The following is a 70,472-nucleotide window of genomic DNA, read 5'->3' on the forward strand; positions in this document are numbered from 1 at the left end:
ACGTGGTTTGTAGCATCATTTTAAACTCCTCTCCCAAATTTTTATAATTAGATACACTTGGCCCCTTTTAGGGGCTGCTAGTATTAAAAACAGAAAAACCTTTAAATAAGTTTTTATTAACCATTAGATGGATCTCCATCAGACTTGGTAAATGTAAGTAGCATCATTGTAAAGTCCACACTGAAATTTATTCAGTTGAGGCCCAAAATCCCCCTTTTAGATGCTGCTAGAGATAAAAGAGAACCATTATATAGAGACCTTCCAAAACACCCTAAGGCTGCTCCAATTGTCTTAGTGTGTGACCCAGTCTTAAACATCTAAGAAGTATAATAGTGTCTGAACTGTTTGTCATCTGTCAGACCATTTGATGTCATCAAGTTCTGCTGCATCTTGAACTTTTGACACCTGGGGCATATTATGGTCCTCTTTCAAAGTTGCACACTCTGACCTGCTTAAGCTCTAAAACTCAGAAGAGGGATCTAGGTCTCTTATGGCCCTCTTGCTTATACTGTTTCCTAGTATCACATCATCATTCCACCTCTCCCATCCCCATCCAATTTTTTTTTGCTATTTCTTCTCATAGTATGCATTGTCATCATTCCCAGCACACTCACCTACCCCAAGCCCACACATTACCTGCTTGTATTTACTTAGTGGAAACGTTAAAAATCATCTTGTTAAAACACTGGCCCTATTTTCAAAATAATTTCACATTTATTTTCTTTGCATGACCCTCTACCATATTAGTCAAGCAAGCTATGGAACTCACCAGAGAGAGATCTAGGGCCATCACGACCCTTTTCATATGAGATCAGAAAAATAACAATTTAAAACGTGCACTAATAGGAAGATCACAAACACAAAAATGGATATAAAAATACAGAACACACTATGTGCACTGAACCAGTAAGTACAACCCAGAAAAACATGTCCATTGCATTCTATCCAGATAGAAAAACGCTGATATTTCATTACCTCTCATGAACAGACTCATTCAAACTGGGTCTGATATTATGTTGCTTGGTTGTGTTCTGTGCTTCCAAAAGATCCTTTCACAGAATTTATTCACCAATTTTTGTCTGTAGCATCCTTTTATGGATTTCTCTCATTTCTTTTAGATAACCACTTGGCCTAAATTGAGAGGCCACCAGTGCAAAAAAATAGTAAAACTTGTAACCTTTCGCCTCCTGGCAGCAAATGATTCTGCCTTTGCGACCCGAGTGCAGACCAAGATCAGCCTGCACAACCATGATCATGGTCTGCACTGTTCACTATTCAGTCAGTAAATTTGCAGTGAACACCTCTTTGAGTAATAAATGGTACTGCCCTAATTGCATGATGGACTAGACCATTGATTTTAGAAATTCAGCAAGGTAAAGGTTAAACAACCAGCTGACTCGCATGAACTAGTCCAATATGTGCCTTAAGTTTCCTTCCTGACATCAGACTGAAATGAAATCTGAGTCGTAACTACATAAAGTACTGGACTACTGTGAACTACTTGATCTTCATAACACTTAGTCTGTAGCATCTCTCAAGTGGTTTAAGTGGTAGTGCATTTTGGGGTTGCCACAGCAAAAATTAGGAAAAAAGCCTTTCAGATCGCTGAAAGAATTTAATATAACATCAGACTATTACTGCTGAAAAAAATATGGCAGTTTGAAATTTCAGAAAATATGACCTATTATGGAAGCAGTTATTCTGGTGTTTGTGCCATAATTTATCGGTACTCATTGTTGATAGAGTTATTTATTTAGCTAATAGCATATAGAATAGATTAAGTTCCTAATGTTTCTGCAGTTTGATTGGTAAAATATGGTAATTTCTTCCATTAAATTTGGAAAAAAAATAGATTAATTTTACAGAAATTAGGAAGTACGCCTGTACGGGTCAAATAAATATCTAGAAATTCAATAAATGAGCCACTTTGTAAATTTAAACGTTAACGTGGAAACAAAATGGCTGTTATTTTGATCAAATATAAATACAAATTCTGTTTAAAGTTGATTTATATGCATGCATTCAACATTTACCATGTGCAGGTAGTGACTGATATAAATAGCTATTGACTGACATGAATATTGACCATCTAGCTTATCATATCCAGTCCAGTCCAGTCCAGTCCAGTCCAATCCAATCCAATCCAATCCAAACCAATCCAGTCCAGTCCAGTCCAGTCCAGTCCAGTCCAGTCCAATCCAATCCCAATCCCAATCCCAATCCCAATCCCAATCCCAATCCAATCCGACTTATCTGTCTTTTAAGGTCTGCAACCTAAGTTCGTTTCTCAGACAGGTAACACTGTCCTGATATGAGTATTTATTTTTTACCCAACAGACGGCTCTACGTTGGACTTTTTCAATTTTATCAATATCATACTTGTTTATTTTAAAAATTCTTTGATTTCAGAAAACCTAGGATAAATTTCCTGTTAAATAACGTTTAATGAACACCCTAATGTAAGTGCACCAAATACCTTATCAGGTCAATGGGCCTCCTGTTCGAATTAGTGGTCTCTAACCTTCAAGATTACTGTAGAATACTCTTCAGATTTGGAGTAGATTCTAGAACATTTTCCAGACAGTATTTAGTTATACTTTCGTTTTTGATCAAGTTACATTAATTTAGACACTTATACAGTTAAGATGTTCAGACGTATCTGTTGTAGTGGTTTGGAATTATTTATTTGCATAAAATGACATGAAGAAGTGGCAGAGTTCCAATTTTATTCCAACTTGCGTGCATTCGGATAGGCTCATACTGTCCAAAAAGTCTCCTAATAATTCCTTTCTCGCGCACAGGTTTGAGTGTCGAACCTGAGATAAGAAAGTATGACCAAGCACGTAAAAATGCATATTTACATCATAAATTGAGCCAAGTCATACATTACTAGTAGTGCACTGATTTTTTTCACAGCATATTTGATAAATATTGTCTGGAATAAATAGCCTCACAGGCTATTCCTACGGCTCTCCCGTAAGAATAGTGAAATAGCCCGCAGGTGGCTATTCCTACGGCTCTAAAGACATTTTGTATGTCCATCTTGTATGGCATTGCACTGAATTAATTCAACTAGTATATTTTCGAACAAATTGTTTACTTTTGTCAATCTTCATTTCTTTTCTTTATTTTTTATATGTCTTATCACCGAGACATGAAGGGAACATACAACCTGTATCATGATATTCAAAACATGATGTAAACTTAGAATAATGACATATTTATTACTCACAATATTACAGAGCTCCAGATAAGATTTTAGGTTAAAGGGTATTTTACCCCCTAGTTTTTCTTTCAAAGGGTATTTTACTCCTGGATATTTGTTCAAAAGGGTATTTTAGATTTTCTAAATGGTGTTTCCGTATTGGAAATCATTTAAAGGGTAATAATAATAACTGTTTGTATAATTTTCTGAGATTCATGTGCTCCGTTGACGTGCCGTTGTCGACCAATGCTGCTTTCCTGAATATTTTTGAGCCTTCATTCAAATAGTTTTAACATTTTGTTTACTGCATACATCACATCTTACACTACATCTTAATTTCACTGCGATCTATCAACTGCCAGTGATAATTTGACTGCAAGTGATACCTTGAATGTCAATGTGTTTTTTGTTTTGTTTTTGTTTTTGTTTTTTTTTTCCAAAAATACCCACATGTATGGTGCTTCGGCTATTTCATCAGTTACCCATAATATATCATAGATCACGGACAAAGTGATCCAACAGACATTGTCTGAGTCATCTCTTGTCATACACTTTCACACTACTTGAATAAGAAAATGACATTTCTTTACGATGTCGTCAGCGTTTGCTTTATGAGACGCCATTTTTGTTTGTTGTACTCGATTACAAAAAAAGATGTGCTTGATTTACGGTAAAATTGGATTACGCACTTAAATCGAGTAAAATACGTATCCCGTTTTTTCAATGCGTACCAGTACGCGTAGGTTTGATTTTAAATGCGTTTTTCGTAAATTTCAAAACGTATTTACGCAAATACGCATCTTATCTGGAGCTCTGATATTATCATTACATTCATTGAATTGATTGATTTGTTGCATATATCTATACATATATATCATTCGATGACAACAATATTACACATAGACATAAATAAGCCTTTTCCATTATTCGAAATCACTTCCTGTTCTCTCGGTGTGATACTGAAAAGCAAACAATTTGTTCGAAAATATGCCATTTGAATTAATTCAGTACAATGCAATTCAAGATGGACATACAAAACTGTCTTTAGAGCCGTAGGAATAGCCACCTGCGGGCTATTTCACTATTCTTACGGGAGAGCCGTAGGAATAGCCTGTGAGGCTATTCTTACGGGACCGTAGGAATAGCCACTTCCATATTGTCTTGTGTTGCCATTAGCTAGATGCCCATTTTTTCATTCAGATTTATTATTAATACTTATTACTATTTATTCATTAATTATATTTTAAGTTTTCAAACTTATTTATGTATATATGGTGTTTTACATGTTTTATGACGTTTATATTTGAAGGTACAGATCGACTGTATAAATCTGCAGCGCCCTTTTTGAAATTCCATGACGTCAAAATTAAAAATATGTTTGTTTGCTGTCTCCCTACCTACCCACTTAAAATGCCGGCCCCAAAAGTTTTTATTGGACAATGCTGGTCAAATGTTTTTTTAGCTCACCTATCACATAGTGACAAGGTGAGCTTTTGTGATCACGCAGCGTCCGTCGTCCGTTCGTGCGTTAGTCCATTCGTAAACATTTGCTTGTGACCACTCTAGAGGTCATATTTTTCATGGGATCTTTATGAAAATTGGTCAGAATGTTCATCTTGATGATATCTAGGTCAAGTTGGAAACTGGGTCACGTGCCGTCAAAAACTAGGTCAGTAGGTCTAAAAATAGAAAAACCTTGTGACCTCTCTAAAGGCCATATATTTCACAAGATCTTCATGAAAATTGGTCAGAACGTTCACCTTGATGATATCTAGGTCAAGTTCGAAAGTGGGTCACGTGCCCTCAAAAACTAGGTCAGTAGGTCAAATAATAGAAAAACCTTTTGACCTCTCTAAAGGCCATATTTTTCATGGGATCTGTATGAAAGTTGGTCTGAATGTTCATCTTGATGATATCTAGGTCAAGTTCGAAACTGGGTCACGTGCGGTCAAAAACTAGGTCAGTAGGTCTAAAAATAGAAAAATCTTGTGACCTCTCTAGAGGCCATATATTTCATGAGATCTTCATGAAAATTGGTCAGAATGTTCACCTTGATGATATCTAGATCAAGTACGAAAGTTGGTCACGTGCCATCAAAAACTAGGTCAGTAGGTGAAATAATAGAAAAACCTTGTGACCTCTCTAGAGGCCATATTTTTCATGGGATCTATATGAAAGTTGGTCTGAATGTTCATCTTGATGATAGCTAGGTCAAGTTCGAAAGTGGGTCACGTGCCATCAAAAACTAGGTCAGTAGGTCTTGAAATAGAAAAACCTTGTGACCTCTCTAAAGGCCATATTTTTCATGGGATCTGTATGAAAGTTGGTCTGAATGTTCATCTTGATGATATCTAGGTCAAGTTCGAAACAGGGTCATGTGCGGTCAAAAACTAGGTCAGTAGGTCTAAAAATAGAAAAACCTTGTGGCCTCTCTAGAGGCCATACTTGTGAATGGGTCTCCATAAAAATTGGTCAGAATGTTCATCTTGATGATATCTAGGTCAAGTTCGAATGTGGGTCACGTGCCCTCAAAAACTAGGTCAAATAATGAAAAAACGTTGTGACCTCTCTAGAGGCCATATTTTTCATTGGATCTGTATGAAAATTGGTCTGAATGTTTATCTTGATGATATCTAGGTCAGGTTTGAAACTGGGTCATTTGCGATCAAAAACTAGGTCAGTAGGTCTTGAAATAGAAAAACCTTGTGACCTCTCTAGAGGCCATACCCTTGAATGGATCTTCATGAAAATTGGTCAGAATGTTCACCTTGATGATATCTAGGTCAAGTTTGAAACTGGGTCACGTGCCTTAAAAACTAGGTCAGTAGGTCAAATAATAAAAAAATCTTGTGACCTCTCAAGAGGCCATACTTTTCATGGGATCTGTATGAAAGTTGGTCTGAATATTCATCTTGATGGTATCTAGGTCAAGTTTGAAACTGGGTCAACTGCGATCAAAATCTAGGTCAGTAGGTCTAAAATTAGAAAAATCTTCTGACCTCTCTAGAGGCCATATTTTTCAATGGATCTTCATGAAAATTGATCTGAATGTTTACCTTGATGACATCTAGGTCAGTTTCGAAACTGGGTCATGTACGGTCAAAAACTAGGCCAGTAGGTATAAAAATAGAAAAAACCTTGTGACCTCTCTAGAGGCCATATTTTTCATGAGATCTTCATGAAAATTAGTGAGAATGTTCACCTTGATAATATCTAGGTAAAATTCAAAACAGGGTCATGTACCTTCGAAAACTAGGTCAATAGGTCAAATAATAGAAAAACCTTGTGACCTCTCTAGAGAACATATTTTTCAATGGATCTTCATGAAAATTGGTCAGAATTTTTATCTTGATAATATCTAGGTCAAGTTCAAAACTGGGTCACATGAGCTCAAAAACTAGGTCACTATGTCAAATAATAGAAAAAACGACGTCATACTCAAAACTGGGTCATATGGGAAGAGGTGAGTGATTCAGGACCATCATGGTCCTCTTGTTTTAAGTTGCGCGTATGTGATATGACAAGTGCCACATATATTTTAAGTAAGTAAAATGATAAGTATAAGAATGTTTAAATTGTATCATTTAATTTCATTATTTTATACAACATAATTATGTAGATTTGTCAGTCTTATTTGTACAGAAGGAATATTCTGTAAGAAACGATCATATATCTACTGGTAAAAGTATAATCCTCCAGTAGAAGAAAAAAAAGAATTGCCTACCTACCTACCCAACTTTAATAAGTAGGGTCGGGAGACAGCAGACAATGACTTTTTTAAATGTGGCCTGAGGCAGACATTCGGACCCTTTCCCAACTCCAAATATGGTTATTTTTTCACAAATTTCAAATAAATAAATTCCCAACTCGGTGCTATTGTCCTTGTCATGAAAGAGAACATAGTAATTGTCTTGCCGACTCAAAATAAATCTTATCTTACAAATTTATCTTAATATACATGTAGTACAGGTGCTGTACTTTAGCGTGGTAATTAAGTATTAAACTAACCAGAACATTTATCTACTAACCGTTAAGTCTCTTGAATAGGTAATTAAGTATTTGAATCGATAACATTCCTGTGTAATCATGAAAGACAAAACGATAGTCATTAAGTGCGTATTGTCTGATTTCTTTGTATATTTCTGTATCTCCTGTCTTAATAAATAATTTATGTGCCGAAATATGTAAGTCTGGATAATGTATTTTAGAATAATAATCCATAAACACAGAAGAAAACTAACTTTTTATTGTATATTTAAAACATTAAAACATGTACAGTCAGTGAAGGAAGTGGCTGCAACAGGGTCCTTATAATGTAGACACACATGTAGTTACTTTCTAGAGGCTACATTTTATACCTCATCTTCTTGAAATTTTGTAAAAATGTTTGTCATTATGAAATCCAGGAGAATTTCAAAACTCAGTCAACTTGGTTAAAAAACTAGCTCACAGAGCTAAACCATTGAAAAGTTTGGTTAGTGTTCACTTCGATTAATGAAAATCTAGGTAAAATCGATACTATCTTACCATGGCCAAACCTCTTTTTTAGCTCACCTGTCACATAGTGACAAGGTGAGCTTTTGTGATCACCCTTCATCCGCCGCCGTCCGTCCGTCCGTCAACAACTTCTTGTCTGCACGATAGTGGTTTCATTTATGATTTTATTTTAATCAAACTTGCACACAACTTGTATCATCGTAAGATCACGGTTCCTTTCTTGAACTGGCCAGATCCCTTAATGGGTTCCAGTGTTATGGCCCCTGAAAGGGCCAAAATGAGCTATTTTGACCTTGTCTGCACAATAGCAGCTTTATTTATGATTTGAATTTTACCAAACTGGCACACAACTTAGATCACCATAAGATCTTGGTTCCTTTCTTGAACTGGCCAGATTCCATTATGGGTTCCAGAGTTATGGCCCCTGAAAAGGCCAGAATTAGCTATTTTGACCTTGTCTGCACAATAGCAGCTTCATTTATGATTTGATTTTAACCAAACTTGCACACAACTTGTATCACCACAAGATCTTGCTTTCTTTCTTAAACTGACCAGATTCCCTCTTGGGTTCCAGAGTTATGGCCCCTTAAAGGTCCAAAATTGGCTATTTTGGCTTTTGCAGCCATATAGAGACTTCATTTATGGTTTTATTTGATACAAACTTCCAAAATATCTTCAACAACAATAAATCTTGGATTCCATGACAAATCAGATCCAATCTTATGTCCCAGAGTTATTTTGTATCTGATTACCTCCCCTGATTCTAATCAAAATGGATTTATATCAGTAAGTATTTACAGGACTTATTTGAAATTTCATTATTGTCATTAGTTGGACTGAGACAATCAGGGTAGATAACTATGGACTGATTTTATTTCAAATTACCTCCCTTTATTTCAAATTAAAATTCTTATATCTCCATAACTAATGAAGATACTGATCTGAAATTTCATTTACGTCAACAGATTTATTTGGCAGATCCTTCTTTTGTCTACTTACAATATTTATTTTTTTTTAATTACTTCCCTTTTACGTTACTATAAATAGCTTATTTTAGCAACTTTTTTATTATTGGCCATAGGGAAAACACGAGACCAGTTTTCTGTGGTACAACATGGATGGTACCTCCAGTTTTTAGGACTGTGTATTTTAACATATCTATACCTTGTAAGATTTTTTTTTCTTTTTGGTTAAATTCCTTCCCTTTGTTGTTCCTGTCCTTTGGACTTAGATATTTTTTCTGAGGACCTTCTTGTCCTCAAGTGCAATGATAACAGGTGAGCGATATAGGGCCATCATGGCCCTCTTGTTTCATTCTTCTGAGGATTTATGAGAAAGGCAAAGATAGTAGGAAAAGCAAGGTTGTAAAAAGAAGTGATAGTAGGAAAGCCAAAGATAGTAGAAGAAACAAAGACAGCAGGAGAAACAAAGATAGTAGAAAAAATAAAGAAAGGAGAAAAAAATCAAAGATAGTAAAAAATGAGTAAAAACAAGATAGTAGAAGAACAAAGATAGTTGTAGCAAAAACAGATCTATAGTAGAAAAAACAAAGATTGTAGGTAAATAATTTAAACCCAAGCCCTCCAGATCAGAGGTCCAAGTTCAACACTCAGCTCTTGCACCACCCTGCCTCTGGAGAGTCATGCGTCATAAGCCTCTGAAGAAGTTTGAGAATACAATAACATTTGTCAGATTTTTTTTTTTGTATTTTCAGATAACCTGCCATGTATGAGGTACATGTGTTAAAAGAAGGTTACAATATCAAGCAAGGTCCAGGTATTTGTTGCTTTATATTTGAAATGAATTGATCAGAAAAAAACTAAAGGAACATTGATTGTTGTTTTACTACGTGAACAGTGAAACACAGATGATTAACATGAATTGAATAGTTGACAGTGCAAAATTATCAGATATAATTATGATACTGGGTAGACTATTACTTGTTTATCTTGGAGCATATTAATCATTTAACAGTGTCAATCTGATGCTGAAGATGTTCAGTATGAGAGCTGCAGCTTGACATTACCTGTAGTGAAAACCACAGTTATACATCAGAAGTCATTTAGTTCCACCTCATTGTCATGTAACACAGTGAGATACTTGGTAATTACTTGCATAGATCAAGATAGATCCAGCATGACTAATCTAGACAATGTTTGGTCACTGCATGAACAATTGAAATGTATAGCTAATATTTCAGAGGTATCTAATATTTCAAGTCACTTTTAGAGAGAAGATTGCTACGTTTCTATGGTTTTAGAATAATTTGTTCATGTTAACAGTTAAAGACGCTCGCTGCAGTTTCTTGTATAAGAGATGGGGCAAAAATTTCCCAATAATAGAATTTGTTCAAACTTTGTATATAAACATAGTTTCATGTTAGAAACAGAAAAATGCAAAAACAATCGTATGTCACCATGCTTGTTTAGGAGTTATCTGCCCTTAAAATTGGATTTTTCTTCAAATTTGCATATTCAAGGGCAGATAACTCTTGAACAAGCATGGTGACCTTAGTTTTTTTCATAATTCTGTTTCTAACATGACACTGTGTTCATATACAAAGTTTGAACAAATTCTATTATTGGGAATTTTATTACCCAAAACTGCAGCAACCGTTCTTAAGTCAGATATATATCATGATTTTGCTTCAGGCAAGCAGAAATCATGTGGATCCATTACCTTGTTGAAGGGACCGAGGAATATCATTGTAGACACTGGTAATCCCTGGGATAAAGAACTCATACTTGAAGGTTTGTCTCATTCTCTGAATTCTTGATTATTGTTTTCACTGCCTGTTTTCATAATTGATAATAAACCCTGAAAAGAATCAAAAGGTAGAACGATTTACATTGTTATACATTTACTCACAGATAATTATGGAATCTGTTGGACATTCTCACATATGTGAAGAATCTAGTTTCATCAAATATGGGATGTTGTAGACTGACTATCAACAGTTGGAAAAAAATAGATATTTTGCATAATGTTTCATTATAAAGTGCCTACTTCAGTAGTTGTCAAAGTAATTATTGCAATTTTAAACTTAGACAAACATGATCAGTATTTATGAAATGAGCCGCGCCATGGGAAAACCAACATAGTGGCTTTGCGACCAGCATGGATCCAGACCAGCCTGCGCATCCCCGCAGTCTGGTCAGGATCCATGCTGTTCGCTAACGGTTTCTCTAATTGTAGTAGGCTTTAAAAGCGAACAGCATGGATCCTGACCAGACTGCGCGGATGCGCAGGCTGGTCTGGATCCATGCTGGTCGCAAAGCCACTATGTTGGTTTTCTCATGGCGCGGCTCAAATCATGCTTTGTACACTTAATGCATTTGGCCTTTGTATGTCTAGTTAGTAACTCCATTATACATTGTATAATTAGACAATATTTAGGAGACTGACTATGATATATAGGGCTTTACTAACTAATACCTAAGTTTTATTGAAATCTCAAGCTCTCTGAGGCCAGCAGAATTGTTTGTTTTTGGTAACCTGACCCTCATATATAACTTTAGCCGTAAGCCCAATTTGCTAATGTCAGAACAGATTGTTTTACAAGGGAATAAACTACAATGAATACTTATGTAACAGTATGTAACATTGTGGGGTTTCATTAATTTTTGAAGTAGAAGGTAGAAGCTGCAAAGTAGAGAGGGTTATGGGGTCCTCCCATATAGAACTTTATTTGCTACAGGAAACGTATCTGGGGCTTCAGGCAGCCGTAGTAGAGGGAGACCCTTCCACCAGGCGCTTAATGAAACCCTGCATTGACATTTCTGATGTGCTATTTAACAAAAAACAACACCTCCCTATTCTACCCAATAATTTTGTTTTCTTAAAGACCAAATTTAATTTGACTTTGTTGGTACAACAGCACTGAGAGGGTTTAGCCTAGAGCCCAATGATGTTCACTATGTAGTGTGTACTACCGCACACAGTGATAAAGTGGGCAACCTGAATCTGTTTGGTAGAGCCGTAGGAATTATGGCGGGTGAAGTGAGCCAGCATCAACATTACTTCCGACATGGCTTTACTGAGGTAGAAAACTGTGGAAATGAATGTGTTAGAAGTTGTTTTTGGAATGAGTACATTGTTATAGATTTATGTCTTGTTGAAAACGCATGAGCATGAAACGTTTGTGTATACTATTTCAGACTGACCAGATGTGACGAAATTTCCAACCTGAAAATAGTTTATTCAACAATCATCAGTTTATTTGTCAGATTTTTGTCTGCTTCTTATTTTATGTTGTGTCATATTTTTATGATGTCATATTTTTATGTAACGCTAATACCAATCACAACAGGAGGGTAAAATGGCAAACATTTTGGCCTTTTGGCCATAATGAAGGATGTATTTTTGCTCAGGTTTAAGCTGCAGTATGAAACAAAAAGGCATTCTGTATAATTTCCTGCATTTACTAACAGGTTTGAAGCGGCATGGTCTCTCGTCAGATAGAATTCAGTTTGCAGTATGTACACACGGTCATTCCGATCACGTCGGCAACCTGAACTTGTTTTCTAAAGCTATACACATAGTCTCACATGACGTTTGTGAAGGAGACTTATATTCACTACATGATTTTGCAAAGGTACTTTTCTCTTACATTCATGGTTATAGATAGAGGAAAAGTGCAAAGATAGGGAACATGATGGCTCACTGCGGAAGTTGTGGTCCCTGCTAAGTGATTGTCTGTCAGTCTCTGTCTATTTTTTGTCCAGTCTTAATCATCTGTAATAACCCCATGAAACTTGGGTGTAACATCTCATCAAAAAGCTGTGTCCCAATTGCGCCAGCCAAAATTTATGTCAAGGTTGAAAGTAGAAGGTTTCGATTTCATTCTAAAGTCCATGCAAAAGAAAATTGATGAAACTTTGTTGAATGTCCCACTTACCAAGACGACATGCAGAATCCACGTTCCAAATGCTTCAGCCAAAGGTCAAAGTCACCACTAAAGGTCATTGTCTGAGCATGCTTTCTTTATTATTTTACTCTTAATTTTGCTACTTTATTCTAGAAACATTTTATTTCCTACTAATTCTGGTTTATGAAACAACAGATTGGAATAAACACATACAAGGCAACTAATATCCCCTACATTTACTATACCTCAGTTATTAAAAATCCTTTGTGGAATGTTCAATTTAAATGGAATATTTGTGTTAAAGAGAAATACACATGTAAATCCAAAATAGTAGATAGAAAATTTAAAATCCAAAAACCCTTGGAAATTGTCAAGAAATACCATATTCATCTTCCCTTTTTATGCTCCCAGGTATATAGCAATCAACCTCAAAACAGATTGCCTACAGCTTACAGTAAAGACCCAGTTTAGTTCATACTCACTTAACAATCCTTGTGGCAAGACCTACAAATTGACCTATACATAGATGACCTTGACCCTCATGACCTACTTAAAACCTTAATAAACAACATTTTTGGTTGTACAGCCCACATAAATGACTCAATTTAATTTAGTTCATACTCACACCCGATTTGATAAAGACTTTTTGTCTGAAATCATTCATCCTCCACTTCTGATTAATTCATGTGGGGAAGTTGGCAGTTACTTACGGAGAACAGGTTAGTACTGGTATAGAATCCGGGAACACTTGTTAGGTTAACTGCGCGCCATTACACGACTGAAATACTGTTGAAAAACGGCATTAAACACAAAACAAACAAAACAAGACCTACAGACAAAAGTCAAATTTATATCTGAATATCAGTATCCCTTTGATGAAAGAAAACAGAGAAATGTGGATTTCAACTAAAAAGGACATTTTTAAGGTGAAATATATCTTTAGGTATCTGGATACAGAAAGATAAGATAAAATGTATGTGGTATGTGAAAATACTTTAGAGTTTCGCAGGTCTCCAGTATATTTCAGTTTTTTTGTGGCTTGATGTTACAAAGTGTTTGGAAGTTTGTTAAGTCAGTTATAAGTTTGCTTCTTGGTGATGTACAGCATGATCATGACCCCTACCTTAAACCCTTTCTGGGTTTGAAGTTGTCAGTTGTCTTTCACTAACACTAATTATACTGTACTTGTAAAATGATAATACATGTACTATTTTTGGAAATATTTTCATCTAAAATTGCAAGCAAAAGGACAGGTAATTTTATTATTGTCTTTTTGTATTATAACTAGTTACAATTGCAACATGTGACAGTACATCATTATATGATTACCATATACAACAAAATCTCTATTGGATGCTTCAGATTTTGGTACAAATTCCGATGTTAACTTAATGATAAAAGTTGTTTATTGTTAACAGTTTCTGCATGAAATTGACAATATTGGTAAATACTTCATGTACTATTTTCTTTTTACATTTACATTACCATTTATAACCTGGATCTATAGGTTGCATCTGTCTACATTTTTAACCCAGAAAAATAAGCCGAGTGTAAGAAGGCTGCCTAAATAAGGCTTTATGACAAAATATATATCTAGGATAATAATTTAACTTGTATCAAACAGAAAAATGACATGAGGCTTGCCTATCAGATCATCCAGTATAGTTGTATAGCTTGGTACTGGTCCAAAATTTATATATATGTGTATATATATTGCATAGAACAGTTTTAAATAACCTAAGTGATAACATACAATTGTGTTTGGTAATATTTAGTCAATGTAATTGTAGAAACAACTTGCATTATATTGAGATAATCCTTGCATAGTAGATATACGAGACATTATAACATATGACTGTATACCTGTAACAGCAGTTACACTTGGGTAATATAATACTGTTGTTGTATAATTATTTTTAGGGCGTACTGTATAATATAATTGTGATATAATAATTTCAGGGGATACCATATGAAATAGATGATGATATAGAGGTTGTAGCCACACCCGGTCATACTGGATCAGATGTGAGCGTAATAGTGAAAAACACAAAACAGGGAACTGTGGCTGTCACTGGTAGGTCTTTAAACATTGAATTAAAAATGTGCTGCACAAATAAGGTATGCAGAGGCTTTGGTCAATGGTTTTATAATCTATATTTCTTCTCATTGATAATTTGGGGCTCAGTATTAAGCAATGTGTTTGACTATTTCACAAGCAAATTTATTAAAGACAAATTTACATGTTATAAATTCTCTTTTGGCTAACAAAATTTCATGCAGATAACCTGCAAATTAGTTTTAGCAGTGTGATTTAAATTGTCGCAACTGGAATAGAAATTGTTGAAGTGAATCTTTTGAGTATACTTTTGGGGTAAGTTGTGGTTGTTTAAACTTGTGTAAAAAAAACCCCAGAGAAGTAATAAATTAAAATGCAGTTTAAAAACTGACTGTATATTGTGACATAATGAAAATGCTTGTGGGCTTTTTTGGTAAATATTTGATCTTCTAGCATATTTATTTTCAGGTGATTTATTTGAGCGTTCAGAAGACCTTGAGGATTTTACATTGTGGCAGGAAAACAGTGAGTACCCTGAAATACAGCAACAAAATCGTTTGGAAGTTTTGCGATTTGCTGACTGGATTGTGCCCGGGCACGGTCCCATGTTTCAAGTCCCTCAAGAATATAAATCACAGCTTAGAATGGTGATGTTTAATGAATTTAAATCTACCACAACAGACAGTGCAGATGGCCATGTTGAGTCCTTCTCTGAGTCAACTTACACTGTAATAGAGCAGGACTGAGATAGTTGTATTTTGAAATGAACTATACGGTTAATGCAGCGGAATACAGAAAGACTTTGAGTTGGACATTGGTTATAGCTGAAAAAACATCTAACTGTGGGCATGCTGATATTACACATTTTCTCACATAATACTATACGCTGCTCTATCAGATTTAACTTTTACTTGCTAGCTGCTTGAAAAGAAAATACTTACAAGCATTTTGTGTATTATAGTTATAGACTGTTTGCTTGAACATTCAATTTTTAGTTCAGCTAGCACAAAGCACATCAATCAAAGTAAAGAGCAAAAGTTTAACATTATTAGAAAGCAGTTTGCCTTATGATATTTCTACTACATTGTATTTTTATTATCAAATCCAATTAAGAGTTTTTTTTTCTTTTCTACATGAACACCAATTATTCTATAGGAAAAGTTTCAAACAATAGTGTCATTATAAGATATATACACATTAGTATTCCTTAAGACAGCATTTGAAATTGTAAAGAAACCGTGATGTATTATGTTAATAATTCACGTACAGGTTTTGTGTATTTATATTCCTTGTAGTGCTAAATTCATGCACTTCCGAGCTCTAAATGTTAGAATTCTACAAATTTAAGTACTTATATGGTAGAACTTGTATTTCTTGTCTCCAATTAACTATCAGAATTTGGTATAAGTGGTGGCTAGAGGACATGCTTACTGTTTTAATTTGTAGAACGGTGGTAGTCCAAATTTGTTGAAGTTCTCTCTAGAGAAATGGTTCTGCTTCTGTAGATCAGCTGTCTCTAGAACTGGTATAGTTTCTTCAGAGTGATTTCAGAGAACTTTAACAGCAACTACCTGAAGTATCATAACACTCAATTTTGATAAAATATCTTTTTAGCTGTCATTGATTGTTTTGTGATATGTCTACCGGTGTCGTACCATGTTATATTTCAAGGACCACAATGGAAATGAAGATTTTTTCCCCCTATTTTGTGCCATCCTTGTGAATGACATGGTTGTATCATTATGTTCTTGCTTTTTTTATTGTTTGTATTTTAATATGTTGCTATGAAGTTGTACTTTTTATGTAGAAAAGCAATCTATCAATCAGGTAATCTCTCAAGCAGTCACTCAGTCATTCAATCAATCAACTGATTCAACGGTTTTAAAAATTTCAGTAATATCATTATTCAGCAGTAAAGCTGGATTTATGGGCAATAGGTTAATGTGTATTGGGGCTCAGACATAAGTGAAGAATTTTCGGCTGCTGAAATATTATGGAATATTTTGTTTGGGCATCTCTGGCAATTTGTTATTTAATCATCTTATAAGCCTTTGTGTAAACTTTGGCAGAACGGTTTCTGAATTCTACTGCAAATATATAAATTTCAGTTGCTACAGTATGTATTATTGTACTCGTGTATTTGATAAGCCTTTTATGTACTTATTTTCCATCATCTTGTCGACTCATTTACTTGTCTGTCTGATAGTTAGGATTATTTACAAGACTACATATAAAGATATATTGTATATTATATCCCTAGACGAGGCAGTGTTCTCTGACAATTTGATATGTGACAATGCATATTGAAGCATTTGTCCTCCGACCAAGATTTGAATTCAGTATATGTCATACTTTTGATCTGAACAATGTGTCTGATATGGTCATTATTATTATAGTTGGTTATTATATACATAATCACACTAATGAGTACTGGATTACTTTAATCAAATAATTCTATGAAATATTGACATCAGCAAACATTTTAACAAGATGAAACGGTAAATACATCTGTGACAGTTGAATACCAGTTACTGTGCCTACTTCTAGTTATATGGCCTGGATTATGGGATTCTGTCCTGAGCAAATGTATTACATTTTGTAATAAGTTACCCAATAATATATAAGCCGTGCCATGAGAAAATCAACATAGTGGGTTTGCGACCAGCATGGATTCAGACCAGCCTGCGCATCCGCGCAGTCTGGTCAGGCTCCATGCTGTTCGCTTTTAAAGCCTATTGGAATTGAAGAAACTGTTAGCGAACAGCATGGATCCTGACCAGACTGCGCGGATGTGCAGGCTGGTCTGGATCCATGCCGGTCGCACACCCACTATGTTGGTTTTCTCATGGCACGGCTCATTATGGTATTTGGTAAAGCCCCAGTTTATATGTTTGGAGATTTAACCAGATGTGTTTAAAAGGCAGAAAGTGGTGCAAAAGTTTTATATTTATTAGAGGGGCTTAGAATTTTTAACAAGTACGTTCTTGTATGCATACATGAATGTAATGTATATTGCTATAAAATTTATAATATGTTAGTGTACTTACTGGTTGTTAGAATGTACATGTACATGGTTATGACATGCACATAACACATTTATATAGAAGTTGGCTTAAATTTGGTTTAATTTTCACTGTTTTTGAATTTTGAAAACTCTGAATGTTTAAATAACAAATAAAAATGTTGAGGATTGATTGCATAACTATTGTGTATAAATAAGTTGAGAAATAATATATTTGTTACAGTGATTCTGCTGTTGAATAAAACCATTGTTTGGTGTTTAGATGCTAAGGAATTATTTCACAAGGGTACAGCCAGAGTGATATAATAATATGCATCTGAAGGACAATGATTTTATTCAAGAGAAAATCTCTGTTTGTGATATATTATTTTTATTCTAAATATTTGCCTGTATTTTGTCATACTCAATTTGTTAGATGCTATGACTTTTGATGCTATGATGTAATAATTGTGACTTTCAGAGATTTTGTTGCATAATAAGGTCAGTTTCAGTCTTCCTTAACCCTTACCCTGCTACATTTCTATCGTCGCCCTCCAAAACCAATAAATGGATTTTGATGAAACTTGGGCCTAGATGTTCCTTGGGTGGTCCTCTATCAATTTTTTTCAAACGGTTCCACTTGGTTGCACACAGGGGCAGCCAGAGCTAAAAATAGAAAAACCTTACAATGACATGTCTTCCTAAACTAATTTCACAGAAATGGGCTAAGATTGTGCAAGTTATTCTGATTCATCAAAAAACATGACTGCCAGGGGCATGGTCACTTTTCTCTATATGTATATAGTGGAAACTTGAAAAATCTTCTTGTGTGAAACTGCTGATTCATCAAAAAACATTGCCACCTGAGGGTGTGGTATGTATGTAGTAGGAGCTTAAATACCTTGTATGAAACTGCTTGCCTTATTTTAAAATAATTTCAGACAAACTGTCCTTGTGTGACCTGTTCAGATTATTTTGATTTGTCATAAAACTTGGCCGCCAGTGGGAGTGGTCACTTTTTCCATATAATTATTATGTATTGGAAACTTTAAAAATGTTCTTGTCAGAAACAGCATGTTTCTTGAATATTAGGCATGTCAGGGTTGCCTGCTACCATAATTGTTCAAATTATTGCCCTTGGTTAAAAAGATGGCCATGCCCATGTGTGTGACATATATATGATATAGGCAAAATTAATATAAAAGAAACTTTGAATATCTTCGCCTCTGAATCCATAATTACTAAGCTAGAGCCTTGATAGTAATATAAACCTAACTCTGTACTTGGCCCTCTTGTTATTGTTTGTTATATCCCCAAATGGAGGAATACAGTAATGGCACTGTATGTTAGTTTGGTAGTCCGTCAAAAATACATTGTCTGGTCTATAACTAATTTTTGGAGCAAGGTTTTAATTATACTGGAGACCCAGTTGCCAAACATAAACTAGTTTGCAAAAAACTTGTCATTGAGTATTTAGCTTACCATTTGTCAAGTTGCTTTTCCAGGATACAAGTTATTTTTCAGGATAAACTATATGGAACAAAATTTATCAAGTTGTCATGTAAGTGAAATAAATTTCATTTGGCAGTACTTGTTTGCAGTGTATAAAGTTAATTGTTTTTTCATTTTTTTCTGTATATGTAAGCACCGGTATGTGTAAGTATAGTTGACACCCCTCAGATTTGTGTTCACAGAAGATATGATTGCTCATTTCCTAAACACTTTAAAACCCAATTTACCCAAACGGCTGTATAATTGATGTTGTAAGAGTATATATATTATGTTGTTTTATTTATGTTTATTCATTGATTTTGATCTCTTTCCATCCAGGTTCTGAGGTCGCAAAATGGATGATTCTTAGCAGTTTCTTGAAATTTAACAGTGGCATGAGACCATTGTCATAAAATTGAGTTCGTAGACCAGTCTCAAAACTCTGGCTTCTGATTGGTTGAATCCAATCTCAGGTTTGAAACTGACCAATGACAATATACCATTCTGTGAATGATACCCAAACCTGGTCTTTTAACCTTGAATCCTAGAAACAAAAGATTGCAAGAATTCTTTGACTACAATTTTTCTCTGACTAATTTATAAAAGATTGTAACTCCAAGCTGTGTTGTTCTCTACCTCTGTTCATGTGGGGAAGTTGTTAGTTACTGAATTCGGAGAACCTAGTGGTGTTTTAATCCAGGGTTGCCGGTAGTTGAACTGACATTGGTGGGTAACTAAAACATGCATTTAAACAAAGCTGATTTTACAGCTATTTTCTCTCTACAAATTTTTTTACAGCTAAGTATAAGTTTTGACAATCATGTGAATATAAAGTGGCATAAAATTTGAATTTTTCTATGTATAAATTATGTTGAATAGTTTTGTTTTATTTACAGAGTTGTGTGCTAAATGTAATGATCTAATAACAGTAGTGCTTTTTCTTCTTGACTGGTATCTGCCATGATTGTTTTTGAAATAACCCGACAGTTTAGTTCTTACAAATGAAGTGCTCTAATATTAGTTTGCAATAAGTTAAAAATGAAAGTTAAGTGATGTTTTCTAATACTTTGTCATTGCTGAATTCCATGTTCACTACAAAGTATAGATTTTCAGTTTTTTTTCTTTGTTTTGAAAACTGTATCTTTATTGTTTCTGTAATCTTAGTGAGATTATACTTACTACTTTAATTTGCAGCAACGGTAATTTTGTTATGCACAGCAAATTCATAAATACTAAAGAAATTAAACTTATGTTGATTATAAAATCTTGCTGTTGTTTTTTTCCATGTGGCCCGTAACATTTTTAGCTTGACTATCTGAAGAATACTGAGAGCTGTTGTACTCACCTAGGCCTTCTAGCAGCCTTTGTTGTTGTCAGGCCTTGGTTTAAATTTTGCATGCAAGGTCATATTTTTAAGCTTGTTTATAGTTGTCATCGGTAACCCATATGGGCAACACTACCAGAAAACTGTTAGTAAGTTTTTTTAGTTGGGAGGGTATAGCAACATACAAAAGACACCAGTTTCTGAAGCTTCCCTGGTTCTGCAGCATGCCAGATGTAAGGCACCAATACAAGGGCATTAATTTCAACGTAATCAGATTTAGTTAGAGGATAAGGTGCTCAGAGTAATGACCTCAAGTTTTATAATCAAGCAAATTAAATGTAGATAATGACTCATTTTTAAGCTTATCTGAATCAAAGTTCAGGGTGAACTATTAGTATAGGTGAATGTTTCGTCAACTGTCATTCACAAATTTACATTAACATCATCTCCTCTGAACCTACTGGTCAAGAGTTACACACAACCTGGTCTGAAGCATCTTGGCAAGGTCCTCTCTTGGATTTATTCAAGTGGTTTTGCTTGGCCCTTTTTTAAAGGCCACTAGAGCTAAAAATAGAAAAAAAGCTTCAAAACAACTTCTCATAAACTGACTGATGGATTTTTATCAAACTTGGTCTGTAGTATCGATAAAAGGTCTTCTCTTAGTTTCGTTCAAATGTGGGCACTCGGCCCCTTTTTAGGGACCACTAGAGCTAAAACTATAAACACCTTGAAATGACTTCTTTTCAACTTGTGGAAGGATCTTTATTAAACTTAGTCTGTAGGTTCATTGTCAGGTCCTCTCTAAATTTTGTTCAAACGGGATCGCTTTGCACCTTTTAAAGGCTGCTAGAGCTAAAAATAATGGATGCCTTCTTATGACTTGCTTAATGGATCTTCATCAAACTTGGTCTGTAGCATTATCATAAGGTCCTCTCCAAATTTTGTTCCAATTGGGGCACTTGGCCCCATTTACTTGGCTGCTTGAGTTAAAAATAGAAATACATTTAAACAACTTTTCATTAACTGCCTGATGGATCTTCATCAAACTTGGTCAGTAGCATCATTATAAGATTCTCTCAAAAAATTGTTCAAAAGGGGCACTCTACTTCTTTTAAAGGCTGCAAGAGCTACGAGTAGAAATTCCTTCAAATGACCTCATGAACCACTTGATAGATCTTCATGAAACTTGGTCTGAAGCATCATTGTACGGTATGCTGACAAAATTTTGTTTAAATGGGGGTTATTACTAGAATATCTGTTCATATATGTGACAATCTGTTGCAAGCAAAAATGTTTGTATCTTCACAATAATATACCGAATGAAACTTCATTTTATTGGTAAAAGTTTATCTTTTAAGTAACTAAGCTTATAAGAATCAGTGAAGCAAAGGTAAATCATACACTGATGAACATATCCTACGTGTCTCTGGTGAAAAAAATTATATACTGTGTCTATACCAGTTTTCATTTTCTATTCACAACAGTGTAAGGGAAGTAAGCTAATAAATATCTATGCTTGCAAATACCTGAAAATAGCCTAAGAGTTCTTCCTTGTGTACACAGATAAAAGAAAAATGTCAAAAAATCAGATAGTGATATAAACAAAACTTACTAATAATGCACATTTGTGACATGATTTCTGGTTTTACTGAAGGACTTAACAAGAGCTGCTTGTAAAAGACAAAATGTCTTCCCCCAGTAATGACCTATCCCATTTTCAGTTCTGAGAAAACTATGCATTTGAAATTTGTATACAAACACCAAAATTGATTTGGGTCATTTCTTGACCTGGCAATCACCGTTGGAAGTTTGAAGGCAGTAGCCCATAGGATTTCTAAGTTACTTGATGGAAACCATCTTCAGTCTCAAGATCACTGTGACCTTGACCCTTTACCTACAGAAGCCCAAAACAATAGAGGTCATCTGCTGACCTAAGGTAATCATCCTTGTGACCTTTGACTTATGGAACCCTGAAACAATAGGGGTCACCTGCTGACCACAGATTATCATTCTTATGGCATTGACCTTTGTCCTATGGAACCCCCATAAAATAGGCATCATCTACTGACCACAGACACCCATCCTATGAAGTTTGATAAATGTAAGCAAAAGCATTCTTAAGTTACCGAATGGAAAACATTTTCGGTTTGTGGCCTTGACCTTTGAGCTACTGACCCCAAAACAAAAAGGGTCATCTACTAACCTATGAAATTAAACAACTGTGGGCCAAGGAGTTCTTTAGTTATTGGGTGGGAACTGTTTTCTTTCTCAAGGTCACAGTTACAATCTCAGACCAGGTACTGGTCCCCAAAACAATACTAGTCATCTACTAAACACAGGCTATCATCTTATGAAGACAGTAGCCCAAGGAATTCTTTAGTTACTGGGTGAAAACCCTATTTCAGACTCAATGTAAATCTGGCCATGACCTTGGACCTGACCCCAAAAACAACAGGGGTCATCTGTTAACACAGGCAATCATCCTATGAAGAATGATGACTGAAGGCCAAGGCTTTCTTCAGTTATCCAGGGGAAACCATTTTTGTCGAGCCCACCTGCAGAAGCGAAGAGAAAGTTGTCCAAATGGCTGTTCGATGTACATGTATGTGCGTGCGTCAGGATTGGTTTGTCCGGACCATAACTTTGACTAGCATGGAGCAATCTTGTTTATATTTGGCATGAATGTTAACCTCAGTGAGACGGAATGTCGTGCGCAAATCCCAGGTTCTTATCTCAAAGGTCAAGGTCACAGTTGGAGGTCAAAGGTCGTGTCAGATCTTGTCCGGCCCATAACTTTGACATGCATGGAGAAATCTTGTTTATATTTGGCATGAATTTTTAACTCAATGAGTGTCATGTGCAAACCCCAGATAAAGATTGAAGACAATAAGCCAAAGCCTTCTTCAGTAATCGAGTGGAAAGCTTCCTTTTACCTACTGATCCCTAAAACAGTGGGGGTCATCTACTGTCCACAGGCAATCATCATATAAATTTGAAGACTGTAGGCCAAGGTGTTTTTTAGTTGTTGAGCAGGAACTGTTTTCAGTATCAAGGTCACTTTGACATACTGATCTCTAAAGTAAAGCATGTAATCATCTTATAAAGTTGTACAACTGTAGACCAAGGCATTCTTTAATAATGAAACAGTTTTCAGTTTCAAGGTCACTGTGACCTTGATCTTTGACCCCAAAATATTAGGGTTCATCTAATTACTAGAGGCAATAATCCTTAGTTTGATGATTGTAGGCCAAAGTACTCTTAGTTATCGAAATAGATTTTCATCTTTGACACCCAAAATGATAGAGGCCATCTACTGACCATGGACAATCATCCTACAAAGTTTAATGACAGTATTCAAAAGCATTAATCAGTTAACCATTGGAAACTGATTTTCAACTCAAGATCACAGTGGTCTTCACTTACTTATCTGTATAACAGTAAGGGACATCTACTGCCACAGGCAATCACCCTATGAAGTTAAATGACTTTCGGCCAACATATTCTTCCGTTATTGATTGGAAACCTAACAAACAACCTCAAAGTCAGTAGGGGTCATCTGCCTGCCACAAACAACCTGCCTACCAAATCTGAGGTTCATGTGCCTAAGCTTTCTTCAGTTATCAACTGGAAACCAAGGGGACAGATGGACCATCCGACTACTATATCTGCCTTCAGATTGGGGGTGGGGGAGTACAATCATCCACATTGATGAATTAAAAGATGAAAGAATTAATGAAAGTTTTAAATGTCAGTTTTTATGAAATAAAGAGCAGAAACAAGAAACAGATTTTTTTTCATTTTATTCCCAATACATTATTACTGATATGTATATTTTTTCTTAAAAGGAAAACACAATTTCTTTTGCAATGTTAAAAGTACAGATGAATAATTCATAATTTTAAAACTAACTAAAGGTTAAAGTAAAACTGAGGTAAAACCAATACTATCAGAATCTCATATCATGTAGACAAGCCTAGAATCACTTCATCTTTCTGCCAAGGTCATGGACATTTCAACCTAAAAGGATGCTATAAGCTTCAGCCTGCTGGCGGCAAGTGGTTCTGCCTTTGCGACCAGAGCAGAGCAAGATAAGCCTGCACGTCCATGCAGGCAGATCATGGTCTGCACTGTTTGCTATTCAGTCAGTAAATTTTCAGTGAACTCCCCTTCGAATACTCAATGGTATTGCCCAAATTGAATGATGAACAGTTCATTTTAGAAATTTAGCAGAGTAAATGTTAAAAGTAGTGGACCAGGTCCCCAACCACAGGTCAGAAAATTAGACTCACTCTAAATGCTGTCGATTTTTTGAGAAATTTGATTATTAATAATATATCACAGTCTAAGAATCCAAGTCATGTTGAAAACCTGCATGAGAAAAGTAAATCAAACTGTCACAATTAAAAATGTAGCTGATAAAAGTATTTATCAAAAATATGAATTAACTTGAATAAACTTCAAACAAGTATGGCTTAATAACTTGACTCATACATACCCACTTTTTTTATCAGAAATATTCAATTAAGACTGCTTAAACCCATCAAAGACTGCATAAACTATGTAACTGAAATTTTTTCATTAAGTCTGATATATGCAGGAACCTTTTTTCTGAAAGAAGAAATTAAATAAATGTTTTTCTATTTGCATTATATACAGATGGCATATGGTTCAAATAAACTTTTAGCAAACATATCAACAATACAAAGAAACAGCAATAAACTCTACACATTGGCAACAAAAGACAAACACTAGTAATACTGTATGACCACAGAGGTTGTGAAGGAAGGTCTACATTTTGTATATTGTTGCTATATCACTTCCTATAAAACTGCACGTTTGAAATTGTATAAATTATGTATATAAAGAATACTGTTAATAACTGGCTGTAAATGTTTAACTTGTATATATATTACATTTGCATTGTCTGTAAATATTATATGCTCTTCTACATGGAGGAAATAAAGAATATCTATCTATCTATCTATCTAACACGCTTGTAAAACCAATATCTGACATTAAACCCTTATCTTGCTAGACAGGATTGATTCTGCCTTTGCAACCACTGAAGATCATGATCAGCCTGCACATCCATGCAGTATGATCAAGATCTGCACTGTTTGCTATTCAGTATCTTTTTGGTAAGCAACCCTTTTAACAGTTAATGGTACTGTCCAAACTGAAAGATGGACAAGTTCATTATAGAAATTTAGAAGGGTAAAGGTTGAACAAGTAGATTTTCTTGCATCAAGCAACTTAATTAAATCCATCGTGCAATTTTAGCAAATGCTTGTAATTATGTATAGGAATTTACTACATGTCTGCATGTACAAGAATAGAAACTGAACCCTCTCCAACAATCAAATGGCAAGAAATTGTCTTCATTTTACACTCTTCATAAAATACCTTTCAAGACTAAAATACTAACAAATTATGTAAAATAAATATGAATCATAATGTCAAAAAGTATTCATTTAAATAATATCTGTCCGTAAAAACACAATAAATATCCTGCTGTAAACTGGCACAATATCAAAAGCACATTAAATATATACATTATTGTTAAAGAAAACAAACATGAAATATATTATTGTTGATATACAAAATATGTTTAAATACACACACAATTTTACTTTATGATATGTCAGAAAAGGTTTCCTAGAGTAAGGCGACTAGGAAAATTTGTCTGTGAATTCTCTAAAAACTTTGAAACAAACATTTTATTCCATGTAAAAAGCATTCAACAGATAAAATCATGCTCTTCTCTCTAATACATCACACAAAAGAGAAGAAATAAGAATGTTTGTGATTTCAAACAAGCAATCTTAGTTAAGTTAGCTGAACTGCAATGAAGGCTTTAAGGTTATTGGAACCACCCTCAAGTCCACTTCCTGCAAAAGCCAGTTGTGTAAGAAGTGCCACAGTTAGTGTCTAAAGTGTCAAATTTTAGAACATTGCAGTTGCCACTCAATTATAGTAACACATAGTAAAACCTAAATCCTATGTACTAATAATGTGAAGATTTGCATGAGAAATTAGTTGAAAGTTTTTCAGCAGATACTTTTACTCCACTTTTCTAAAAATAGGTGTACACATACACATGTCTTCATACTTATTACAGTGAGTCTACTTGCAATGGTGTTCTAAAAATAAGTGTACATATACAGTGGAACCTCTCTAAACCACAACCCCTGAAAATCAAAAACTCTTCAATCCAAACAATTTTCATGGTCCCAATTTCATGTTTCTTTTTATATAAACACACCAGGAGTAGAGAGGTTCTGGTATGCAGCTTGTATTTCACAAGTAAATATGAACAGGCAAAAAAAACACCATATTGTACCTTTTGTATTGTATGTTGCCAGACTACTTTCTTTTAAATTAAATATGCATAACCTGACACAGTTCTATAAATAGTGCACATAAAATTTCACTCACTTCTATTTTAACATTGATAAGCATTGAACGTTTCGTTACAAATATTCGATAACAAAACAACAGAAAGGTGGAGATATATAATAAAAAGGGTAATTATAACAGTAGCTTAGATCATGGATTTTGTATTCGGCTCTCGCGGATTTTGCACGGTCGGAACACACTTGGCGCTTGCATGCCTCATGAGATTCCATCTGGCAAAATCCACTCAAGCCAAATACAGCGTTCCAGATCGAGCTACCATTATAATAACACGATTATATTACATTGATACATTCAAATCAACTGCAAGACTATTAAGTATGGAAGTCTTTATAGTTATAGTGTCTCCATAGAAATATTTTCATTACTCTGGTATCTGAACATTTCCCTTGGTAAAAGCATATTTGAGCCGTGCCATGAGAAAACCAACATAGTGGGTTTGCGACCAGCATGGATCCAAACCAGCTTGCGCATCCGCGCAGTCTGGTCAGGATCCATGCTGTTCGCTTTTAAAGCCTATTGGAATTGGAGAAACTGTTAGCGAACAGCATGAATCCTGACCAGACTGGGCGGACGCGCAGGCTGGTCTGGATCCATGCTGGTCACAAACCCACTATGTTGGTTTCTCATGGCACGGCTCATTTACTGAGTCTGTTCTATTCAAACAAAAGTATTATTAACATATCTATTTAACTAAGAAAGTCTTTAAATATTTTTGCAGCATCTTCCTCTCTATAGTTCTTTACTTGCACAGTAGATCCATTATCTGCTCCTAATATCATAGAAGATATACCTGCAAATGTAAAACAATCGTACTTTATTTTCTTGGGAAAAATCTGCAGCACTTATTTCCTGAGAAAAATGTTATCAGCATGATCATTTTGTTTGGTTTTAGGTCACACAAACATATTTTAGGTCATATATGACAACTAAAAAGCTTTCACAGGTGAAGGAAGACCTCACATGCCCTTTTGGGCATTATATTACGCAGTAAGTCGATGGTCGGAATCCAGGAAGAACCACTGACCTTCTGTACACAAGCTCCATCAACATTCCATTAGCTAGTTGAATGATTTCCCCACATATAAAAATTATATGTCTTAAGAGAGGTTTCAAACCCAGAGCATTATGTAAAGCTAAGGTTCAAATCCCAGTAGAACCACCGACCTTCCGTAAGCATGCTCTACCAACCCTCCTTAAGCAACGTCTGCTGACCTTCCATAAGCCAGATGGATGACTTCATCACACAAAAAGAATCTATGCCCCAAGCAAGGTTTCAAACCCAGAGCATTTAGAGGCAAATGATTCATAAATATATTGTCTATTACATTGTATATACTCCAATAAAATGTATAGGTCTGTGTGCTTATTTTGACATAATTTACCATAAATTCAAGAAAATTTTAAGTTCATCATTAATTTGAAATTTTTCCATGTGCTAACATCTTCATATTTTATCTTTGTAAAGAAAGTTGTCGCTTTAATAAATTTAAACTCATGATGCCACTGATTAGTTACCGGTACATGATTTTATTTATGTACGCCGAGTCCAGGCTTTATGCTTATTTTCTTGTCTAATAATGTTATGTCATGACTTCCAGTTTATCAAATGTGCACAACTACCTTAATCCTATAAAGTTATAAATTACAACCAAGCATTAAACCATATGGTAATATTATTACATACCTTTATCTGAGGATGGTCGGAACAAACATAGAATCTTCTTGTTCATGGCAACAGCTCTACCAATCTCATAACCAACACCATGCGACGGCTGAGTTACCTCGGCAACTACAACTGAAACAATGATTGTAGCATGAACAAGACAGTTTCTGACACAAAGGGTTAACATACTGCCACAAGAAGAAGTAAAATTGTACATCTTGTAGACATGAAATCTATAATGTAACTTGAATGCACATTATTCAGTTTTTTTCAAAACACTACTGCCTCATTTTAGAATTTGAAGTATTTAGTGTGGATACTTAAAGTGGTTGCTTTAGGTAGTTCAGCAAGTTATGTGGGATCAAACTTTTACAATGTAGAATTTAGCTGAACTTTCAAAAAAATATTTTTTTTAAAATTTAATGTGTTTACCAAGAAATAGGTCAAGAAAGTATATATTTAAAAGTTTGAAACATGTCTTATAAAAAATTGAGTTAAAGTGACTGTTGTTTCTTTTTGTTAGAAACGTGCTTTGATATCTACGTTATGTTTCACTTAAACGTCAAGTCTCACATTTCATAGACTGATGCAATTATGACATACAATCAATTTTTTACGTCTCTATCTGGCATGCATGTAAGGCCTTGCCAAAGTGATTTGTAGTTCTTCAAACTCAATCAAAACTTTTATTTTTGAAATAAAATATGAAATTCATTCACTCACATGTACAGAAAAAAAAAAAAAAAAAAAATGAAACCCTTTCATTTGTTGATATGGCCCTTTCTAAAGATGGAGCTATTTCTATTCTCTTTAAAGTTAACAATATCAGATTTTGAACCAGTTCACTTTGACTTGAAAAGTCAGAATACCCTATTTTATACTCTTTTCACATTCTTTCAGAACACACTGTCCAGTAAAACAAGTAGTTAGATGTTCTCATAGTTTTACAGAAATGATCATTTCCAATTTTTTTTTTACAAAAATAACATTGAAATTCACTCATAAAACCACTGATATTTTTTCTCATTATTTATTTGTTTATAATTTTTGGTGTAAAGTGAGATATGGAGAGATAGGCACAATGAATGGTGTGGTGAAACTGCATCATTAATTTTAGTTTAGTTTACACTTAATTTGACACCAATACCTTAAAACCAATGTTGACTTTGTCAGATGACCTGCTTTCTGGCTTTCTCACCAGAATATGCTCCTATGGATAGGATTTTTGAAACACTGCCTTTCATATTCACTAGGATTTTAACCTGCAACATCTAGGTAGAGAATCAGTTGCTTTACCCATGATCCTCCTAAATAAAAGTCAGAGTCAATCCTTCATGGCAGAGGCTCCTTCTATGTTTTTTTTTCTTACTTGACAAGATTTCATAATCTCTATCTCAGATTAAAGAAAAAAGATAAAAATTACCATCACAACTTGTTAGCCATTGCAGCGAATTGTCGTGGCATTCTTTTTCTGTCCACTTCTGCTGTTCTGAAATTTACATAAACATTATTAAAGCTCATTGACAAAGCTATGGACTTTAGTTTGAAGTAAATGTTGTCCAGAACACCTTCAGCTAGATAATACATTTTAGCAAAAGTGACTGCAGCAGCCCAAAATGAAATTCCAACCTTTGTCTCTTTATAAGCTATCTATAAACCATGAAAAATAGGATATTATATCAGAATACATAAAAATTGAAAAATGTGAGAATAAAATAAAGATTAAACTAGAGCTGTCACAGGAGTGACGAATTATACCCCCACAATACGGCCTTGTGACAGAAGTAAGCCAATGTCAAAGAAGAACCTCAAAATCAATAGGGGTCAACTGCTAGTCATGATCAACCTCCTTTTTAAGTTTCATGATTCTAGGCCAAAGCGTTCTCAAGTTCTCGTCCGGAAATGATTTAACTGTTCCGTGTCACTGTGACTTTGAACTTTGACCTACTGATCTCAAAATCAATAGGTGTCATCTGCTGGTCATGACCAACCTTCCAATCAACTTTCATGATCCTAGGCCCAAGTGTTCTCAAGTTATCATCCGGAACTGGTTTAACTGTTCCAGGTCATTGTGACCTTGACCTTTGACCTACTGACCTCAAAGTCAAACCTGACCTGTATTTTATGATGTTACTAAATGAGTGAAAATACCCAGACTGGGAGATGTGCCCAGTCTGATGAAGGCCAAAATAGAATAACTACTATTTGTATTACGGATAGTGAAAAGAGTTTCAACAATTTCAATCTTCATAATATCAGCAAAATATGTTACCATTATATAAAAACAGCTGTATGCAAAACATATTTGCTTCCATGATGGTCTGTTGGAAGGAAGTGGGTATGTATTTTTATAAGCTGTGACAATGACCTTTGATAAAATGAGCTCAAAAACAACAGGATCATCTACTGACTACAGGCACTTGACAGCCAAAGATTTCTCAAGTAACTGAACCAAAACTGTGACCTTGACTTCTGACCTATCAATCTGAGATCTAATGACCAGGCAGTCATCCTAAGCGATTGGACAATTTTATGCTAAATCACTCTTTTATGATTGTAGGCCAAATTAAGCAAAAACCATATTTAGTCTTGAAGTTAAAATAATAGGGTTTATAAACTGACCACAGGCAATAGACCTAAGAAGTTTAACAACTGCAGGCCAAAGCATTCTTCAGTTATTTAGCGGAAACTGTTTTCGGTCTCAAGGCCACTGTGACATTGACCTACCATTCCACAAAACAATAGGGGTCTAATGAATACAGACAATAATCTGGTGAAGTTTGACGAATGCAGGCCAAAGCACTCTTTAATTACAAACTAGAGCTATCACTAAAGGTGATGAATGTACCCCCCGCATGCACTGACACAGTACATTGCAATTTGACGCACACAAGATTGCATAATTACGTGGACTGTATGTATATAGACTGTATGTATACAGTAAAGTAACAAAAAACAAAGTCCCATAACTATGCAGAATATTTATCTAAAAGAATGTAACATGCACCATGCACAACTAGGGTTGGTACTGATCACTTGTGTGAAGTTTCATTAAATTGTGTGTAAGGGTTTGGTAGATCAGGCATGCACAAGATTGCATATGCAGACTGTATGTACATAGTATGTTAACAAGAAACAAAGTCCCATAACTCTGCAATTTTTGTCGCTGAAAGAACCTAACATGCCCCATGCACAACTACTGTTGATACTGATCACTTGTGTGAAGTTTCATTAAATTGTGTCAAGGGGATGAGGAGAGATGGTGCGCACAAGATTGTGTCTATGTATATAGTACAGTAACAAAAAAACAAAGTCCCATAACTCTGCAAATTTTTTTTCTGAAAGAACCTAAAATGCCCCATGCACAACTATTGTTGTTACTGATCACTTGTGTGAAGTTTCATTAAATTGTGTCAAGGGGATCAGGAGAGATGGTGCGCACAAGATTGTGTCTATGTATATAGTATAGTAACAAAAAAACAAAGTCCCATAACTCTGCAAATTTTTTTTCTAAAAGAACCTAACATGCCCCATGCACAACTACTGTTGGTACTGATCACTTGTGTGAAGTTTCATTAAATTGTGTCAAGGGGATGAGGAGAGATGGTGCGCACAAGATTGTGTCTATGTATATAGTATAGTAACAAAAAAAAACAAAGTCCCATAACTCTGCAAATTTTTTTCTAAAAGAACCTAACATGCCCCATGCACAACTACTGTTGGTACTGATCACTTGTGTGAAGTTTCATTAAATTCTGTCAAGGGGATAAGGAGAGATGGAGCGCACAAGATTGCGTCTACGGACAGACGGACAGACAGACAGACAGATGGACAGACAGACAGACAGACAGACAGACAACCTGAAACCAGTATACCCCCCTTACAACTTTGTTGTCGGGGGGTACAAAAAATGTAAACTGTTTTTAGGCTCAATGTCAGTGTTACCTTGACCTTTGACTTACTGACCCCAAAAACAATAGGGGACATCTACCGACTGCAGGCAATCATCCCATAAAGCTTGACTGATGTCAGATGAAGCAATCTGTAGTTATTGATCAGAAGCCAAATGGTGTACTTATTGACAGACAATGCGGAAAACAATCTTGAAGGAGGCTGTAATAAAATTTTCTCCTACCTTCAGTGAGTTCCTTAGTGCCAACATGTTCTGTAAGAACTGTTCCATAAGCCTTAAGCTGTTCTATCAATCGAGTGTACAACTCTGCATCTTGGCGACCCCCACGGATACTTCCACAGAAATAAATCTTCATGTCTCTTGTTAACTCTGAAATGCAGTGACATTGTTGCACATCTTCAACAATCAATCAATTAAATCAATAAATAATACAACAGTGACTGAGATCAAGAAAAGGTAGAAATCACATCAAGATAGCAAACTATAAAACCAACTGAATCAAAAAGACTGGTAAGAAAACAAGATAAATTCACAGATTTTATTAGGTCTTACAACAAATTCTTGTAACTTAGCCAATTATTTACCATTTTTTAAAATTTATTTTAAGCAACCTTTCTGCAGCTTTTTGATTATTGGGTTTCAGGTCACATTTACAAAATATAGGTTATATGGCAATTTTCCAGCTTTCAATGGCAGCGGAAAACACTGAGTGCCCCTCCAAGCATTATTTTAGACACATGCGTCAGGCACTTACGTAAAATAACCTTCCATAAGACAGCTTGATAGCTTGACAGCTTCCTCAAACAAAATAATTCTACATACCATGTGGGGTTTAGAACCCATAGAAATGAAGGAAAGTGAACTAATACCAGGGACCATAATCATTCAACCAGAGAGTGCTCTCTCAGATTTTGGTACAAAGAAATTTTGACTAATTGATATGGTACCTGCCCTACAACTGGGTGTTCAAATGTTCGAGCCCTGTCAGAGAGTCTTGCTACTGTCAAGGGAGAGGGATTTGTGATCAGCCAGTGAATAATGGTTACCAATGGTCTACCTGCCTGGTGTATAAAGTAGGAATCAGGAAGTAATGCTGTTCAATGCATGTTGGTGTCTCAAAACCAATGACTGCTGACTCAATTAGTAGGGGGTGACACGATAATAAACAAACTCTTCACTTACTGAATCCTTTTATTCTTCTTTTGTCTTTTTCTCTACAAGACCTTGAGTAATAATTACAAAGTGTAACTGAATAAATTTATGACATTTTATTGCCATTTCCTCAAGAAATTTGAAGCAATTTGTAATTTAAGACAAGGCATTCTGAAAGAGAGCTAAATCCCCCGCCACTGCTATGGATAGTGAAAGGGTAAACCTTTGATTTTAGCTGTGACCTTGACCTTGAACTGACATGGCTAACTCATGAATTCTGCACAAAGTCTTGATGAGGTGATCATTTGACCAAAGTTTCATGAAAATCCTTCAAGGGGTTTAGGAGATACAGAGCTGAAACCTTTGACCTTCAGTTGTGACCTTGACCTTGAGTTGACATCGCTGACTCATGAGTTCTTGATGAGGTGATCATTTGACCCAAGTTTGATAAAAATCCTTCAAGGGGTTAAGGAGATACAGAGTGGACACCAAATGGAAGGCTCAAACCTTCGACCCTTAGTTGTGACCTTGACCTTGAGCTGGCATGGTTGACTCATAATTTCTGCACATCGTTCTGATGAGGTTATCATTTGACCGAAGTTTTATAAAATTCCTTCATGGGGTTTAGCAGATATAGAGCGGACACGAAATGGAAGGCTCAAACCTTTGACCTTCAGTTGTGACCTTGACCCGACATGGCTGACTCATAAGTTCTGCACATCGCCTTGATGAGGTGATCGTTTGACCCAAGTTTGATGAAAATCCTTCAAGGGGTTTAGGAGATATAGAGCGGACACAAAATGGAAGGCTCAAACCTTTGACCTTAAGTTGTGACCTTGACCTTGAGCCGGCATGACTGACTCAAGGGTTCTGCATATCGTCTTGATGAGGTGATCATTTGACCCAAGTTTTATAAAATTCCTTCAAGGGGTTTAAGAGATATAGAGCAGACACAAAATGGAAGGCTCAAACCTTTGACCTTGAGTTGTGACCTTGACCTTGAGCTGGCATGGCTGACTCATGGGTTCTGCACATCGTCTTGATGAGGTGATCATTTGACCCAAGTTTCATGAAAATCCTTCAAGGGGTTTAGGAGATATGGACCGGACACGATTTTGTTATGGACGGAAGGACGGACGCAGACCATTCCTATAATCCCTCAGCCACGGCGGGGGATTAATAAGTCAATTAATTACATGTAATTAACATTTATTTTCAATTCCTAGTGTTCTTGATAAACAATTTTATAACTTCCCTGTATTTGTTAAGAAACAATTGACACTCCATCCTTGAATGTGTACCTTTAACTTAACTAAATCAATACACATCAATGATTCATCAGTGAAGAAAAAGTGCAATTTTCTTGCAGCATTGCATGATAACCTGCATTTGCAACACAGCTGCATGCAAACATGACAGCCATGTACATTCTGAATCAATAGAGGTGTAAATTGCAATCAAATGAACAAATTCATCTTCCACTGGTCTGAAACATTGGTAGTTTAAGTTTTCATTTGGTACAGCATGACTGACAACAAGTGACTTTTTCCACAGTTTTACTGATATCAGACAGTATGAGACTTTACTACATTTAGTTTACAGGCTTGAACAGTGCATGTTTGTTGTACCAATAGGGTCAAAAGTAAACAGATACAACTGCATGCAGGTATAGAATTTATAATAAATTTAATTTTTGCTACAATTTTATACATGCAGGTATAATTTTATCACTAGTGCTTTTGACCCAAATGGTATGCCATGATGCATGGCTAAATAGTGTGAAAATTGCAATGATCTTAATTTTGCCAGCTCTTGGGCTTACTAAAATAATGAAATGAGCCGCACCATGAGAAAACCAACATAGTGCGTTTGCGACCACCATGAATCCAGACCAGCCTGCTCATCCACGCAGTCTGGTTAGGATCCATGCGTTCACTTTCAAAGCCTATTCAGGGTTCCTACAAAGCAGAGAAAATAAAATTCCCTGACTTTTCCCTGACCAAACTCCAATTTTCCCTGACCAAAACGTTCGCGTTCTGGGATACTTACTTAACGATTGACATAGATTCATTAAAAGCAGAAATGCCTGTTTATTTTCAAAAGTTGAAAATTCAATACAATAAATAGTATTCAGCTTAAATGCCTCAACATATCAGTATTAAATGACTTAACAAATCTTACTTCACACATTTTTATCATGCTGATTTACTTTTCCAGCTGCAGCAAACTTTACTTACACCCTTTATATGTACAATGGAATTAACGTTTTGATTTCATTTTTGTTTAACTTTCCATTTTTAATTGTTTTTCTATGATGCCAAATAAGTGCTAATATCCATCCTAAGTATGCAATTTGTTTGCATCTTTTCTACATCTCTAAATATTAATCTTTCAGTCTCTCTCAGTTAGCTGAATTCTAAAATATTACAGGGTAAAATTAAGATGCTGCAAAGAATTCTGTTAAAATAGTCTTTTCCTTTTAACAAAATCCGCCACTAATAACTATTCAAACTTATTAAACACTGAACTTCCACAAACACTTTAGCACTTGAAAACTAGTTTTGATCTTTACTACGAAGAGTTGACCAGAAGACTATAAGGTCTATTCAAATATAGAAATAAATCAAAATAGCAATGTTTTGCACATTACAATCTGTAAGCAGTAATCTGAGTAAAGAAAATGGTAAACATGTAAGAATGGTATGTATTAATAAGTTTTCTTAGGTAACTTTTCCATACAAACATAAATAACAGAAAAGCTTTATTATGGCTTATGGGTGGTTTTCAAAATAATGAAGCTTTTTCTTTTCTCTCACCTTACTTTAATTCAGTTTAGTTTTAGAATGCATTTTGGGGCAAATTATATCCAAATCAATGTAGTCAATAAATGTGTGCGATTTCAGCTTAATGAATCAAACAGTTTTAAAGTTATATTAAATTATATAGCTAATTTTGTCCCCTGTGCACCCAAAAAAGTGTGACATTTTACATGAAGTATAGTTTTGAACTGTGGCTTACTTTTTAAAACCATGCTTTATTGTTACAGCTTTGGCTTTTTTGTGTAACTTAAACTCTGCACATTTAAATACAATACTTCTTTTCATTACCTACATCTTATTGTTACCAATATTTCACATCTTGTGATGGAACCCCCTTCACAAAAATTAGTTAAAAAAATACTAAATTTAAATGTTGAACACTACAATTTCATAACCCTATTACTTTTCTAAAGTCTTAATGTTTTTCTAAGATCCTTATCCCTTCAGCTGTGAAGACACAGTATGATTTTTTTTCTTTAATAAATCAACTTTCTCAGAAACTTGATGGATGTCTATACACCTAAAAATGTCCCCTGTGCACCTTTTTAGTTGTTAAGTGTCAGATTTCTTATATTCTTTGAATAAAATGGGATTTTACTTTATTTTCCTTGAAAGGGAGTTACAACAGATACAAAAGCAGCATTCAACTTCACATATTACTGACTGTTAAACATTCACAGAGCCAAAAGTGATGTCCCCTGTGCACCCTTTTTTGACATATATCAATTTTCATAGCATTACTGTAATTTGTGGTGGCAGTTCTATATTCTTAGCAGTGTGAAAGCAAAATTTAGGCATTACTTGATAATTTAGCATTATATAAGAAACCCTGGACGATTTAAAATTCATTGTTTGCATTTATTTCTGAAGTTGCCAATTTTTAAGTTTAAAAGTGGAAACATCAATTTTATTGCTTCTTAAGCTCTTTAAGTTTACCTAAATATGTAATGTTCACTAGTAAATATTGTGTAGTTAAAAGAATTTTACTTACCATGAACATATTCTATGAATAAATATTTTGATACAATTTGTCCCCTGTGCACCCCTTTTAGTAACATTATAAAGTATGTATGAATTTTACTATTCCATTTTATCATGCATGGCATTTTGTCATTTTTCTACTATGAATAAGCATTGCATGTAAACTAAATGATTTCAGTGTATTAGTTATGTATAAAGTCACTTATTTTTTCATTAAAGCATTACATTCAGTTGAATTTGCATGTTTTTGTAGTGAAAATTTTCAATTTTGTAGTTATTTTGTGGAATAAATTAATATTTTAATGGTATTTGTCTAAAGTTGATTACCATTAGTCTTTTTATGAATAGAAAACTAATAATGGATGAATATTACACTGATCTTCAGTATGTGTCCCCTGTGCATCTGTACAATAACTCAATTTTGAGTTGACAATTCTAGAAATTAGAATTACTGGACATTCTTGAAATTTGGCATGTGGTTTATAAACATGCAAAGTGAGAGAAAAAAATAGGTTTTATAATTATATGTTAGTTATTTTGCATTTAGCAACAACTTTTCTAGGTAAAGTTTTATTTTCATTCAGATTTGTGCAGAAATTGTGATTTTAAAAACCAATGTCCACAAACATATGAGTAAATAAGTTTCAAACCATACACATACACCCATTACTTATCATTTATGTTTAAAAAATTACTGTTATACATATTTCCTTGTCATAAAACACTGCAATATTTATCACCCATCTTACGGGAAATTCACTGAACTTTCGAATTAAAGGCTGAAATATTTTCTTATTGGCATTTCTCAACACTTTCCGAGAGTTATTTCCTTCAAATTTGAAGTATTTGCTATCATAAAAAATAGGTGACCACCCTAAAAAATAAGTTTGAATTTTCAACCCCTATGTCACACTTTTGCTTCATTATTTTGAAAACCACCCTTATATGGTAAAATGATGAAATAGATGTGCAACTATGCAGGACTACACAGTTCATAGCATTCATACAGTCTTAATTCTGTTAAAAGTTAAAAATAATTTTGTTTAACAGACTGTATTTTTTAACAAGAGCACCGCCTTGCGGGTGCTGACGCTCATCTGATTTTTTTTGTATAATAGAAATATTGTCCTACCCATGATTTTCTAAGTCTAAAAAGGGCCATCATTCTTGCAAAAAGCAGGATAGAGTTATGTTTCTTGATGTACAGTGTCCACTTATGATTGTGAAAAACTGTTGCAAGTTTTAAAGCAATAGCTTTGATAGTTTATGAGAAAAGTATACTTAAACATAATACTCAACCAAGAAAATGATTTTCTAAGTCCAAAAGGGGCAATAATTCTTGCAAAAAGCAAGATGGAGTTATGTTTCTTGATGTACAGGGTCTGCTTATGATGGTTTAGGATAAAAGCTGACCTAAACATAAAACTTAACCAAGAAAACTGATTTTCTAAGTCCAAAAGGGGCAATAATTCTTGCAAAAAGCAAGATGGAGTTATGTTTCTTGATGTACAGGGTCTGCTTATGATGGTAAACAAGTATTCCAAGTTTCAAAGCAATAGCTTTGATAGTTTAGGAGAAAAGTTGACCTAAACATAAAACTTAACCAAGAAATCTGATATTTTCTAAGTACAAAAGGGGCCATAAATCTTGCAAAAAGCAAGATGGAGTTATGTTTCTTGCTATACAGGGTCAGCTTATGATGGTAAATAAGTATTCCAAGTTTCAAAGCAATAGCTTTGATAGTTTAGGAGAAAAGCTGACCTAAACATAAAACTTAACCAGGCAACGCCGACGCAGATGCCGACGCCGACGCCGACACCGACGCCGACGCCGACGCCGACAACCGCTCAAGTGATGACAAAAATGTTTGGTTTAGCCAAAAAAAAAAAAAATGAAACTGCCTTCGCCTTTTATTTTCATTCTTTTTACTTTTTCACTTTTTTCTCCTGCTTATGACTTCTGGTCTAAATTTCCCTGACTTTTGCTAAATTTCCAAATTTCCCTGACCAATTACAAAATTCCCTGACTTTTCCCTGACTTTGAAAAAAATACCTTTTTCCCTGACTTTTCCCTGACCATGGAAACCCTGCTATTGCAATTAGAGAAACTGTTAGTGAACAGCATGGATCCTGGCCAGACTGCGCGGATACACAGGCGGGTCTAGATCGATGCTGGTCACAAACGCACTATGCTGGTTTTCTCATGGTGCGGCTCAAATAATGAAATGTATAAATTACAGCCTATGAAACAATACATGTAATGTAATCTGTTTTGATAATATCTCTAATATATTAGGCAAATGATATTTTCCCACCATTATAACTTATGCTAGACTAACATATAGTCAAGTAAAATACAATGTACACACACATACACACACAGAGTAGATATCATCAAACATAATATTATATTCAATAAATATGGTGCTCTTCAGATGTACTATGTGCTAAAATGTTACAGGTTCTGATTAAACTCAAGTTCTTGACAGTGTTTAATGTTAAAGATGTTTTTATCGTTTGAAAAAGGAAACTCCTAGTAAAATTATACTGAAAGAACTCCATGCACCAGTGATGTGGACAGCCCTAACAGAAACTTTGTGCATCTTGGATAATGGCAGGCCTACTTGGGATTTCTCTTTGCAAGTGCCCTCTAAAGAGAAAGGTCATACTCACTGGAAAAGGGCAGTTCTATTGGTAGTTTTTGTTTGAAGGTGATTACTGACAGACACTTCATGCGCCTGGGATAAAAACAGCTTTTCTGAAGGTTTGTCTGAAAGCCATCACAGACAGAAACATGGTGCAACTGGGCTAATGGCAGTTCTATTGGCAATTTTGTCTGAAGGTGATCACTGACATCTTCAGTGACTTTAAAAAAAATTGTTAATGGGTCCGGTTCAAGAAAAATTGTGAAAATAAGCATCATTTTACTCAAAATTGTGATTATTTTCCCCTTAATTGTGATTTTTTAAATACTTTGTGAATCAAAATTATGTCTTGATCACTAATATTATCCAGTCCCTTGATTACGAAATATTTCGTCCTCAATTGTTTCAGTACACTTTCCAATCGCCCCCTGATATACTATTTTATTCAATCGTGTGTACAAAACCAACTATGGAAAGATTTAAATGATTTGTACCCTATTCGTACCTAAACGCACTATGAATTAACATTGAAGAGTCAATAATATAGGGTGACGATCAATCAGCCACTTTTCCTCACAAAAGTCGATAACAAACTTCTTTAAAGATTTTTAATGTCTTTTTTATGTTTTTCTACTATTTTTAGAGATTGCTGCACTAATTGTGAATGGGTATGCGGACCAAATTTGAAAATTTTGAAACACCGTTTGCAATTATTGTTAACGGGTCCGATATTCAGTACTACTTATATAAGGAAAAAAGTCACTAATCATGCACCTGGAATAAGAGCAGTTTTAACTGCAGTTTTTGTCTAACATGCTTGCTGACAGTAATTTATGCATCTGTGGTAAGGGCAGTTCCATATAAGGTTTTGCTTGAAAGTGACCACTGACAGATACTGCATGCACCTGGGATAAGGGCTGTTCTGTTTGATGATTCTCTCTGAAGCTGATCTCAAATAAAAAGGCTTTATAAATCAAGGAAGAAAAACAAGTTAAGCCCATTAAAAGCTTTACATGTATATCACATGAGATACTAGCCTATGAAGAAAGATAGAAGTTACGGATCCCCTTATCTGTCTGGTAGCCTTACTCATTTGCTTTTAAAAAGGATGACTAATTTTATGATCTGATATATTTTATAGTTGTCAAAAGTTATCACACTGTCCCGAAACGTCCTATTATTGGGTTATGCTTAAGAGTACTTAATACATATTATTTTTTTTTAAACTTAATTAGAAAACAGTTTTTTTTTATATTATGATTGAAAGAAAAGAGTAGAATGAATGAAATTTTATTCATTTGATTAAAATGTAGTATAATTATTGCTGACAATCATATAGTTTGTTTTATTATGATAAATAAAGTTGATTTTCAAACCACTAGCTTCTTTATTACTGGTAGCTGGTTATACATTGGATTGGTAGATATCAGAGCCAATACACTGAGACCTGGCATACATGTCAAGTTCTGTGGACAATTTTCCAGGATATTTCAGTTGAAAATCCAGGATATTTGATGACAATCCAGGAGATTTTTTCGACGAACGTTTTTTAGGAAGTTTTTGCTTGAATATAATACCGTGTAACAGATTAGATCGGATTTGGGCAATATTTTAAGGTGTTTAAGTTGCATTTTAAAACATTTTAACCTTTATCATGTTGAATACGATTGATTCTGCCTTTTTGACAAGTGTAAATTGTCCATGCAGTCTGATCATGATCTGCATTCTTTGCCATTTATCAGTCGGTATCTTTTTTTGTAAGCACCCCTTTTAACAGTTACTGGTACTGTCTAAAATGAAAATTTTAGAAATTATGCAATGTAAACAAACAGTTTTACAAAACAGATTTATAGTAACTTTATCTAATTATTACAGTATGGTTTGAGCAGATGAATTGGAATTTGGATGAAATTTTATACTGGCGAGTTTCTTTTATGTGAAATAATCTGCAGGTTTTTTTTACATTCTTAGATTTTTTGCAAATGAGCAGAAGCTAGCACAGATTGGAAATAAATCTACAGTAGTGAAGTACTTCACTGTTTTAAATCTACACTGAAAAACAAAATGAAATACAAAATCATAGCTGTCAAAAGAATGTTAAAACCTATCTCTAGTTGTTCTCACAATTATGCCATCAGTGGTAATGATTGCCACCACTCCAATAAAGGTCGGCTCTTTAATCTATTCAAATGTATCCCTTCACACTTAAATCTTATCATCATATTATGTCAGTATCACCACTCGCCAATTAACACAATCTAAAAATAGCACAGTACACACCTGTTTGCAGAATGTCATCGGTGCGTAACCTTGTTAAACTCTTATCAATATACCAGTAGAGTGATAAATTACGTAAGGCACTGTGTGTAATGGTAATAAGGGATTTAGTTTGATATAGCAAAGAGCTATAAAATAAATAGATTGGCAACTTGAAAGGCATATAGAGCAAATCTCGCCAACCTCCCGTGACAAAAAAACGAGATCTCGTTACCGGAAGTGGCGCTTTCTCCACGCGCCATTTTGTATGCGAAAGCAATTATTCATCGGTAAAATAATTATCACCGTATGACCACGCTTCTTTCGATGGCAAAAAAACCCCTGTACTTCGTGTCTTAAGACCATTTCTCATTAAACTAATTTGTTTTAGAAGCTAACATGTATTTTAAATGTAGTTTTAAAGGTACAAATTGTAACTGCATGCTCGCCGATGTTTGTTTTTAGTAAGATAACGCCGAATCACGCTCTGACACGAGCTCACGCGAGATTACAGCCAGTTGCCATTCTGTGTATTTTATACTTCTTTGGATATAGGAAACCATTAACTTGGAATTTTGGATTTCCGGGAGAAATGATTGATTTCCGTATGTCCGGGGAAATGGACCAAAAATCCGTGTAACTCCCGGACGATCCGGGAAACTTGACATGTATGACCTGGGTATCATACAGAAAAATGAAGTCCATACACTGTGACTGTACAATCATACATACATTGAAAAGGCTTGATGAAATGATTAAAAAATAGACTTTTCCTTAATTATATAATACATTCATGCATCCTTAAAGGTGTTTCAGGTAGCAGGAAAATGCATCTTTTCATGTACCATATTAAAAAAATTTCGACATCTGGAGGGGATACCCCTCTCAAACCCACCCCAGGTTGGGCCCCCCAGCAAAAAAATCCTGCACAAGGGCCTGCACTTTTGCACAAAAAACCTGAACAAGTTATGTGTCAAAATCTAGGGCACGACTTAACAAGCATAAAACTTTATCAGTAATATTTACATTCAAAAACACAATTGATTTGTCATTAATACACATATTAGAATCCAAAAACATAATTTTATTCCTGTAAATCAAAACAAACAAAAAATGGTGGTTGTTTGCTACAATCTGTAATTGTAAAGCGACTTAAAACTGTAGCTGTAGCCTAGCTTTAAAACTCCTGTCAAATCTGATTTTCTAGGACGTACCATTTGCACTTATTCGAATTTTAGTCAGTTTTAAACTTTTTCTGTTTCCGTAAAACTTTTGAGACTCCACCGGAAGATAATTAAAGCTATCTATGTCAAAAAATAAATAACATTGAACAAATGGCGTAATCATAACAAAGGGAAGTAACTCCGATCATAGAGGTTTTGACAACTAGACTAAATTGTATTTTACAAATCTACGTTAAAAGTCACATACCTTTTTAAGTAATGTATTATGTTACTTCGTTTAGAGATAATGTGTCAAATTAAGATCCGTAAAGGAGCACAAGTATGAACAACTGACATGTACATTTAAAGTAATATCCTTGCATGAATTGCTCAAATATTTACAACTGGTAGATCTAGTGATCTCTTCACTGAATGTAACAGAACTTAAACGCAAAACTATAAAACAATAACTGTGCTGTATACACACTGTCATAATTGCGATTATGAAAACAGTTCAGTTGTATATTCCTGATCAACTCTGGGATATACATAATGGTTTAAAAAGACTTCCTTAGTCTTCCATCTTCCAATCTGCATGGCAGTTTCAGGTAGAATCCCCATTTCTACTGCTCTAGATGCACCTGCTGGCCTAAATGATTTTGCTGAGTATCCCGTAAGACCCGCCTGATTTATGGAGTTCTCCAAAATGTTGGCAACCGTATCTGCAGAAATCGCTCTGTAAGGCGCTTTGAGCGTTAAAAACAATGGAAGTTTATCGGTAGGTCGATAGCGTTCAGTTCTGTGAATATATTCTTGCAAGCATGTTGCAAGATCCATTAGTGTATCACTATTTGAGGATACAGAAACACGAAAACCTTGTCTGTTGGTGTCATTTTTAATTCCCCAGAAATTAACTGTCAAATGTCCATCTTCTTCAAAAGTAGCCTAACATCATTCAGTGATAGAACTATAGACTCTAATGATGATGAGTCAGAATTAAGAATTTCACTACGCGGTGCTAAATCTGAAGGTCGTGCCATGAACGTAAATGCCATAATTGTCAATGTTTTCTGACGTAATTGTTTTAAAGTTAATGATGCATTATCTCCCCATTTATGAAACAGATCTACAAACGGTTGAATTGGCATAGGAGAATTACGTTTCATAGGTTTCTTAGTTCCAGTCTTCACTAACCCTACTATTAACCTCCTAATATCTGGGTTGTGCATTGGTGATGACTTTCCAATAGCTTCAAACAAAAAGGTAATTGCCGCGGAAGTGAGAGTCAAACTTTACTCGGGTCTTTCAGTCTTTATGGCCTGTTCATACAAAAATTTAGCCAAAGTAGCAGTATTTGTATTGTCTGAAAAATCTACATGATGCTGTCTACAGAACTGTACATACTGGTTAATACATTTATTATAAGTTTTTAATGTTGTAGGAGCGATACTAAAACTCACTGTTTTTGCTACTGTACTTTGCCAACCTAATACGCGCAATCTTGTTGACCAGATAGTCTCCACGCGTAAAGTTTCCACATTGGGTTCTTTAGCGGTTCTGCTTTCGGTCCAACACGAATCACAGTTCTGTTTGAAAGCGCCAAAGGTATCGGATTGGTCACTGACATTCTTTTCAAAAGATTGAACCATGGCTGACCTTGCCACCAAGGTGCTATTACTGTAGCCTCGGCTTGTTGATCTATCAAAAGTGTTAATATTTTCGGAAGTAAAGCAAATGGAGCGTTCACGTAATTGTTGTGCAAGTTCCAATCCTTTTGAGTGAGTGCATCTACGCCCGACGTTAGCGGATCCCAAAATAAGGAATTGTAAGTTGGAAGTTGAGTGGTCATCATGGACCCAAAACGATCGATCGTGTGAGGTCCCCATATCTGGTCGATCCACTGAAATAACTTTGGATGAAGCATCCACTCGTACGTTGAGTGAAGGCGCGATAACATGTCGGCTTGCCAATTGTCTGTTCCCGACAAATAAGATGCTGTGATTGTGATGCCGTTCTGCCATGCTAGTAGAAAAATGTCCCTTGCTATGGAGTCTAATGCTTGGGATTGTCCACCCATGTGGTTTAGAAAGGCTACTACAGTCACATTGTCTGATAGAACCTGAACTTTTTTGTTCTTCAGTTCGCGTATGAATGAGGCTAGCCCCATATACACTGCTAGCAATTCGCGGTAATTTGAACTGCGGTACGAGATATCTCGACTCCAAAATCCCTGAGCCTTCAAATGACCTGTCCATGCTCCCCAAGCAAATCCGGATGCGTCCGTAACTAACTGTACGTCTGGTATTTGACTTTGAACGATAATGCCGTTCCAATTAGCAAGAGATTCAAACCACCAAATTAAGTCATTACAGCAATACTGGTCCAACGTTAACTTATCATCCCATGAACACCTAGTTCTAAGAAGTCTGTAAATATTGCGTAGCAAAAGTTTTGCTGGGATAACACATTTACACATAGAAATACACTGCCCAGCGATTCTGGCTAAAAATCTTGCCGATGCAACGGAAGTTTTCAAAATTCTTTTAATATCCTTGTGTAACTTTTTAATGCGGTCCTTAGTAATACGAATAACTGTTTCAACACTATTATTTGTAATTTCGTAACCAATGTAAATTTTAACTAAAGACGGTGTTAAATCCGACTTGTCAAAGTTAACTGTCCAGCCTAGAGACGATAAACACTGCAGCAATAGACGTGTGTGTTCAGAAATAGTACATCTGTCAGCGAACAAAATGAAATCGTCAACGTATAGTACTAAACGTAAACCCTTTAAACGTAAGAATGTTTGCACAGGGCGTAATGTCTTATAGAAAAAGTATGGGCTGCAACAGTGTCCAAAAGGCAAAACGGTCCACCGGTAATACACCGACTGAAAATGAAAACCAAGGAATTGTCTATGAGATACATGCACTGGTATATGAAAAAACCCGTTCTTCAAATCGAGCGTTACCATATAATCCGACGGTAAAATACATTTTTTAACAGTTTCAATATCTTCATATTTGAATTTTGGTGGTGTAGAAAACTTATTTACTTCACGCAAATCAGTGATAAGGCGAAAAGTGCCATTCTTTTTTGGTACACAATTTATGGGTGAAACACAAAATGGTTTAACATCGCATTGTTCAATACAACCTAACAAGAGTAAATCAGCAATCTCTTTCTTAATGAAGTCGATTTCTTTCAAATTAAATTGTCTATTAGGTAATTCAAATGAAGCACATTCACTTGTAAATGGAAATTTGACTCCGTCAGCAATCCATTCCAATATTGTACTAGAAGTGTTAATGTTTTCCCAATTATGTAACTGTTCTGACAAAGGATTTCTCATATTACATGAATGGTATTAATTAGTATCACTCGAGGGCTTCTCAAATGTATGGCTTGGCATAGGGGGACGATTGCCTCTGAACGAATTATATGAATCACCTCGTCCCCGACCTGGTCGAGGGTTATAGTAATTGTTCGTGAATGGTTGACGGTAACCAAACCCTGAAGTCCGTGGGCGATACGGGGGTGCCGGACGTGGAATGCTGCACAATTCCGCTGCTATGCGTACATTGTTCAAACTTTCACTGGTAAAACCTGAATTATTACGTTGGAGTGCTCTGAAAAATTGAGCTGTATTATTGTCAAAGCGACCTTTCACTAATAATGCCGAGAACTCGTCCTGCAGGTATTTAATCTGTGCAGTCAAGATAACTACTAATGGAGACAAGTCTACTGGTCCTTCATCCTCACTAACAGAATGCAGATATTTCAAAGCTGTTTCTGTGTATCTACTACATTTACTTACAACATTGAGTAGAGGCTGATCCTCACGTTTAATACCATTTCTAGAATCGTGTACCTTTAGATCCGTTGGTAAAATTATTTTGTCCAAAGACGACTTCAAACAATTGAAGCGTTCCTGAATCTCATCGGGTTCAGGCTGCCTGGCTGAAGTTCCCTTAGTACTTGCACCAGGAAAAGCAGAGGCCTGGTGTGGCAAATTAGTAGCGGCCGAAGATGGCGGCTGTCTAGTTTCCGTTTCCGGGTGATAAGAAACGTTACCAAAATGGCTGCCACCAGCAGCACGAGACGCGGAAGCTTGACGTTGCTCTATATCCGAAAGACGCCTTTCTATACGTTCCAGAAGAAACCTGAGGTCTTCGGAAGAAGGTTGTTCCTTATCAAGAGCAAAATCCTCGCCTGATATCGTTTTGTCCATTGATTCTGTGCGATCCCCATCCAGTGATGTTGCACTGTCGAAACACATGCACTGAGAATGATGTATTATTGCGCAGACATGCGCAATGCGGTACGAAGTAGTTCCTTTTAACTACAAATATTATATATAAATAAAATGACGTAATGTGCCACTTTCTTAAAGTGTATAAAAGTGACAGTCTAACGTGAAGTATACATTACAGGATCGTATTCCGGAAATATTTGAGGTGGTCAGGGGATCTCCTCGAAAAAACAGTATGAATCGATTGCACCCCAGGTGATTTTTTTTCTTGATTTTGAGGTGTGCGTATGGGCTGGACCTTCCTGGTATGGGGGGGGGGGGGGGGGGGTCATAGGGATGCTCATTGGAAAATGTTGAAATGTAGGTATAAAATGGAGACTTCTGGTGCATTTTTGGTCGACATTTTGAGATACGAAAGAAGGTACTGGATTTGGGGTTCAGAGGTTCCCCTTGGAAAATATTGCACTTTTTTGGTCTAAATTTTGAGGCATAAGATGAGGTATTCCTGTCATTTTAGGGATCAGGGGGTTCTTTCCCTGGAAAACTTTGAAATACAGTTTTGAAATGGTGGCCTCGCATGCATTTTTTGGTCAAGATTTGTAGAAAATGTTATTCCTTTGCCAAGTTGAGTAAATCTTTGATGATCTAATTTACTCCTGTATTAGGATTGGGGTCTATTTGGTTGCTGATTTCTGCCATGTCGTGTTGGAGAGGCAAAAACACGACAACATGAAAACACAAAATTTGCTCAAGTCGTCCTTAGCTGTTCGAGTGTTGTAGCTAATATGTTGTGAAACGAAAACATACCAGAAATTAAGTCCTTGTGACTTTGACCTTGGAGCCAATGGCTCAAAAATCAGTAGGATCTTCCCCAAGTGGTATTTAGTCATTTAATTACGTTGCTGCTATACTTTATGACCGAGTCCAGAAACCAATTTCAGTTGCCAGTCACTGTGACCTTGGCCTTTGGTCTACTGACCCCGAAACCGCACCCCCCCCCCTCCCCCCGAAAAAAAAACTTTGAAAAAAAAAAAAAAAGGAATCTTCCTCAAGTGATGTATCCAGTAAAATTTGGAAGACCCAAGAACGCGAAATTAAATAAAATCATTGTCATTGACCTTGGAGCCACTAATAACAAAATCAATAGGGATCTTCCTCTATTGGTATTAAGTCATTGTATCAAGATTGAAAGCCGTAGCCCTTAAGGTTCGGAAACTATTTTCAATCTCAAGGTCGCTGTGACCTCGACCCCCTAAACTTCGACCATGGACCTGGAGATTGTATAGGATTTCTCCTCCATTGGGACTTATTCTTGCTGTGAAGTTTGAAAGCTGAAGCTATTATTATTTTGACTAAGAGTCCAGAAACAAATATGTTGACGGACAGGCGGACATCGCCATTCGATAATAAAGCGGATGTATAAAAGCCACGAGGGAAGTGATACCAGTTGTGAAGTGTGTGTTTTAGTATTTTCACTTGTATCTGTCAGTATTAATTCTTAATAAGCCCTTAATATTCGACACTCAAAAATAACCTTCCCATTTAGAATATTCTCTGGCAAGCTTTGTTTTGGTTGTATACGTACCAAAGTATCTCCTATATACATGTATTCTATATAAAAGGGAAATTTTCAGAGCTACAACTCATCGCTAGTACAAATCCTTACCCAGTTTTGAAGCATTATCCTAAAACTGCCGTAAAATATACAGAAATGTAGGTGTTATGTATTTTAAAGAGATTTTTCAGGTTACATTTACTCACTACAAAATCATGTAGCTGTGACCTAGTATCACTACTCATTCTATGATAGTTTTACGCAAACATGTCAAACAAGAGTGCCAGACTGTCATCGAACTTGGCCTAATTCAAAGGCCATAATACAAGAGTGCCTGGGGCGATTTGGGTGGTTATCGAACTTGGCCGAGATATAATGCCCACAAACATTGTCAGCAAGTTTGGTGAAGATCGGGTGAAAACATAAGAGAGCGGACATGCTTTGGACGCCACCCGCCCGCCGTGGGCGTTCACATTATACGCCCGCTCTTTCAGAGACGGGCATACAAAAAATCTAGACATCTGTGACTATCCAAAGTGAAAAACAAAAGCTGTTTGTAAACACATATGCCTCCAATTAATGGTAGTCCCATTTTCAGTCCAGTGACCACTTTGACCTACTAACCCTAAACAAACAATAAGGGTCATAATTTTCATAAGCTCAGTCATGCTTTCAAGCTTGAAGACACTGGGTCAAATGACTCAGAAACGTTTGTCAAGGTGCAGACTCCTGCGACCTTGACCTTTAACCCCCAAAACAATAGGGGTCATCTACTTCATAAGCCCAACCATGTTCTAGGTCGAGTGGTTCTCAAGTTATCTAGGGAAAACATTTTTAAAGTTCGAGGCCCTATGATCTTTGACCATAAAACAAAAGGGTTACTAGTAACTACCTCATAAGCCCAATCATGCTTTCAAGTTTGAAGGTTCAGGGTCGCGTGGGTCTCAAATTATTGAGCGGAAACTAACGGTTGTCAAGGTTCAGGCCCGTTACCTTGACCTTGACTCCAAAAACAATATGGGTCATCTACCAAGTTTAGGCCTGCTAAGGCCTTGTCTGCTGACATATCTTGTTACTTGATGAGGGTCATCCAATATGCATTAATCATTTTGCGGCCTAGTGGTTGAGGTCGCCGGCTTCAAATCAATTGCCCCTAACAAATACGAGTTCGAGCCTCTCTATGGGTTTAGATTTCTTCATGTGAGAAGCCATAAAGCTATTTATTAAGGTGTTGGTTCTACTCAGCTGTCCACCAATGATGAAAAAATGCACGGAGGGGCACCTGGGGTCTTCCTCCACCACAAAAAGCTAGAAAGTTGCCAATTACCTATAGTGGTGTCTGTGTGACATTAAACTCAACACAAACAAAAACAAGAGGGTCATGATTACCCTGGATCCGAGTGCATGTAATTGGACCTACAGCCTCTAGAGTTAACAGGCGGTTCCTTCAATTTAACCGGGTTACCTAGTTTTTGACGCCAACTGACCCAGATTCAAACTTGGCCTAGAGATTCTAACCAATTCTCACGAGTTTCAAACTTAAACTGTGGACTCTACGAGTGTTAACAAGGCTTTCCTTTGATCTGGCCTAGTAACCTAGTTTTTGACCCCGAATGACCCAGTTTCAGAACCTGATTTAGAGATCATCAAGACAAACATTCTGACAAAAGTTTCACAACTGTGGGCTCTGGAGTGTTAACAAGACAAATGTTGACAGACGACGACCCACAGACTGGGCCTGACTGGTCACAATAGCTCACCTTGAGCACTTTGTGCTCAGGTGAGCTAAAAACAAAACAATAAACACTGTGAATTTTCTTAGTCTTTAATAAGAGACAAACTGCTATTTCAAGTACTTTTTACACTGGCCTGGCAGGAAAAGAATGGTTCAACTTTTAAGTTGATTCTGAATGCGTTATGAATATGATATACATTTATTATTTACCGGTTAATATCCAATGGTATGTTTCTATAAACAAAGCACCATAGTAAGTTAAAGTAGGCAGTTTTATCTATAAACAAAGCACCATAGTAAGTTAAAGTAGGCAGTTTTAAAAACTCTGTAGACCTGCTACAGACATACACTATGACAAAAATTCTCTGAATATGTTAGCAGCATCTTCCTCTTTGTAGTTCTTTGCAATAAAACTTGTTCCATTATCTGCACCAGATATCATGGCTGATAAACCTGCAAGTAAATAAACAAGAAATTACTTTTGCAAACAAGAGGGCCAAGATGGCCCTAGGTCGCTCACCTGAGAAACACACCATAACAGTTTAAACATGTTTGCCCTAGTGATTTCATGGAAACAAATATTCTGACCAATTTTCATTAAAATTGGAGCAAAAATATTGAGTGTAAACAAGTATTTTCTTTGATTTGACCTAGTGACCTAGTTTTTGACCCCAGATGACCCATATTCAAATTTATCTAGATTTCATCAAGGTTATCATTCTGACCAAATTTCATGAAGATCAATTGAAAAATACAGCCTCTATCGCATACACAAGGTTTTTCCTTGATTTGACCTAGTGACCTAGTTTTTGAACCCAGATGACCCATTTTCAGACTTGACCTAGATTTCATCAAGGCTATCATTCTGACAAAATTTCATGAAGATCAGTTGAAAAATACAGACTATCGCACACACAAGGTTTTTCTTTGTTTGAAAGTAGTGACCTAGTTTTTGACCCCAGATGACCCGTATTCGACCTCGACCAGGCTTTTATAAAGGCTATCATTCTGACCAAATTTTATAAATATCCAGTGTAAAATGCAGCACCTATTGTGTACCCATGCTTTTCCTTTAATTTGACTGGGTGACCTAGTTTTTGAAGCCAGAAAACCCACATTCAAACCTGACCTAAATTTCATCCAGACAAACATTCTGATTGAATTTCATGAAGATTCGGTGTAAAATGCAGTCCCTATTGCATACACAAGCTTTTTCTTTGATATGATCTAGTGACCTAGTTTTTGACTGGAGATGACCCACATTCGAATTTGACCTAGATTTCATCAAGGCAATCATTCTGACCAAAATTCATGAAGATCAATTGAAAAATGCAGCTTCTATCGCATGAATTTATCATAAGTATATGACTATTTCATAATGTAGGAATCTGTCGATTTAAAACAATCAAAGAGATCCTGACAGCAGTTGATCATGCATCACTGCACTTTCCTGTTGTATATTTGACTATATAAAATGAAATTCTTTTTATTGGCTTTTTCATTATGTTGGAAATATTGAAAGATTTTAAAAAGAATTCAAGGTCAATAACTCTGGTTGTTGAAGAGATCTTGATGACAACTGCCTGCGTGTGCACGCACCACCACACTATGTATGTTGTTGCATATTAATTCAAATATAATGAATTTCTTTCTATTGATTTTTTGGTTATACAGGTATTTATGCATTTTAGAACAACTTAAGGGTAATAACTTAGTGAAGACATCCTGACAAAAGTTGAATGTGCACAAATGCCCTTCACTGATCTATACAAATATACTTGTATTTAGTTTCATGAAGAACCATCAAAGGGTAACTTTGTAATGAGGGAATTCATAAAAAATTTTGAACAGTTAAAGGGCTAATAACTTTGCAGTTACTTATGATTTCCTCATTAAAGGTGTGCGTGCGCAACCACCCATAGGTGATCTATATTTGTCTTAAGTTTCACGAATATACATAGAATGGATTACTTTGTTATGTGGAAAATAACTGGTTCTATAACAATTAAAGGGGGATAACTCTGGTTACTGAAGAGATTCTGATGAAAGTTGTGCATACAACATCTCCCTCTATACTTGTATTAAGTTTCATGTGTTACTTTGTTATGTGGGACATTATGTATTTTAAACCAGTTAAAGGGCAATAACTCTGCAGTTACTGAAGAAATCCTGGCAACAGTTGCCTATGCACAACTGTCCATGGTGATCTACATTATTTTGTGTAAAGTTTCCTGAAGATCTATCAATAAGTTACTCAGATAAAGTCAAAATTCCTATTTTCTACCATACCAAGGGGGAATACTCTGCTTTTACTGCATCAAGAAGAATAATTTTACATGTGAGCAAAGCTTGTGCTAATTAATAACTATGTGAGGTTTGACGACTCTAGCTTAAATACTTTTTGCATTTTGAACTGCAGACAGGCGCACACACAGACTCGTGGACAATGCCATATCTATATCCCTCCGCCTTTGGCAGGGGATATAAACTGGGTATGTAAATTCGATACATATTTTCTAAACATCAAGTGAGATTGTTGCTTAAGGTTTTTGTGAACCTGCATTTCAAAACACAGAACTAGCTATAATAAATGAGTATACGTTTATCTGGAGATGGTCGGAACAAACACAGTATCTTCTTATTCATGGCAACAGCTCTACCAATTTCATAGCCTACACCTAGTGATGGCTGGGTTACCTCAGCAACAACAACTGGAAAGAAAAAGTATGTAAAGTGCTCTATTAATCACAAATAGCAACAAGTAACTCCACAGAACCTCTTTACTGCAAAGCTCCGAAGAACCTTGTTCATGTTTGCCTATACAAAGTGTCACTCTAACTTTGCATTAAAATATTCTCCACTTAATTTGTCACCTAAAACAATGATACTATTTATATGGAATGCCAAGGCAGTGGGGATCAAGTGGGGATCAATATTCTTCATGTTCAATGCCTAATTCTAAATGATAAAGTGTCAATTTTTGCTCATTGTTTAATTTATTTTTCATTCTTTAGGTAATTAATATGAGAATATATACTTTCTAATATGGTGTATATAATAATAATATCATTTTACCTCACAAAAATTCCAAACTTGTTTAACTTGAATATCATATTATATTCCCCTGTTATTTCATATCTCTTGCACAAAGAGCCGCTTTGGTTTTCTATGCATGTGATTTTTATTAACATTAGTAACACTGTATATAGCAAATAACGCTATCTTTCAAGGCACTAAAGTTAACAATTAAACATCATGATAAGATGATCAAGCAATACAATCTTACACCAGTGATGTTTTCTAAAACTCGTCGGCCAGAAACTGTTTTTGTAGAGTAACACTAACCTTGATCTCCACTCCATCCTCAAGAAATGATTTTAAAATTTGGCCAATGGTATCTGATTTCTTTTTACAGCTTTTTCTATATATGTCTAAATAAAACAATCACTGTCAGCACTAGGTCAATTTTAACCCAAAAGGCATGAATTTAACAAATTTTGAATGGAATTAGTCCGATCTACTAGGCAATGCTACATACCAAATATCTAACTTAGTAAGCTCTTGGCATTGCATTTTTATACGAGTATTTTTAAATTTAAATTTCCTGTATACATCAATGAAATATATGTTAACGCAAGGGCTGGGGCAATTTTGACCCAAGTAGCTTTTGATAATGGACCTCCACACAATGCTACCCAGCAAATTAAAGTTATAGGCAGAAAGTTTCAAGCATCTAAACCCAATAAGCAAGAGTTACATTTTTACCATCACAACTTGTCAGCCAATCAACATCTCTATCATGTATAGCTTTATCTGTCATTGTTTTCTCAGCTGAAATATGAAAAAAAGCTGAAACAGTTGTAGGTTTAGGAGAAAATAATATTAAGAACTTCTTGCACTATTATATTCAGAACAGACTTCATAATTTATATCAGCATCAGCATAATTAGCAATTAAATTATTGATTACATTCATGACATTACAGGTTTCAATTGTACTGTTTCAGGTAGACATGTTCTTTCATACTAACCTTGTAGAGAAGTTTCAGTTTAAAAATGTCATCTGACAGTGGCAATTTACAATAATATACATCTCGGTTATAATATTATCATTATTGGTAATTATCAATATAATATTGGAATAAAAGCGAACATACAATCATCAAGTTGCTTTGAGCCCACATGCTCAGTCAAAACAGTGCCATAGGCTTGAAGCTGATTAATTAGACGGCCGTACAAATCTGCATCTTGACGTCCTGCTCTGATACTTCCGCAAAAATATATCTTCATTTTTGACTAACCCTGTAATTTAAACAACTAATTAACATATTTTATAAATTAGAGTTCAGACTAGTGACTGCTATTGTAAACAACAAACAAGAGGCCCAAATAGCCCATGTCTCTCACCTGAAGAGGACCTTGACCATCTGACCTTCCTTCTGAGTTCTGACCAAGTTCAGTGAACATTCAAGCACTTCATTTAAGTTATTTAATTTTTTTTTACATTTTGCTGTAACTGCCCAAAAGCGGATGGCTGTTGGAACAGTCTTCATGCATTTAAAGGTATTTCTCTTTTTAGTTCTAGTGGCCCCTTAAAGGCCCCATTTTAACAAACATAGGAGACAACCTTATTTTGAAGTTACACACCAAGTTTGATAAAGATCCACCAAGCGATACATCAGAAGTTATTTAAAGGTATTTCCTTTTTTAGCTCGAGCAGCCCCGAAAAGGGGCCAAGCAAAGTTGGGAGAAGACCAAATAATGATGCTATAGTCCAAGTTTGAAGATCCATCGAGCAGTTCATGAGAAGCAGCCAGCAATTAATTATTTAAAAGTGGCTTCTATTTTAAGCTCTAGCTGCCCCCAAAAGAGACCAACTGCCTCATCTGAATAATTTTTTTTTAAACAATACTAGTTTGTGACCTTTTAAGGGATTGTGTGCATTCCCTCTATGCCTATCAGCTGATCTAATCCTACACATTATTATTCCTTTGCAAACAAAATTCTCTCACATTCCTGTTAATATATTGCAAATGCACATTTATAATGTTTATAGTTGTAATAGTTTGTGAAAAGTAAAATGAAAGACTTCATGTTTTTCTTATATCGGAAAAGTATGGTATATATCATTCCGAGATGCCAGGTTTTTTTTTTTCCTTTATAATAGGGGCCGTTTATAGGCCCCTTCCTCTCAGAAAATTTCTTTAAAATCATGCAGTTTTCCCCAAAAATTGACTTTACATCAGGTTTTTTATTCCCCTTTGCCCAAATACCGAGTTGTTGTTTTCCCCAAATCAGAGGCCTGGGCCCCTTCTCCTCCTGGTAAAAAAAAAACCCTGGATGCATTTCTGTAAATGACTTACAATTATGAATGCTTCTACTTATAACATCTATCATGTCTATCAGATAATATTTAGATCTATAACCTAACTAACAAAATTAAACATACAAAATATACTATAAATGCCATTTTAAAAAAAGAACTTTGTAAAAACTGAATTTTATTTATAATGATTTAGTATTACTTTATACAGTAAGAAAAGTGCTGCACATAATTATGAGACATAAGAAATATGTAGTGCCTACTTTTATGTTTGTAATTTTAGTTACGATGTTTTTATTAAAACGCGCCTTTGGGTAGGTCATAATACTGAATGATTTTTGTCAGGGCAACGGGTTGGCTCCCCACTGTGACTGCGACTGAGTGAGATTTTTTCTACAAATCTTTTTTTTATCTTGAGATTATATCATTAAAAAGAAGATGAAAATATAACAAAAATATTATATTTGAAAAAAAAACAACAACCCAAAACAGGTCGCCCACAGCAGGGAGCGAACCAGAGGCCTTGACAAAAAAATATGCAGTATTGTGAACCAGTGCCTTAATTAGACCTCACGGCAATCGCAGCAAATGACTGTGGAAGTAAATCTGACTGCGTAACACCAACCAAGCTCTGATCTATTCTGGTATTCCTTGGACAAGCAATATATTGACTGATATTTGGCAGGGGCAGTGAGGGGATGGGGCTTGACCTCCCAAGTGTCTGTAGACTGTACAGTCAGCTGAATGTATAACATTTTAATTGTCACTTTAACCTAACTGATTTTTTTGTTATGTTATTAAAAGATGGTGTGACGGAGTAATTTCATAAAGTATGAAAAAATCAATAGCAGTGCGCGACCTTACACGACGCAACATGTCGCGAAAACGCATTATATTACAGTGAGCACAACCATTTCCGATGTGACAGCTAAAGAAAGTAAATCTACAAAATAAATATAAGTATAAGCAAGGTGTTTGTGTAAGTGGTGAAAGCAATTAACGAATTCGTACCGAATATTGTGTCTTTCAAAATTTGTAGACCTCGCGCTTTCAGTTTTACTTGATTGATTATTGACGTATTTAGAGGAATAAAATTCACTATTTTGCGCCCGTCTAACCATTCCGATAAAATTAAAAATGGCCTTACGGCATGTTGAGGCTGGCGGTTACAATATACAAGAGCGCACTATATTAACTCAATTCTGTTGACAGTAGCAAAATGTCCGATCGACCGTTTCTTAGATCACGTGGTCTATGATCCAAAGCACATTTTGGCGGCTTGAAATACAACTTATTTTATCCAAAGAAATATATTTTATAGCTCTTTGTCTTATCGTATCTTATCTTATCTAACTATCTTATCTTAAAGCACGTACGGACACCAGACATCTTTGCCCTGTTGTTTAACCGGATATTTTGATTTTAATTCGCATGCGCTCTTTGCGTATGGCAAAAAGACCGCTCAGTAATAAGTAAATCTACATAAAATCATCATTATATTACGAATTGTATTGACACAATAAAAAAGATCTTAATCATACAATTTATTTTACAGAATGCCTTGGTTAAAGATAGATATGTTTTTGATTATATCTTACCTGATGCTCCACCTTTTTTCTTAATGTTGGTCAGTCCGCAAGCATTCTAAAGTCTAGATCCAATCACAAAACAAACATAAAACTTGTTCCTTACATTTGAAAATGTCATATGTTCTTAAATTTTATTGTCAAAAGATTTTTCTTCTTCAAATAGCTGTAGTATATATGTTTCTAAGACTTGAGTGACATTTATTATAAATTTTCAAGGGATGCGGCTGTTAATTGTCATTGTTGTTTTTAGCAACATATTGGAAATTATTATGAAATTATTGTGCAACTGACATGATAAACTTTGACATAGGTCACCTTGGTGATCAAGACCATACCATTCGACTTGACTGTAACTTCGAGGATTTTACCTAATTAGACTGTGTCATAACAGTAAATGAAACGTATAAGATGTCTTTGATGGGTATCAAGTCAAAACGTCCCCTAGTCAAAACGCCCCCTTGTCGAAACACAAAATGACCATCACCTCTGACTGGATTAACTTGACAATGCATTGATTAATTGTATATTTGAATTTGTTTGCTTTTCATTATGTGATTATGATCTGTATATTATTTTTTCTTTCTGGCCAAATTTTCAATATTTTATAAAATGAAATGAAGATATTATTAAATGGTAAAAGGTAGTTAATCAGATTTTGACAGAAAATTTCATATTTGCTAAACAAGTAGTTAGACAATTTGGAATATAAGTATTCCACAAAAGACATTACTGAAGTCTTGCAATTCAAGAAATAATGATAATAACATGAATATGACTTACCTGTGTCACAGGTTCTGTGTTGCCAGTTGCCACACGAGTTGCAGGCAATGGCATATTGACGCAGTTTTTCATCCATTATCGCTTTGTCCTCATGCAGTTAATTGTAACAATTTCATTTATTACATAACAACATTATAATTTCATTTAATTTTATTAATGAATAACAGAAACATCACTTTTACACAATATAAACATTAGTTTGCAGCAAAGTCACCGAAACGTTTGCCGAAAGGACGCCGCTACCGGCGAACTCCTGCAAACATTTATTACTCTGTTCTGGTGAACTAAAATGTTTGCGGCAACTTTTCATTTTGGTAAGTGACTAACTGACATTTTCCCTTCAGTCTTCAATGCTATATAATTAGTGCGCACTCGCAAAAATATATCACGCGGCAAGGCAGTTTCTTAAGGCTGTAATAAACATTCACACGATACCTAAAATTGTAAATAATATTTATAAGATGATCTCTTGGAACTTTGATGGAAAATTTCCTCGAAAGTGATGTTCATATTGAAAAATATCCAAATTTGTAATCTCTGCATCGTATCAAGGACTTAAATTAATTTTGGTATTTACTCAATTAAGGGATAATACCTAATATAACTCCATTCCGGACTTAATATAATCGAAAATATACCGTGCGAAGAAATCAGCAACCTTAATAGAATGATAAAACTAAACATGAATTCTACAAAAATAGAGATCATGGTCGATCAACAGATTAAGAATGTAAGTGTAGTACAGCCCCCTCCTCGAAATCGACCCCATTAAATTTGACGGCTGCGGCCACCACCATCACCGCAACCTCTTTGATAAACTATAAAATTCAAAAAATAATCAACAGACATAAAAAGTAACAATTTTAAGATGATAATTATCTGTTTATATAAGGACTGAACTGATCGTCATTTAGATATAATTGAATAAAAATCAAAGTAGGGGTTTGAGGATTGCGTCCGCTTTTATCAAATTTAGCACGAGGGGCTTTGTGTGTGTGTGTGGGTGGGAGGGGGGGGGGCTTCACCAGATGGGATTAATTTACTACCCCGTCGAAAAATTTTAGTTTCTGAATCTTTGAAATCCATGAACGGAAATGAAACGTTTACTTCAACTGCTCTTGGTTTTAAGTTCGACATTTTGTGATATTTAATATTACCATTTAAACTTATTGCACCATGCAGGTTGTAAGTTCTGTCAGACCATGACTTGTTATGAAATGTGAAATGTCCATGAAAACATGTGTTTTAATTTGACGGATTATATCAGTTTCCCATTTTCTTTAACCTAAATTTTGCAAATGAAAGACCAATATAACTGAAGAATAGTTCATTGCCAGTTCATTATAACTATGCCTCCCACCACACTGTGGTGTGGGAGACATATTGATTTACTCCTGTCTGTGTGTGTGTGTGTCTGTCTGTGTGTCTGTCTGTCACAAAGCTTGTCCGCACTCTAAGTCAAACATTTCTCATCCGATCTTCACCAAACTTGAACAAAATGTGTTTGACCATAAGTCCTCGGCCAAGTTCGATAACTAGCCAAATCGGCCTAGGCACTTCGGAATTATGGCCCTTGAATTACCGAAAATCGGCCTTTTTACTCTTGTCCGCGCTCTAAGTCAAACATTTCTCATCTGATCTTCACCAAACTTGAACAAAATGTTTTTGACCATAACTCCTCGGCCAAGTTCATTAACTAGCCAAATCGCCCAAGGCACTTCAGAATTATGGCCCTTGAATTACCCAAAATCAGCCTTTTTACTCTTCAAATGTATATTTGTAGTGAGTAAACAGTATATAAAGACTGACTTACTATTTAGTTGATTAGGCAGTTTTGGGAGACATGCGTTTTTCTCAAAAGCAGCTCTAGTTTTGTTTGTTTTGGGATTAACGCCGTTATTCAACAGTATTTCATTATGTAACCTTACCAGTATTCCTGGATTCTGTAATAGTACAAACCTGTTCTCCACAAGTAACTGCCAACTTCCCCGCATGAATCAGAGGTGGTGGGCGAATGATTTTAGACACAATGTCTTCTATCAAATCGTCACGGAAAATATACGCCTCGCCCGGGGATCAAACTTACGACCCCGCGATCCCTAGACCTGCGCTCTCCCTACTGAGCTAAGAGTTCATTATAAAGCCCTTATTATCATTTATAAAATACATTATTCAAAGTTTCTCATTTTGAGCAAGGCAGTTGTGGATGTATAAAGGCTTACATATTATTTTCTTTGTCATGCAATAGACATTTCTGATGACAAACACTCATACTTCATCTATAGCTATTTTTAGGTGGTACCAAGTTTTTGATATCCAGTCAAATACAAAATATTCAATGAGCAAAACAAAACAATGTCTTACACAAATATTGCATTGGAATTTATTGTAATGTTACGCACTACAATGTCCGACCAAGATACACACAAATCAATGCATTATGAAGAATGGAGAGATAAAAATAAGTTTAACAGATCATGAAAACTAATGACAATTTAAAATTTGACAGGTGGAATACGACGCATGACCTGATTAAAAGTTTGCTTGCAGTTTGATTTCCTTCAAAAAGGCTCTTCTATATTGTAGTTTACCTTTCGTACAACTCATATATTAAAACAATAAAAGAAATGAATGCTGACTTAATGTAAATGTTTTCTCCATCCAAGTCACATAAGAATTCTTACTGTTTCAGTCACCTAACACTCATTAGGGCCATTCACAACGTGGGAATTAGACAAAACATATCCCTTATTTTCACATACATATTAATTTTAAGGATTTATCTAATGAGCACATACTATAGTATATTGGTAATAAAACTTTAATACAGTAATGGCGTGACGTGTGCTTAAAATCTAGGGATCAGATCTCAAACAAGAAATATCTTTAAAAATGATGGTCGGCGAATTGTAATAAGGAAAGAAGTTTATGAATTTTTCATCTAACATTCATCTTTCATCTAACATTTTTCAAATTGCAAAACTAAACACCGCACTTTAACAATTTAAATGGTTCTCTTTTAATTTTTCGCAAAGGTTTCGTAGGGTTGCAATTTTGTTTCGTTTATCCTTAGACGAATAATTACAGCAGTAGTTTGATGAAGATTCATGAAGCGGTTCATGAGAAGAGGTCATTAAACGTGTTTATATTTTAGCTAAATTGGTCCCTATCCCCATTTGTAACAAAATAGCAGGAGACCTTACGATATTGTTACACATCGAGTTTGATAAAAATCCATTACATTTTAGTGGTTAATGCGAAGAAAGGCATATCTACTTTTAGCTATAGTGGTCCCTTCCCATATAAATAAATTTGGAAGAGGACCTTATAATGATGCTCCAGACCAAGTATGACAAAGATCCACCAAGCTGTTCATGAGACGCTGTATAAAGGCATTTCTAGTTTTACCTCTAGCAGCCCCTAAAAGGGATCAAATGTCCCAGCTGAACAAAGTTGGCTGCGGGCCTAATAAAGATGCTACAAATCAAGTTTGATTAGAATACATGAGAAAAAATCAATTAAAGGATTTTTTTATTTATTATTTTTATTTATTTCTAAAATAGGCCAACTGATCCCGCTTTTAACAAATAGCATATTCGCTATTCATGAATCTTTGGACAATGACGTCACACCTATAAAAAAGTGAAGGTCAAGCAAAACATACAATTGTAATTATTTCAATATTTCTGTTTCATAAGCAAAGTTTGATCGTAGTCATATCACATAGATAAATTGTATGCAGTGTACCTTCATTTCAGTGTAATGAGATTCAGTCATTATATAGCATATATAAAATAAAACAGATTTCAACTGAGTTCAATATTTGCATACCATACTAAAGAAAAATATTCATATATAATAAATCAGTTAAATAATTTATAACAAATATATCAAAGCAAACAAGTATTCATTTTAATATGCAATCTGAATAAGTCACAAAAGCAAGAAGCCTTTTCATATACAGACGACAATTGTAACAAGGAAAATCTTTTAAAAAGCACTTCTCTACATAAAAGACTCTTATCACACCCTTATTCATGTGATACGCAGACCGTATTCAGCTCTTTCTTTAATTTGATATATGTTGGTATTTGAACAGGTTTTTATCATATTTATTAAAATTACTTATCATTTTGAGATATATCAATGTTCTTGCTAAATATACTGAGCCAAAGTTAGCTATAAAACTGTGAACAGCGTCGTTTAGGATAAACGCTTTGTCTACATTTCACTCAGCGTAGCACAATCAACAGAGTGAAAGAAATCTCTCGTCCAATCAGGCAGAGCGTTGCATAAATCTTCCATTTTGTTAAATTATCTATAATGCGTTATCAAGTAGTTTGATTTGCAAACTGAAGTCACGTGGCATAGGTAACGAAAACGAATTTAGACGGCGTCGCCGAAAAACATCCCCTAAAGGTTTATGATACATATATACCAACTTTGTTAAGAAAAATCAAAAGCTTGATTCATTAATTAAGAAGCTACATGAACAAACATTAATTTTATGGAAGAAATTTGGAGTTAACATTTATCTTGTATAAATGAAAAGAATAAGTTCAATTAAAGTTCGTAATCAATCAGATTTTAACTAACATGATGTGTGTGTTTACACAAAGTTTTTCGAATTGCTCATCATTTTTTGTTGAATTGCTCATAAGTTTTTTTAGAAAAATGTTAATACATTATACTCCAAATGCTGTATTGGTTGATTTATTACTTTTTGATAAAATGATATTTATCATGATTTTAAGAACAAACCACCAATAGCTCTTCGTATATACATTTGTAATATGTTATACTAAGAAAATAGGAATCTCGTTTTTTCTCGAGAAAAATTATCTTCACATGTTGTATTAAAGAATGTCGTAAATAGGTTTTCAGTGTTCGAAAAACAGTTTCAAAACAAAACGAAAGAAATTTATCTAGATGTTTTCTCATTTTCTATTACACAAAAAGCACGAATTCTGTAACATGGTATGCTAACATTATGTTTTTATGAATAAATAATATTTCTATATGAATTTATAAAGCAACATGATTTATCACGAGAAATCCAGAAGACATTCAATATTTTTATCAAACTCGAATGCAGAAGTTTATGTTGCTTTTTACGTAATATTTTTAATAATTTCATTTTATTTATTGGCAGTTCAGCATTACAATTTCTTTGTGCATTTAAAAGTTCAAGAATGTGTCTTTGACCTGCCAGGGGCGTACCTGGATGATTTTGAACTGTACGCCAGATATGAGCAGCATAGCTACCACCCAAGCAGAAATGCTGCGAATGTGGGGGAGGGGGTCTCCATCTCCCGGCGGATTGGGTTTTTGGGGCCTCCCCTTGAAAATGTTGACAAATGTTCGGCAAGAAATGCGTTCTTTTGCTATTTTCCAGCATTAATAAATTTTGTTTGTCACATTTATACTACATATAACAAAAATAATCATTTAAATTCGTAGTTTATCACACCGCGCATGCTTACTGGCAGTGATCGTGACAGTGTCTAAAATTGCAGCTGGAGCAGCCCCGGATACTTTGAGGAATATAATCATTTTTCGTATAGAGCCCTAGTGTAACTTTACCCTGCAAAGTGTGTGCTTCAATAGCTCGATCGCTCCCGCACGATACTTGGCCCGTACCAGTATTCATTATTTCATTACTAATTTTATCAAGATTTTAATATGTTTAATATATATTTCGCAGATTTTTCCTTGAATTACTTCGATCAAAATGGATTATGCCAGACATAATATGTTGAAAAGTCAGAGTTCTGTGAATTACTCTATAAAATACACTCTAGGACAAAAAACAACTTAAATCAACAATAAAAGTAGATAATATAGTTATGTTTCAAAATATTTGCGTCACTGAGACACTTTGTCATTCTATAATATAATTGTTTAGGCAGTTTATCATTCTATGATATACATTATTGTGCAACTGCCCACGCAGGCATATTATGTATCGCCAAATGACCTAACAATGTGTGTGCTAGGGTAACTGCATCTAAACTCTTACCTAATCCCAACTGCTACACATGTGAACAAATCGCATAAGATGTTGTTATCATTATTTATTATTTAATATCCTCTACAATGTATAGATTGCATACTTATTAGGCAATGATTGGAACGTTAACGCACACATTAAGGAAGTACTAGTTTTTTTGTTGTTATCATTTTTGAAATCTTCGTCAGTGTTTAATTTAATGCATGACTTCTGCATCTGAATTTTGACAGGTTTTTGATAAATGTATCTACCCACACATTGCAAATATTTTTTCTAGTAACTGTAAACAACATCTTATATTTCCAAACGCAAATTAAAACTACTAAATTACTAAATGGTATTTCGGTATCTAGATTTGGATATAGATTGATAGATTTAATTGCAACCATGAAAAAGATCTTCATCATCACGCCAAGAGTGTTATATTTTTTTCTTAACATCGGCTGATAATTTTTGTTCTGCAGCTGCTCTCTTGGTTTACCAATAAAACACATGTCATTTGAAATTTGAACAGCAGAGTAAGACGGGTGTCCTGTTTTTGTGCTAACAAATTTTCCGATATGCCCAATACACCGAGGTTTAATGGACATACATAGTAGAAACGAATGCTCGGTCGTTGCCGTAGAAACTTGCACGCACATTAGATTTGTTGGGTATAACGAGGCACCGACACAAATTTAGGTCATATGGGAACTTTCTAGCTTTGATGGTGGAGGAAGACCCCAGGTGCCCCCTCCGTGCATTATTTCATTACGGGCGGCCAAAGACCACCGACCTTCCGTAAGCCAGCTGGAAGGCTTCCATATGATATGCACAATAGAATCTCTATCGCAAAATGATTCCTCGAAGTGATGCTCTAAATCTAAAACATCCAATTAGTATACATGAATATTAGATATAAATCATTGGCTAGACTTTTTGTACTAGTTATAAATATTTATACTTTGTTTAGCTAAACATGCATTTTGTCTTATTTTACAATTCATGGCTTTATCCAAGTACCAGTTCATGGCTAGTTATGTCTAAAGGAGGCACCCGGGGTCTTCCTCCCAACATTAAACACTGTTAAAAGCTGGATAGTTCTTTTGAGCTTGTAAGATATTGCAAGTTTACTTTAATTGATCACCTTATATTAAACATTGTAAACATTTCAGGGTTTACCTGTATATTTTGCATGGCATTAATACACTTGCTTCGCTTGCATTGTTCGAATGTTTTTACTTAAGTTTGTCACCTGGGCATTTTTGTTCTTGTGAGACATTTCTATGCGTAATATTTTCTATAGAAAACTTTAACCAAAGCATTCCAATATACACATATCCATTCGTTTTGTCCTCGCTGTCAGTTTGTGTACTCGTGCGTGCGTGTGTGCGTGAGTGTTTCTATTTGTGACAGACCTATTTGGCGGTCTGTGGCTCTGTCTGTTTTTGTGCTGTGCTCTAAGATTCCATGAAATTTACACTTACCCTTTACGTTTTTCTATATTCACAATTATTTAAATAAACCACAAATCTGTCTAATATTTCAAAAACGAATTTGATAATCTCATTAAGATGATATTGTTCAAATGAAGAAGTTTAAATAGCCATCTAAACTCCTAGGCTTTACATTTTATTGCATTTTTAGCATTTTAAGCCTTTTCATTTTTACGGTGCCGACTTTGTATGCCCAGGTACGCCCCTTATCCCAAAATCAATGGGGATCATATTGTGACCCAGACCAATAACCCTTTAAAACCCGAAGGGGTTAGATCAAATAGTTCTGAACTTATTGAACTGAAAACGTTTACCAAATGCAGGCCCCTGTGATCTTAACCTTTGATCTGTTGAACCAAAAACAGTACTGAGCATCTACCCTCTAGCCAATTATCTATGAAATTTGAAGTCTGTAGGTCAAATTGTTCGAAAAGTGATTTTGATTTGTTTTCGAAATTCAGGCACCTGTGACTTTAATCTTTGACCTTTTTATCGCAAAATTAATGTTCATTGACTGACCAAGACTAACAAGCCTATGAAATTTGAAGGTTGTATGCATAATCTGTTTACGTACGGTATATCTTTCACATTTTCAATTCAGTTGACTTAACTTCATCAACGGCATAAATTTCAAAATCAGCTTGATTTAATATGTAATAGAAGTTAAATTTGGTTTTTCCTCAACACCTTCTACAAGCTTTGTCCAGAATGAAACTGCTCTATTTTATATCAACAGAAACTTGAGCGATGCTCATTTCAGCATAAATAAAACAGTATGGTGTTGATCTTTTTCTAAATTAAAAGGTATTTATAGAATTGTAACGGAACTGTTTCTACTGTCAAAGTGATGGATTTTACTTTCATATATATGTAGTAGTGTTGGTGTATATTTTCTCAGACAAAGATCTATTTGCATGTCAAGTTTAAGGTGCTTTTTTTGTCGTGTTCAAAGTTGGTGATATGGTTTACAAAAAACACCTGTTGCTTAAATATATATAACATGATATTTGTAATTATCAACCATTACTATAACAACAGTGTCATGTCCAAAAATATTTCGTGGGGACTTGCATTGGATCAAATTATGCCAGAAGTAAGTTTACGAGCTTCCGTGACCGTGTGGTCAAGAACATTGACTTCAAATGAGCCGCATCAGGAGAAAACCAACATAGTGCGTTTGCGACCAGCATGGATCCAGACCAGCCTGCGTATCCGCGCAGTCTGGTTAGGACCCATGCTGTTTGCTTTCAAAACCTATTGCAATTAGAGAAACCGTTAGCGAACAGCATGGATCCTGACCAGACTGCGCGGATTCGCAGGCTGGTCTGGATCCATGCTGGTCGCAAATGCACTATGTTGGTTTTCTCATGGTATGGCTCAAATCACTTTACCCTTACCGATGTGGTTTCGAACCCTCGCTTGGAACGTAGAATTCTGCTCATGAGGAATTAATTCAGCTAGTTTACGGAAGTCGGTGGCTCTGTTCAGATGCCTTCAAATACCTGAAATAAATGTTTGGAGTGGCTGTTGAGGTCTTCCTCCACAATCGAAAGCTCGAAAAATCAACATATGATCTAAATTGTGTGTCAGTGTGACTCTAACCTAACCAACATTTAAACCCACCCCTCATCAAAAAGAAAAAAAAAGCAGCGTCTGTACTTAAGCAATGTCCTCTTAAACAATAAAAAGGGGACACATTTTCTCCTTCGCGTGTTTGCCAATTTCTATCATGTGCATGTCACGGCTGCTATCTCTATACAAGCATTCATTTTATAATGAAAGCATTTTCCGAATCTGCTTTGTTTCTGTAATTTCTGCTAAGTCATACCATTTAAAAACCAGCTTAAATCTAACAAAACAACACGTCTGTATCTGAAAAATTCTCTCTGTCTGTTCTGGGGGCTTTATCTCACTCTGTCCCTCTGGTCAGATCGCTCTGTGTCTGTACTAGTAGAGGATGATTTCGCGCCTTGTGTGGCTGCAGTTGCTGTAAAGCGCCTTTGAACGTGTTTATCATGAAAAGGGCGCTATATAAGTCTGGTATAATAATGTTAATAATAAAAACAATTAATTTTAATCTGAAGTGACAACATAAATGGTTTTTAAATTCTGCTTGGGTAGACTTCACAGTTTTTTTGCATAAGAAATGGCCTCTTATTCAAAATAAATGTAAACAATTTTCTGAAGTAGCTGAAAAATGATATCTGGCGGTAATTTTCTAGTAATGTCGGATCTACTCTGGATAATATATTGGCCTGAACGTGTACTTCTATTGTTAAAAAAGGGGAAAAAAGGCAGTTACATAAATCCTTAAATTTTCAAACTTTTTGTATTGCATGAGAATGTGCCAAGGATGGTTGCTGTAAGAGGAAAAGATGTGAAGATCAAAGCAATCACAGTATGTTAGTAGAAGACAAGTCTGGCAAAGCCAAAGCAGCATTTTTGGATGTCATCTAAGGTCTGGCGATCACGTTTTGATAACTAATGTTTTGATTAACTTGTAAAACAACAGCGTGGCACTATCAACAACTAAAAATTGAAAAAAGGTGAGGTACAATGTATATGATTTTTAAAGACTATAACTTGGTCAGGTGTCTGACACTTTATATACATTTATTGAATGCCTTGCCGGTCGATAAATTCGAGCTATTCAATAAGCGTTCCATTATATGACATCAGAAATTAATTTTCAGGCACCTTTTTAAAGTTTTTGACTTAATAAGACATAGTGTTGAACAAATAGTGATTGTTTAAAAAATTAAGAGCAAAATCAATCCTTGCAATATTGCAGTCTTAAAAAAAAGCAGCAACAGCTTCATGCAAGAAATCAGAGCTGAAGTTTAATTCTTTGTACATGTTATATAATTATTTTTAATAGTGATAATGTTTGCAACATTTCTTTCTTTATGATTACAGACTTGTGGTGCCACAGTCATTTCAAGAACCATAGTTGTAGAGACAGTTGGGGTTGTTGATTCAGTTTGTTTTTTCCAGAATATAACAAATAATCTATATATGACATATGTTTGACAAAAAATTCATTATGAAGATATGCCGAGTGTGTTTGTCAATGTCCTGTTTAAATGTAGCTTAATATGTTCTTCTAATTCACTAATCCGTAGCATACTGATTAACAGATTACTTTTGAAGACGTTCACATCTTTATCTTAATACATGTTGTCGTTTGTAGCACAATAAATTTACACTGACATCAGACCTTAATAAACGTACCTTTGTTGAATGTTGCTTATATGTAGAGTATCTTCTCTTCTCATGTAGAATCTAGGTATACACTTATGTGTTTATATTTATGTTAATATATCTAATATTCCTCGTTTTGATACTTGCCTTTTAAAATTTTTGTTTCGTCACAGATCGATATTTCCTATATTAGAGTTTTTTAAATCTACCGAATATTCTATCCGGATACTTCCGGAAACTTCCGACATGTTGCAGAACTTGTCTGTGACAGTCTACGAACAACCCGATTCACTTTAGTTTTCGAAAATCGTCGAAATGCTGGGGCACGTGGTATACTTCCCTTATATCTGCTGTTGTACTCAAGATACCGTTTATTCAAATACAGTTTATATTCCTTCGAAGGTCCAGACATTTCTTTGATAATCAATGGAAGTACAATTGCTTTTCCAGGTGTAACAGTGCGCCATTTTAGATCGTCAAGCTGCCCGCTATACAAATGTTTAATATTACACGTTGATAAACAATTATAAGAAACGTTAAACGCCATTTTACTTAATAATATATTCACTAATGATACGAACTGCATTTACAATAATCCAATTCAATTCATACCATTTTTTCTTTCGATCAGTTGCGCAGTTGGCACGGCCTCGATAAATTTGAATGATTTATATCATGCAACAATCATAACGATTAGACATTTTAAAGACGACCAGACATACCGTCAATGATTGACCTTGTTGACAATGTACCTATTGGGCGTGTGGCTCTACCTGGTGACTGTTTGGATCTCATGAAAGAACTGACCGTTAATACGTGAACCAGTTGCTTAAGTTACAAGACAAAATCAGTACAGTACAGTGTCACAATTAAAATCTGATCTTTCGCAAGAGTGAGAGAGGCAGAGAGAGAGAGAGAGAGAGAGAGAGAGAGAGAGAGAGAGAGAGAGAGAGAGAGAGAGAGTACTACAAATGTTAAGAAAGAGATCAAGCCGCTTTACTAATGTACGGTACATGTATATATGTATTGACCATATTTAGTTTGAGTTTTAATTCATTGCGGCATACATTCAATAGTTAATTTTTATTTTATTTAGCATCTGTT

The 70,472-nt window shown here is 35.2% G+C and overlaps 4 protein-coding genes across 7 annotated transcripts; 1 reads left to right on the forward strand and 3 right to left on the reverse strand.

Annotated features, from left to right (window-relative positions):
• The first annotated feature begins 2,538 nt into the window (after window positions 1–2,538).
• Window positions 2,539–16,560, forward strand: LOC123554370 (metallo-beta-lactamase domain-containing protein 1-like). Of its 2 annotated transcripts, none has more exons than XM_053548199.1 (6): window positions 2,539–2,637; window positions 9,414–9,478; window positions 10,354–10,452; window positions 11,580–11,743; window positions 14,529–14,643; window positions 15,094–16,560. In XM_053548199.1, the coding sequence occupies exons 2-6, from the start codon at window positions 9,427–9,429 to the stop codon at window positions 15,369–15,371; spliced, it is 708 nt and encodes a 235-aa protein (XP_053404174.1). In that variant the 5' UTR covers window positions 2,539–2,637; window positions 9,414–9,426; the 3' UTR covers window positions 15,372–16,560. The 2 variants fall into 2 exon arrangements, with proteins under 2 accessions (XP_053404174.1, XP_053404173.1); XM_053548198.1 differs by lacking the exon at window positions 11,580–11,743 and adding an exon at window positions 12,133–12,296 and having other exon boundaries at window positions 2,540–2,637.
• A 7,664-nt stretch (window positions 16,561–24,224) lies between these two features.
• Window positions 24,225–44,382, reverse strand: LOC123554371 (2'-deoxynucleoside 5'-phosphate N-hydrolase 1-like). 3 transcript variants are annotated; one of them, XM_045344462.2, is made up of 6 exons: window positions 43,501–43,624; window positions 33,617–33,657; window positions 32,657–32,803; window positions 29,945–30,010; window positions 28,543–28,653; window positions 24,225–27,648 (listed from the first exon to the last, which is right to left on the reverse strand). In XM_045344462.2, exons 3-6 carry the CDS (start codon window positions 32,787–32,789, stop codon window positions 27,545–27,547), a joined length of 414 nt encoding a protein of 137 aa, XP_045200397.2. In that variant the 5' UTR covers window positions 32,790–32,803; window positions 33,617–33,657; window positions 43,501–43,624; the 3' UTR covers window positions 24,225–27,544. The 3 variants fall into 3 exon arrangements, with proteins under 3 accessions (XP_045200397.2, XP_045200398.2, XP_053404177.1); XM_045344463.2 differs by lacking the exon at window positions 33,617–33,657 and having other exon boundaries at window positions 43,501–44,382; XM_053548202.1 differs by lacking the exon at window positions 43,501–43,624 and having other exon boundaries at window positions 33,617–34,506.
• A 553-nt stretch (window positions 44,383–44,935) lies between these two features.
• LOC123556067 (uncharacterized) lies at window positions 44,936–46,801 on the reverse strand. Its single transcript, XM_045346662.2, has one exon. The coding sequence runs from the start codon at window positions 46,799–46,801 to the stop codon at window positions 44,936–44,938; it is 1,866 nt and encodes a 621-aa protein (XP_045202597.2).
• Window positions 46,802–51,065: 4,264 nt separating this feature from the next.
• Window positions 51,066–57,455, reverse strand: LOC123555471 (2'-deoxynucleoside 5'-phosphate N-hydrolase 1-like). The gene is made up of 5 exons (XM_045346083.2): window positions 57,325–57,455; window positions 55,148–55,292; window positions 54,757–54,822; window positions 53,592–53,702; window positions 51,066–51,444 (listed from the first exon to the last, which is right to left on the reverse strand). The coding sequence occupies exons 2-5, from the start codon at window positions 55,278–55,280 to the stop codon at window positions 51,341–51,343; spliced, it is 414 nt and encodes a 137-aa protein (XP_045202018.2). The 5' UTR covers window positions 55,281–55,292; window positions 57,325–57,455; the 3' UTR covers window positions 51,066–51,340.
• Between the last annotated feature and the right edge of the window lie 13,017 nt (window positions 57,456–70,472).

This window comes from Mercenaria mercenaria, chromosome 7, assembly GCF_021730395.1.
Source record: "Mercenaria mercenaria strain notata chromosome 7, MADL_Memer_1, whole genome shotgun sequence".
Taxonomy (NCBI): domain Eukaryota; kingdom Metazoa; phylum Mollusca; class Bivalvia; order Venerida; family Veneridae; genus Mercenaria; species Mercenaria mercenaria.

Bases quoted from the DNA above. Each gene is read 5' to 3' on its own strand.
- LOC123554370 (XM_053548199.1), top strand. From the start codon at position 9,427: ATGTATGAGGTACATGTGTTAAAAGAAGGTTACAATATCAAGCAAGGT. The intron at 10,453-11,579 runs GTTTGTCTCATT...TTGGTACAACAG, and splicing joins TAAAGAACTCATACTTGAAG to CACTGAGAGGGTTTAGCCTA. The intron at 11,744-14,528 runs GTAGAAAACTGT...TAATAATTTCAG, and splicing joins TCCGACATGGCTTTACTGAG to GGGATACCATATGAAATAGA.
- LOC123556067 (XM_045346662.2), bottom strand. From the start codon at position 46,801: ATGAGAAATCCTTTGTCAGAACAGTTACATAATTGGGAAAACATTAAC.
- LOC123554371 (XM_045344463.2), bottom strand. From the start codon at position 43,633: ATGATTACGCCATTTGTTCAATGTTATTTATTTTTTGACATAGATAGC. The intron at 30,011-32,656 runs GTAGGAGAAAAT...TGTAAATTTCAG, and splicing joins CACTAAGGAACTCACTGAAG to AACAGCAGAAGTGGACAGAA. The intron at 28,654-29,944 runs GTAATTTTTATC...TCATTGTTTCAG, and splicing joins ATGGCTAACAAGTTGTGATG to TTGTAGTTGCCGAGGTAACT.
- LOC123555471 (XM_045346083.2), bottom strand. From the start codon at position 55,280: ATGAAGATATATTTTTGCGGAAGTATCAGAGCAGGACGTCAAGATGCA. The intron at 54,823-55,147 runs GTATGTTCGCTT...TTCATATTTCAG, and splicing joins CTCAAAGCAACTTGATGATT to CTGAGAAAACAATGACAGAT. The intron at 53,703-54,756 runs GTAAAAATGTAA...TTTTCTTTCCAG, and splicing joins TTGGCTGACAAGTTGTGATG to TTGTTGTTGCTGAGGTAACC.